Raw genomic sequence first — 72,089 nt, forward strand, 5'->3', positions numbered from 1 at the left:
AGTTTGGTTTGCCCTGTTCCCATCATGCACTGGGACAGGAACGGACTAATTTGCATATAGCCAGGTTCTGAGCTGAGATGGTGCAGTGAGCTAAAAAACGGTGTTGGATCCAGCCCTGATCTCTTGACTGGGTGAGAGTATTCTGCTTAATTCAGAAACTCTGTCAATCACCACCCCTTGTTGTTAAATATTTTGTCCACCCTAAGCGTGGAAGGGTATACTCAGATGTGAGTCCCTTGCTCAATGCACCATCAGGATTCAAGCAAGCCGGGCCGACGACGGCTGAAATGCCAAAAACCGGTCCCCGGAAGCTTGTTTCCTTCCCAGTGTAAGAATTGGCTTGGTAGTTTGGTTTGCCCTGTTCCCATCATGCACTGGGACAGGAACGGACTAATTTGCATATAGCCAGGTTCTGAGCTGGGATGGTGCAGTGAGCTAAAAAACGGTGTTGGATCTAGCCCTGATCTCTTGACTGGGTGAGAGTATTCTGCTTAATTCAGAAACTCTGTCCATCACCACCCCTTGTTGTTAAATATTTTGTCCACCCTAAGCGTGGAAGGGTATACTCAGATGTGAGTCCCTTGCTCATTGCACCATCAGGATTCAAGCAAGCCGGGCCGACGACGGCTGAAATGCCAGAAACCGGTCCCCGGAAGCTTGTTTCCTTCCCAGTGTAAGAATTGGCTTGGTAGTTTGGTTTGCCCTGTTCCCATCATGCACTGGGACAGGAACGGACTAATTTGCATATAGGCAGGTTCTTAGCTGGGATGGTGCAGTGAGATAAAAAACGGTGTTGGATCTAGCCCTGATCTCTTGACTGGGTGAGAGCATTCTGCCTAATTCAGAAACTCTGTCCATCACCACCCCTTGTTGTTAAATATTTTGTCCACCCTAAGCGTGGAAGGGTATACTCAGATGTGAGTCCCTTGCTCATTGCACCATCAGGATTCAAGCAAGCCAGGCCGACGACGGCTGAAATGCCAGAAACCGGTCCCCGGAAGCTTGTTTCCTTCCCAGTGTAAGAATTTGCTTGGTAGTTTGGTTTGCCCTGTTCCCATCATGCACTGGGACAGGAACGGACTAATTTGCATATAGCCAGGTTGTGAGCTGGGATGGTGCAGTGAACTAAAAAACGGTGTTGGATCTAGCCCTGATCTCTTGACTGGGTGAGAGTATTCTGCTTAATTCAGAAACTCTGTCCATCACCACCCCTTGTTGTTAAATATTTTGTCCACCCTAACATGGAAGGGTATACTCAGATGTGAGTCCCTTGCTCATTGCACCATCAGGATTCAAGCAAGCCGGGCCGACGACGGCTGAAATGCCATAAACCGGTCCCCGGAAGCTTGTGTCCTTCCCAGTGTAAGAATTGGCTTGGTAGTTTGGTTTACCCTGTTCCCGTCATGCACTGGGACAGGAACGGACTAATTTACATATAGCCAGGTTCTGAGCTGGGATGGTGCAGTGAGCTAAAAAACGGTGTTGGATCTAGCCCTGATCTCTTGACTGGGTGAGAGTATTCTGCTTCATTCAGAAACTCTGTCCATCACCACCCCTTGTTGTTAAATATTTTGTCCACCCAAAGCATGGAAGGGTATACTCAGATGTGAGTCCCTTGCTCATTGCACCATCAGGATTCAAGCAAGCTGGGCCGACGACGGCTGGAATGCCACAAACCGGACCCCGGAAGCTTGTTTCCTTCCCAGTGTAAGAATTGGCTTGGTAGTTTGGTTTGCCCTGTTCCCATCATGCACTGGGACAGGAACGGACTAATTTGCATATAGCCAGGTTCTGAGCTGGGATGGTGCAGTGAGCTAAAAAACGGTGTTGGATTTAGCCCTGATCTCTTGACTGGGTGAGAGTATTCTGCTTAATTCAGAAACTCTGTCCATCACCACCCCTTGTTGTTAAATATTTTGTCCACCCTAAGCGTGGAAGGGTATACTCAGATGTGAGTCCCTTGCTCATTGCACCATCAGGATTCAAGCAAGCCAGGCCGACGATGGCTGAAATGCCAGAAACCGGTCCCCGGAAGCTTGTTTCCTTCCCAGTGTAAGAATTGGCTTGGTAGTTTGGTTTGCCCTTTTCCCATCATGCACTGGGACAGGAACGGAGGACTAATTTGCATATAGCCAGGTTCTGAGCTGGGATGGTACAGTGAGCTAAAAAACGGTGTTGGATCTAGCCCTGATCTCTTGACTGGGTGAGAGTATTCTGCTTAATTCAGAAACTCTGTCCATCACCACCCCTTGTTGTTAAATATTTTGTCCACCCTAAGCGTGGAAGGGTATACTCAGATGTGAGTCCCTTGCTCATTGCACCATCAGGATTCAAGCAAGTCGGGCCGATGACGGCTGAAATGCCAGAAACCGTTCCCCGGAAGCTGGTTTCCTTCCCAGTGTAAGAATTGGCTTGGTAGTTTGGTTTGCCCTGTTCCCATAGTGCACTGGGACAGGAACGGACTAATTTGCATATAGCCAGGTTCTGAGCTGAGATGGTGCAGTGAGCTAAAAAACGGTGTTGGATCTAGCCCTGATCTCTTGACTGGGTGAGAGTATTCTGCTTAATTCAGAAACTCTGTCAATCACCACCCCTTGTTGTTAAATATTTTGTCCACCCAAAGCATGGAAGGGTATACTCAGATGTGAGTCCCTTGCTCATTGCACCATCAGGATTCAAGCAAGCCGGGCCGACGACGGCTGAAATGCCACAAACCGGTCCCCGGAAGCTTGTTTCCTTCCCAGTGTAAGAATTGGCTTGGTAGTTTGGTTTGCCCTGTTCCCATCATGCACTGGGACAGGAACGGACTAATTTGCATATAGCCAGGTTCTGAGCTGGGATGGTGCAGTGAGCTAAAAAAACGGTGTTGGATCTAGCCCTGATCTCTTGACTGGGTGAGAGTATTCTGCTTCATTCAGAAACTTTGTCCATCACCACCCCTTGTTGTTAAATATTTTGTCCACCCAAAGCATGGAAGGGTATACTCAGATGTGAGTACCTTGCTCATTGCACCATCAGGATTCAAGCAAGCCGGGCCGACGACGGCTGAAATGTCACAAACCGGTCCCCGGAAGCTTGTTTCCTTCCCAGTGTAAGAATTGGCTTGGTAGTTTGGTTTGCCCTGTTCCCATCATGCACTGGGACAGGAACGGACTAATTTGCATATAGCCAGGTTCTGACCTGAGATGGTGCAGTGAGCTAAAAAACGGTGTTGGATCCAGCCCTGATCTCTTGACTGGGTGAGAGTATTCTGCTTAATTCAGAAACTCTGTCAATCACCACCCCTTGTTGTTAAATATTTTGTCCACCCAAAGCATGGAAGGGTATACTCAGATGTGAGTCCCTTGCTCATTGCACCATCAGGATTCAAGCAAGCCGGGCCGACGACGGATGAAATGCCACAAACCGGTCCCCGGAAGCTTGTTTCCTTCCCAGTGTAAGAATTGGCTTGGTAGTTTGGTTTGCCCTGTTCCCATCATGCACTGGGACAGGAACAGACTAATTTGCATATAGCCAGGTTCTGAGCTGGGATGGTGCAGTGAGCTAAAAAACGGTGTTGGATCTAGCCCTGATCTCTTGACTGGGTGAGAGTATTCTGCTTAATTCAGAAACTCTGTCCATCACCACCCCTTGTTGTTAAATATTTTGTCCACCCTAAGCGTGGAAGGGTATACTCAGATGTGAGTCCCTTGCTCAATGCACCATCAGGATTCAAGCAAGCCGGGCCGACGACGGCTGAAATGCCATAAACCGGTCCCCGGAAGCTTGTTTCCTTCCCAGTGTAAGAATTGGCTTGGTAGTTTGGTTTGCCCTGTTCCCATCATGCACTGGGACAGGAACGGACTAATTTGCATACAGCCAGGTTCTGAGCTGGGATGGTGCAGTGAGCTAAAAAACGGTGTTGGATCTAGCCCTGATCTCTTGACTGGGTGAGAGTATTCTGCCTAATTCAGAAACTCTGTCCATCACCACCCCTTGTTGTTAAATATTTTGTCCACCCTAAGCGTGGAAGGGTATACTCAGATGTGAGTCCCTTGCTCATTGCACCATCAGGATTCAAGCAAGCCGGGCCGACGACGGCTGAAATGCCACAAACCGGTCCCCGGAAGCTTGTTTCCTTCCCAGTGTAAGAATTGGCTTGGTAGTTTGGTTTGCCCTGTTCCCATCATGCACTGGGACAGGAACAGACTAATTTGCATATAGCCAGGTTCTGAGCTGGGATGGGTCAGTGAGCTAAAAAACGGTGTTGGATCTAGCCCTGATCTCTTGACTGGGTGAGAGTATTCTGCTTAATTCAGAAACTCTGTCCATCACCACCCCTTGTTGTTAAATATTTTGTCCACCCTAAGCGTGGAAGGGTATACTCAGATGTGAGTCCCTTGCTCAATACACCATCAGGATTCAAGCAAGCCGGGCCGACGACGGCTGAAATGCCAAAAACCGGTCCCCGGAAGCTTGTTTCCTTCCCAGTGTAAGAATTGGCTTGATAGTTTGGTTTGCCCTGTTCCCATCATGCACTGGGACAGGAACGGACTAATTTGCATATAGGCAGGTTCTTAGCTGGGATGGTGCAGTGAGCTAAAAAATAGTGTTGGATCTAGCCCTGATCTCTTGACTGGGTGAGAGTATTCTGCTTAATTCAGAAACTCTGTCCATCACCACCCCTTGTTGTTAAATATTTTGTCCACCCTAAGCGTGGAAGGGTATACTCAGATGTGAGTCCCTTGCTCATTGCACCATCAGGATTCAAGCAAGCCAGGCCGACGACGGCTGAAATGCCAGAAACCGGTCCCCGGAAGCTTGTTTCCTTCCCAGTGTAAGAATTGGCTTGGTAGTTTGGTTTGCCCTGTTCCCATCATGCACTGGGACAGGAACGGACTAATTTGCATATAGCCAGGTTTTGAGCTGGGATGGTGCAGTGAGCTAAAAAACGGTGTTGGATCTAGCCCTGATCTCTTGACTGGGTGAGAGTATTCTGCTTAATTCAGAAACTCTGTCCATCACCACCCCTTGTTGTTAAATATTTTGTCCACCCTAAGCATGGAAGGGTATACTCAGATGTGAGTCCCTTGCTCATTGCACCATCAGGATTCTTCAAGCAAGCCGGGCCGACGACGGCTGAAATGCCATAAACTGGTCCCCGGAAGCTTGTTTCCTTCCCAGTGTAAGAATTGGCTTGGTAGTTTGGTTTGCCCTGTTCCCATCATGCACTGGGACAGGAACGGACTAATTTGCATACAGCCAGGTTCTGAGCTGGGATGGTGCAGTGAGCTAAAAAACTGTGTTGGATCTAGCCCTGATCTCTTGACTGGGTGAGAGTATTCTGCTTAATTCAGAAACTCTGTCCATCACCACCCCTTGTTGTTAAATATTTTGTCCACCCTAAGCGTGGAAGGGTATACTCAGATGTGAGTCCCTTGCTCATTGCACCATCAGAATTCAAGCAAGCCAGGCCGACGACGGCTGAAATGCCAGAAACTGGTCCCCGGAAGCTTTTTTCCTTCCCAGTGTAAGAATTGGCTTGGTAGTTTGGTTTACTCTGTTCCCATCATGCACTGGGACAGGAACGGACTAATTTGCATATAGCCTGATTCTGAACTGGGATGGTGCAGTGAGCTAAAAAACGGTGTTGGATCTAGCCCTGATCTCTTGACTGGGTGAGAGTATTCTTCTTAATTCAGAAACTCTGTCAATCACCACCCCTTGTTGTTAAATATTTTGTCCACCCAAAGCATGGAAGGGTATACTCAGATGTGAGTCCCTTGCTCATTGCACCATCAGGATTCAAGCAAGCCGGGCCGACGATGGCTGAAATGCCATAAACCGGTCCCCGGAAGATTGTTTCCTTCCCAGTGTAAGAATTGGCTTGGTAGTTTGGTTTGCCCTGTTCCCATCATGCACTGGGACAGGAACGGACTACTTTCCATATAGCCAGGTTCTGAGCTGGGATGGTGCAGTGAGCTAAAAAACGGTGTTGGATCTAGCCCTCATCTCTTGACTGGGTGAGAGTATTCTGCTTAATTCAGAAACTCTGTCCATCACCACCCCTTGTTGTTAAATATTTTGTCCACCCTAAGCGTGGAAGGGTATACTCAGATGTGAGCCCCTTGCTCAATGCACCATCAGGATTCAAGCAAGCCGGGCCGACGACGGCTGAAATGCCAAAAACCGGTCCCCGGAAGCTTGTTTCCTTCCCAGTGTAAGAATTGGCTTGGTAGTTTGGTTTGCCCTGTTCCCATCATGCACTGGGACAGGAACGGACTAATTTGCATATAGCCAGGTTCTGAGCTGGGATGGTGCAGTGAGCTAAAAAACGGTGTTGGATCTAGCCCTGATCTCTTGACTGGGTGAGAGTATTCTGCTTAATTCAGAAACTCTGTCCATCACCACCCCTTGTTGTTAAATATTTTGTCCACCCTAAGCGTGGAAGGGTATACTCAGATGTGAGTCCCTTGCTCATTGCACCATCAGGATTCAAGCAAGCCGGGCCGACGACGGCTGAAATGCCAGAAACCGGTCCCCGGAAGCTTGTTTCCTTCCCAGTGTAAGAATTGGCTTGGTAGTTTGGTTTGCCCTGTTCCCATCATGCACTGGGTCAGGAACGGACTAATTTGCATATAGGCAGGTTCTTAGCTGGGATGGTGCAGTGAGCTAAAAAACGGTGTTGGATCTAGCCCTGATCTCTTGACTGGGTGAGAGCATTCTGCTTAATTCAGAAACTCTGTCCATCACCACCCCTTGTTGTTAAATATTTTGTCCACCCTTAGCGTGGAAGGGTATACTCAGATGTGAGTCCCTTGCTCATTGCACCATCAGGATTCAAGCAAGCCAGGCCGACGACGGCTGAAATGCCAGAAACCGGTCCCCGGAAGCTTGTTTCCTTCCCAGTGTAAGAATTGGCTTGGTAGTTTGGTTTGCCCTGTTCCCATCATGCACTGGGACAGGAACGGACTAATTTGCATATAGCCAGGTTGTGAGCTGGGATGGTCAGTGAGCTAAAAAACGGTGTTGGATCTAGCCCTGATCTCTTGACTGGGTGAGAGTATTCTGCTTCATTCAGAAACTCTGTCCATCACCACCCCTTGTTGTTAAATATTTTGTCCACCCAAAGCATGGAAGGGTATACTCAGATGTGAGTCCCTTGCTCATTGCACCATCAGGATTCAAGCAAGCTGGGCCGACGACGGCTGAAATGCCACAAACCGGTCCCCGGAAGCTTGTTTCCTTCCCAGTGTAAGAATTGGCTTGGTAGTTTGGTTTGCCCTGTTCCCATCATGCACTGGGACAGGAACAGACTAATTTGCATATAGCCAGGTTCTGAGCTGGGATGGTGCAGTGAGCTAAAAAACGGTGTTGGATTTAGCCCTGATCTCTTGACTGGGTGAGAGTATTCTGCTTAATTCAGAAACTCTGTCCATCACCACCCCTTGTTGTTAAATATTTTGTCCACCCTAAGCGTGGAAGGGTATACTCAGATGTGAGTCCCTTGCTCATTGCACCATCAGGATTCAAGCAAGCCGGGCCGACAACGGCTGAAATGCCAGAAACCGTTCCCCGGAAGCTTGTTTCCTTCCCAGTGTAAGAATTGGCTTGGTAGTTTGGTTTGCCCTGTTCCCATCATGCACTGGGACAGGAACTGACTAATTTGCATATAGCCAGGTTCTGAGCTGGGATGGTGCAGTGAGCTAAAAAACGGTGTTGGATCTAGCCCTGATCTCTTGACTGGGTGAGAGTATTCTGCTTAATTCAGAAACTCTGTCCATCACCACCCCTTGTTGTTAAATATTTTGTCCACCCTAAGCGTGGAAGGGTATACTCAGATGTGAGTCCCTTGCTCATTGCACCATCAGGATTCAAGCAAGCCGGGCCGACGACGGCTGAAATGCCACAAACCGGTCCCCGGAAGCTTGTTTCCTTCCCAGTGTAAGAATTGGCTTGGTAGTTTGGTTTGCCCTGTTCCCATCATGCACTGGGACAGGAACGGACTAATTTGCATATAGCCAGGTTCTGAGCTGGGATGGTGCAGTGAGCTAAAAAACGGTGTTGGATCTAGCCCTGATCTCTTGACTGGGTGAGAGTATTCTGCTTAATTCAGAAACTCTGTCCATCACCACCCCTTGTTGTTAAATATTTTGTCCACCCTAAGCGTGGAAGGGTATACTCAGATATGAGTCCCTTGCTCATTGCACCATCAGAATTCAAGCAAGCCGGGCCGACGACGGCTGAAATGCCAGAAACCGGTCCCCGGAAGCTTGTTTCCTTCCCAGTGTAAGAATTGGCTTGGTAGTTTGGTTTACCCTGTTCCCATCATGCACTGGGACAGGAACGGACTAATTTGCATATAGCCAGGTTCTGAGCTGGGATGGTGCAGTGAGCTAAAAAACGGTGTTGGATCTAGCCCTGATCTCTTGACTGGGTGAGAGTATTCTGCTTCATTCAGAAACTTTGTCCATCACCACCCCTTGTTGTTAAATATTTTGTCCACCCAAAGCATGGAAGGGTATACTCAGATGTGAGTCCCTTTCTCATTGCACCATCAGGATTCAAGCAAGCCGGGCCGACGGCGGCTGAAATGTCACAAACCGGTCCCCGGAAGCTTGTTTCCTTCCCAGTGTAAGAATTGGCTTGGTAGTTTGGTTTGCCCTGTTCCCATCATGCACTGGGACAGGAACGGACTAATTTGCATGTAGCCAGGTTCTGAGCTGAGATGGTGCAGTGAGCTAAAAAACGGTGTTGGATCTAGCCCTGATCTCTTGACTGGGTGAGAGTATTCTGCTTAATTCAGAAACTCTGTCAATCACCACCCCTTGTTGTTAAATATTTTGTCCACCCAAAGCATGGAAGGGTATACTTAGATGTGAGTCCCTTGCTCATTGCACCATCAGGATTCAAGCAAGCCGGGCCGACGACGGCTGAAATGCCACAAACCGGTCCCCGGAAGCTTGTTTCCTTCCCAGTGTAAGAATTGGCTTGGTAGTTTGGTTTGCCCTGTTCCCATCATGCACTGGGACAGGAACAGACTAATTTGCATATAGCCAGGTTCTGAGCTGGGATGGTGCAGTGAGCTAAAAAAACGGTGTTGGATCTAGCCCTGATCTCTTGACTGGGTGAGAGTATTCTGCTTAATTCAGAAACTCTGTCCATCACCACCCCTTGTTGTTAAATATTTTGTCCACCCTAAGCGTGGAAGGGTATACTCAGATGTGAGTCCCTTGCTCAATGCACCATCAGGATTCAAGCAAGCCGGGCCGACGACGGCTGAAATGCCAAAAACTGGTCCCCGGAAGCTTGTTTCCTTCCCAGTGTAAGAATTGGCTTGGTAGTTTGGTTTGCCCTGTTCCCATCATGCACTGGGACAGGAACGGACTAATTTGCATATAGGCAGGTTCTTAGCTGGGATGGTGCAGTGAGCTAAAAAATGGTGTTGGATCTAGCCCTGATCTCTTGACTGGGTGAGAGTATTCTGCTTAATTCAGAAACTCTGTCCATCACCACCCTTTGTTGTTAAATATTTTGTCCACCCTAAGCATGGAAGGGTATACCCAGATATGAGTCCCTTGCTCATTGCACCATCAGGATTCAAGCAAGCCGGGCCGACGACGGCTGAAATGCCATAAACCGGTCCCCGGAGGCTTGTTTCCTTCCCAGTGTAAGAATTGGCTTGGTAGTTTGGTTTGCCCTGTTCCCATCATGCACTGGGACAGGAACGGACTAATTTGCATACAGCCAGGTTCTGAGCTGGGATGGTGCAGTGAGCTAAAAAACGGTGTTGGATCTAGCCCTGATCTCTTGACTGGGTGAGAGTATTCTGCTTAATTCAGAAACTCTGTCCATCACCACCCCTTGTTGTTAAATATTTTGTCCACCCTAAGCGTGGAAGGGTATACTCAGATGTGAGTCCCTTGCTCATTGCACCATCAGAATTCAAGCAAGCCGGGCCGACGACGGCTGAAATGCCAGAAACTGGTCCCCAGAAGCTTGTTTCCTTCCCAGTGTAAGAATTGGCTTGGTAGTTTGGTTTACTCTGTTCCCATCATGCACTGGGACAGGAACGGACTAATTTGCATATAGCCAGATTCTGAGCTGGGATGGTGCAGTGAGCTAAAAAACGGTGTTGGATCTAGCCCTGATCTCTTGACTGGGTGAGAGTATTCTGCTTCATTCAGAAACTCTGTCCATCACCACCCCTTGTTGTTAAATATTTTGTCCACCCAAAGCATGGAAGGGTATACTCAGTTGTGAGTCCCTTGCTCATTGCACCATCAGGATTCAAGCAAGCCGGGCCGACGACGGCTGAAATGCCACAAACCGGTCCCCGGAAGCTTGTTTCCTTCCCAGTGTAAGAATTGGCTTGGTAGTTTGGTTTGCCCTGTTCCCATCATGCACTGGGACAGGAACGGACTAATTTGCATATAGCCAGGTTCTGAGCTGGGATGGTGCAGTGAGCTAAAAAACGGTGTTGGATTTAGCCCTGATCTCTTGACTGGGTGAGAGTATTCTGCTTAATTCAGAAACTCTGTCCATCTCCACCCCTTGTTGTTAAATATTTTGTCCACCCTAAGCGTGGAAGGGTATACTCAGATGTGAGTCCCTTGCTCATTGCACCATCAGAATTCAAGCAAGCCGGGCCGACGACGGCTGAAATGCCAGAAACCACTCCCCGGAAGCTTGTTTCCTTCCCAGTGTAAGAATTGGCTTGGTAGTTTGGTTTGCCCTGTTCCCATAATGCACTGGGACAGGAACGGACTAATTTGCATATAGCCAGGTTCTGAGCTGAGATGGTGCAGTGAGCTAAAAAACGGTGTTGGATCTAGCCCTGATCTCTTGACTGGGTGAGAGTATTCTGCTTAATTCAGAAACTCTGTCAATCACCACCCCTTGTTGTTAAATATTTTGTCCACCCAAAGCATGGAAGGGTATACTCAGATGTGAGTCCCTTGCTCATTGCACCATCAGGATTCAAGCAAGCCGGGCCGACGACGGCTGAAATGCCACAAACCGATCCCCGGAAGCTTGTTTCCTTCCCAGTGTAAGAATTGGCTTGGTAGTTTGGTTTGCCCTGTTCCCATCATGCACTGGGACAGGAACGGACTAATTTGCATATAGCCAGGTTCTGAGCTGGGATGGTGCAGTGAGCTAAAAAACGGTGTTGGATCTAGCCCTCATCTCTTGACTGGGTGAGAGTATTCTGCTTAATTCAGAAACTCTGTCCATCACCACCCCTTGTTGTTAAATATTTTGTCCACCCTAAGCGTGTAAGGGTATACTCAGATGTGAGTCACTTGCTCAATGCACCATCAGGATTCAAGCAAGCCGGGCCGACGGCGGCTGAAATGCCAAAAACCGGTCCCCGGAAGCTTGTTTCCTTCCCAGTGTAGGAATTGGCTTGGTAGTTTGGTTTGCCCTGTTCCCATCATGCACTGGGACAGGAACGGACTAATTTGCATATAGCCAGGTTCTGAGCTGGGATGGTGCAGTGAGCTAAAAAACGGTGTTGGATCTAGCCCTGATCTCTTGACTGGGTGAGAGTATTCTGCTTAATTCAGAAACTCTGTCCATCACCACCCCTTGTTGTTAAATATTTTGTCCACCCTAAGCGTGGAAGGGTATACTCAGATGTGAGTCCCTTGCTCATTGCACCATCAGGATTCAAGCAAGCCGGGCCGACGACGGCTGAAATGCCAGAAACCGGTCCCCGGAAGCTTGTTTCCTTCCCAGTGTAAGAATTGGCTTGGTAGTTTGGTTTGCCCTGTTCCCATCATGCACTGGGACAGGAACGGACTAATTTGCATATAGGCAGGTTCTTAGCTGGGATGGTGCAGTGAGCTAAAAAACGGTGTTGGATCTAGCCCTGATCTCTTGACTGGGTGAGAGCATTCTGCCTAATTCAGAAACTCTGTCCATCACCACCCCTTGTTGTTAAATATTTTGTCCACCCTAAGCGTGGAAGGGTATACTCAGATGTGAGTCCCTTGCTCATTGCACCATCAGGATTCAAGCAAGCCAGGCCGACGACGGCTGAAATGCCAGAAACCGGTCCCCGGAAGCTTGTTTCCTTCCCAGTGTAAGAATTTGCTTGGTAGTTTGGTTTGCCCTGTTCCCATCATGCACTGGGACAGGAACGGACTAATTTGCATATAGCCAGGTTGTGAGCTGGGATGGTGCAGTGAACTAAAAAACGGTGTTGGATCTAGCCCTGATCTCTTGACTGGGTGAGAGTATTCTGCTTAATTCAGAAACTCTGTCCATCACCACCCCTTGTTGTTAAATATTTTGTCCACCCTAACATGGAAGGGTATACTCAGATGTGAGTCCCTTGCTCATTGCACCATCAGGATTCAAGCAAGCCGGGCCGACGACGGCTGAAATGCCATAAACCGGTCCCCGGAAGCTTGTGTCCTTCCCAGTGTAAGAATTGGCTTGGTAGTTTGGTTTACCCTGTTCCCGTCATGCACTGGGACAGGAACGGACTAATTTACATATAGCCAGGTTCTGAGCTGGGATGGTGCAGTGAGCTAAAAAACGGTGTTGGATCTAGCCCTGATCTCTTGACTGGGTGAGAGTATTCTGCTTCATTCAGAAACTCTGTCCATCACCACCCCTTGTTGTTAAATATTTTGTCCACCCAAAGCATGGAAGGGTATACTCAGATGTGAGTCCCTTGCTCATTGCACCATCAGGATTCAAGCAAGCTGGGCCGACGACGGCTGGAATGCCACAAACCGGACCCCGGAAGCTTGTTTCCTTCCCAGTGTAAGAATTGGCTTGGTAGTTTGGTTTGCCCTGTTCCCATCATGCACTGGGACAGGAACGGACTAATTTGCATATAGCCAGGTTCTGAGCTGGGATGGTGCAGTGAGCTAAAAAACGGTGTTGGATTTAGCCCTGATCTCTTGACTGGGTGAGAGTATTCTGCTTAATTCAGAAACTCTGTCCATCACCACCCCTTGTTGTTAAATATTTTGTCTACCCTAAGCGTGGAAGGGTATACTCAGATGTGAGTCCCTTGCTCATTGCACCATCAGGATTCAAGCAAGCCGGGCTGACGATGGCTGAAATGCCAGAAACCGGTCCCCGGAAGCTTGTTTCCTTCCCAGTGTAAGAATTGGCTTGGTAGTTTGGTTTGCCCTTTTCCCATCATGCACTGGGACAGGAACGGGCTAATTTGCATATAGCCAGGTTCTGAGCTGGGATGGTGCAGTGAGCTAAAAAACGGTGTTGGATCTAGCCCTGATCTCTTGACTGGGTGAGAGTATTCTGCTTAATTCAGAAACTCTGTCCATCACCACCCCTTGTTGTTAAATATTTTGTCCACCCTAAGCGTGGAAGGGTATACTCAGATGTGAGTCCCTTGCTCATTGCACCATCAGGATTCAAGCAAGCCGGGCCGATGACGGCTGAAATGCCAGAAACCGTTCCCCGGAAGCTGGTTTCCTTCCCAGTGTAAGAATTGGCTTGGTAGTTTGGTTTGCCCTGTTCCCATAATGCACTGGGACAGGAACGGACTAATTTGCATATAGCCAGGTTCTGAGCTGAGATGGTGCAGTGAGCTAAAAAACGGTGTTGGATCTAGCCCTGATCTCTTGACTGGGTGAGAGTATTCTGCTTAATTCAGAAACTCTGTCCATCACCACCCCTTGTTGTTAAATATTTTGTCCACCCTAAGCGTGGAAGGGTATACTCAGATGTGAGTCCCTTGCTCATTGCACCATCAGGATTCAAGCAAGCCAGGCCGACGACGGCTGAAATGCCAGAAACCGGTCCCCGGAAGCATGTTTCCTTCCCAGTGTAAGAATTGGCTTGGTAGTTTGGTTTGCCCTGTTCCCATCATGCACTGGGTCAGGAACGGACTAATTTGCATATAGGCAGGTTCTTAGCTGGGATGGTGCAGTGAGCTAAAAAACGGTGTTGGATCTAGCCCTGATCTCTTGACTGGGTGAGAGCATTCTGCTTAATTCAGAAACTCTGTCCATCACCACCCCTTGTTGTTAAATATTTTGTCCACCCTTAGCGTGGAAGGGTATACTCAGATGTGAGTCCCTTGCTCATTGCACCATCAGGATTCAAGCAAGCCAGGCCGACGACGGCTGAAATGCCAGAAACCGGTCCCCGGAAGCTTGTTTCCTTCCCAGTGTAAGAATTGGCTTGGTAGTTTGGTTTGCCCTGTTCCCATCATGCACTGGGACAGGAACGGACTAATTTGCATATAGCCAGGTTGTGAGCTGGGATGGTCAGTGAGCTAAAAAACGGTGTTGGATCTAGCCCTGATCTCTTGACTGGGTGAGAGTATTCTGCTTCATTCAGAAACTCTGTCCATCACCACCCCTTGTTGTTAAATATTTTGTCCACCCAAAGCATGGAAGGGTATACTCAGATGTGAGTCCCTTGCTCATTGCACCATCAGGATTCAAGCAAGCTGGGCCGACGACGGCTGAAATGCCACAAACCGGTCCCCGGAAGCTTGTTTCCTTCCCAGTGTAAGAATTGGCTTGGTAGTTTGGTTTGCCCTGTTCCCATCATGCACTGGGACAGGAACAGACTAATTTGCATATAGCCAGGTTCTGAGCTGGGATGGTGCAGTGAGCTAAAAAACGGTGTTGGATTTAGCCCTGATCTCTTGACTGGGTGAGAGTATTCTGCTTAATTCAGAAACTCTGTCCATCACCACCCCTTGTTGTTAAATATTTTGTCCACCCTAAGCGTGGAAGGGTATACTCAGATGTGAGTCCCTTGCTCATTGGACCATCAGGATTCAAGCAAGCCGGGCCGACGACGGCTGAAATGCCAGAAACCGTTCCCCGGAAGCTTGTTTCCTTCCCAGTGTAAGAATTGGCTTGGTAGTTTGGTTTGCCCTGTTCCCATCATGCACTGGGACAGGAACTGACTAATTTGCATATAGCCAGGTTCTGAGCTGGGATGGTGCAGTGAGCTAAAAAACGGTGTTGGATCTAGCCCTGATCTCTTGACTGGGTGAGAGTATTCTGCTTAATTCAGAAGCTCTGTCCATCACCACCCCTTGTTGTTAAATATTTTGTCCACCCTAAGCGTGGAAGGGTATACTCAGATGTGAGTCCCTTGCTCATTGCACCATCAGGATTCAAGCAAGCCGGGCCGACGACGGCTGAAATGCCAGAAACCGGTCCCCGGAAGCTTGTTTCCTTCCCAGTGTAAGAATTGGCTTGGTAGTTTGGTTTGCCCTGTTCCCATCATGCACTGGGACAGGAACGGACTAATTTGCATATAGCCAGGTTCTGAGCAGGGATGGTGCAGTGAGCTAAAAAACGGTGTTGGATCTAGCCCTGATCTCTTGACTGGGTGAGAGTATTCTGCTTAATTCAGAAACTCTGTCCATCACCACCCCTTGTTGTTAAATATTTTGTCCACCCTAAGCGTGGAAGGGTATACTCAGATATGAGTCCCTTGCTCATTGCACCATCAGAATTCAAGCAAGCCGGGCCGACGATGGCTGAAATGCCAGAAACCGGTCCCCGGAAGCTTGTTTCCTTCCCAGTGTAAGAATTGGCTTGGTAGTTTGGTTTACCCTGTTCCCATCATGCACTGGGACAGGAACGGACTAATTTGCATATAGCCAGGTTCTGAGCTGGGATGGTGCCGTGAGCTAAAAAACGGTGTTGGATCTAGCCCTGATCTCTTGACTGGGTGAGAGTATTCTGCTTCATTCAGAAACTTTGTCCATCACCACCCCTTGTTGTTAAATATTTTGTCCACCCAAAGCATGGAAGGGTATACTCAGATGTGAGTCCCTTTCTCATTGCACCATCAGGATTCAAGCAAGCCGGGCCGACGACGGCTGAAATGTCACAAACCGGTCCCCAGAAGCTTGTTTCCTTCCCAGTGTAAGAATTGGCTTGGTAGTTTGGTTTGCCCTGTTCCCATCATGCACTGGGACAGGAACGGACTAATTTGCATATAGCCAGGTTCTGAGCTGAGATGGTGCAGTGAGCTAAAAAACGGTGTTGGATCTAGCCCTGATCTCTTGACTGGGTGAGAGTATTCTGCTTAATTCAGAAACTCTGTCAATCACCACCCCTTGTTGTTAAATATTTTGTCCACCCAAAGCATGGAAGGGTATACTCAGATGTGAGTCCCTTGCTCATTGCACCATCAGGATTCAAGCAAGCCGGGCCGACGACGGCTGAAATGCCACAAACCGGTCCCCGGAAGCTTGTTTCCTTCCCAGTGTAAGAATTGGCTTGGTAGTTTGGTTTGCCCTGTTCCCATCATGCACTGGGACAGGAACAGACTAATTTGCATATAGCCAGGTTCTGAGCTGGGATGGTGCAGTGAGCTAAAAAACGGTGTTGGATCTAGCCCTGATCTCTTGACTGGGTGAGAGTATTCTGCTTAATTCAGAAACTCTGTCCATCACCACCCCTTGTTGTTAAATATTTTGTCCACCCTAAGCGTGGAAGGGTATACTCAGATGTGAGTCCCTTGCTCAATGCACCATCAGGATTCAAGCAAGCCGGGCCGACGACGGCTGAAATGCCAAAAACTGGTCCCCGGAAGCTTGTTTCCTTCCCAGTGTAAGAATTGGCTTGGTAGTTTGGTTTGCCCTGTTCCCATCATGCACTGGGACAGGAACGGACTAATTTGCATATAGGCAGGTTCTTAGCTGGGATGGTGCAGTGAGCTAAAAAATGGTGTTCGATCTAGCCCTGATCTCTTGACTGGGTGAGAGTATTCTGCTTAATTCAGAAACTCTGTCCATCACCACCCCTTGTTGTTAAATATTTTGTCCACCCTAAGCATGGAAGGGTATACCCAGATATGAGTCCCTTGCTCATTGCACCATCAGGATTCAAGCAAGCCGGGCCGACGACGGCTGAAATGCCATAAACCGGTCCCCGGAGGCTTGTTTCCTTCCCAGTGTAAGAATTGGCTTGGTAGTTTGGTTTGCCCTGTTCCCATCATGCACTGGGACAGGAACGGACTAATTTGCATACAGCCAGGTTCTGAGCTGGGATGGTGCAGTGAGTTAAAAAACGGTGTTGGATCTAGCCCTGATCTCTTGACTGGGTGAGAGTATTCTGCTTAATTCAGAAACTCTGTCCATCACCACCCCTTGTTGTTAAATATTTTGTCCACCCTAAGCGTGGAAGGGTATACTCAGATGTGAGTCCCTTGCTCATTGCACCATCAGAATTCAAGTAAGCCGGGCCGACGACGGCTGAAATGCCAGAAACTGGTCCCCGGAACCTTGTTTCCTTCCCAGTGTAAGAATTGGCTTGGTAGTTTGGTTTACTCTGTTCCCATCATGCACTGGGACAGGAACGGACTAATTTGCATATAGCCAGATTCTGAGCTGGGATGGTGCAGTGAGCTAAAAAACGGTGTTGGATCTAGCCCTGATCTCTTGACTGGGTGAGAGTATTCTGCTTCATTCAGAAACTCTGTCCATCACCACCCCTTGTTGTTAAATATTTTGTCCACCCAAAGCATGGAAGGGTATACTCAGATGTGAGTCCCTTGCTCATTGCACCATCAGGATTCAAGCAAGCCGGGCCGACGACGGCTGAAATGCCACAAACCGGTCCCCGGAAGCTTGTTTCCTTCCCAGTGTAAGAATTGGCTTGGTAGTTTGGTTTGCCCTGTTCCCATCATGGCACTGGGACAGGAACGACTAATTTGCATATAGCCAGGTTCTGAGCTGAGATGGTGCAGTGAGCTAAAAAACGGTGTTGGATCTAGCCCTGATCTCTTGACTGGGTGGGAGTATTCTGCTTAATTCAGAAACTCTGTCAATCCACCACCCCTTGTTGTTAAATATTTTGTCCACCCAAAGCATGGAAGGGTATACTCAGATGTGAGTCCCTTGCTCATTGCACCATCAGGATTCAAGCAAGCCGGGCCGACGACGGCTGAAATGCCACAAACCGGTCCCCGGAAGCTTGTTTCCTTCCCAGTGTAAGAATTGGCTTGGTAGTTTGGTTTGCCCTGTTCCCATCATGCACTGGGACAGGAACAGACTAATTTGCATATAGCCAGGTTCTGAGCTGGGATGGTGCAGTGAGCTAAAAACGGTGTTGGATCTAGCCCTGATCTCTTGACTGGGTGAGAGTATTCTGCTTAATTTCAGAAACTCTGTCCATCACCACCCCTTGTTGTTAAATATTTTGTCCACCCTAAGCGTGGAAGGGTATACTCAGATGTGAGTCCCTTGCTCAATGCACCATCAGGATTCAAGCAAGCCGGGCCGACGACAGCTGAAATGCCAAAAACTGGTCCCCGGAAGCTTGTTTCCTTCCCAATGTAAGAATTGGCTTGGTAGTTTGGTTTGCCCTGTTCCCATCATGCACTGGGACAGGAACGGACTAATTTGCATATAGGCAGGTTCTTAGCTGGGATGGTGCAGTGAGCTAAAAAATGGTGTTGGATCTAGCCCTGATCTCTTGACTGGGTGAGAGTATTCTGCTTAATTCAGAAACTCTGTCCATCACCACCCCTTGTTGTTAAATATTTTGTCCACCCTAAGCATGGAAGGGTATACTCAGATATGAGTCCTTGCTCATTGCACCATCAGGATTCAAGCAAGCCGGGCCGACGACGGCTGAAATGCCATAAACCGGTCCCCGGAGGCTTGTTTCCTTCCCAGTGTAAGAATTGGCTTGGTAGTTTGGTTTGCCCTGTTCCCATCATGCACTGGGACAGGAACGGACTAATTTGCATACAGCCAGGTTCTGAGCTGGGATGGTGCAGTGAGCTAAAAAACGGTGTTGGATCTAGCCCTGATCTCTTGACTGGGTGAGAGTATTCTGCTTAATTCAGAAACTCTGTCCATCACCACCCCTTGTTGTTAAATATTTTGTCCACCCTAAGCGTGGGAAGGGTATACTCAGATGTGAGTCCCTTGCTCATTGCACCATCAGAATTCAAGTAAGCCGGGCCGACGACGGCTGAAATGCCAGAAACTGGTCCCCGGAAGCTTGTTTCCTTCCCAGTGTAAGAATTGGCTTGGTAGTTTGGTTTACTCTGTTCCCATCATGCACTGGGACAGGAACGGACTAATTTGCATATAGCCAGATTCTGAGCTGGGATGGTGCAGTGAGCTAAAAACGGTGTTGGATCTAGCCCGATCTCTTGACTGGGTGAGAGTATTCTGCTTCATTCAGAAACTCTGTCCATCACCACCCCTTGTTGTTAAATATTTTGTCCACCCAAAGCATGGAAGGGTATACTCAGATGTGAGTCCCTTGCTCATTGCACCATCAGGATTCAAGCAAGCCGGGCCGACGATGGCTGAAATGCCACAAACCGGTCCCCGGAAGCTTGTTTCCTTCCCAGTGTAAGAATTGGCTTGGTAGTTTGGTTTGCCCTGTTCCCATCATGCACTGGGACAGGAACGGACTAATTTGCATATAGCCAGGTTCTGAGCTGGGATGGTGCAGTGAGCTAAAAAACGGTGTTGGATTTAGCCCTGATCTCTTGACTGGGTGAAAGTATTCTGCTTAATTCAGAAACTCTGTCCATCTCCACCCCTTGTTGTTAAATATTTTGTCCACCCTAAGCGTGGAAGGGTATACTCAGATGTGAGTCCCTTGCTCATTGCACCATCAGGATTCAAGCAAGCCGGGCCGACGACGGCTGAAATGCCAGAAACCACTCCCCGGAAGCTTGTTTCCTTCCCAGTGTAAGAATTGGCTTGGTAGTTTGGTTTGCCCTGTTCCCATAATGCACTGGGACAGGAACGGACTAATTTGATATAGCCAGGTTCTGAGCTGAGATGGTGCAGTGAGCTAAAAAACGGTGTTGGATCTAGCCCTGATCTCTTGACTGGGTGAGAGTATTCTGCTTAATTCAGAAACTCTGTCAATCACCACCCCTTGTTGTTAAATATTTTGTCCACCCAAAGCATGGAAGGGTATACTCAGATGTGAGTCCCTTGCTCATTGCACCATCAGGATTCAAGCAAGCCGGGCCGACGACGGCTGAAATGCCACAAACCGATCCCCGGAAGCTTGTTTCCTTCCCAGTGTAAGAATTGGCTTGGTAGTTTGGTTTGCCCTGTTCCCATCATGCACTGGGACAGGAACGGACTAATTTGCATATAGCCAGGTTCTGAGCTGGGATGGTGCAGTGAGCTAAAAAACGGTGTTGGATCTAGCCCTCATCTCTTGACTGGGTGAGAGTATTCTGCTTAATTCAGAAACTCTGTCCATCACCACCCCTTGTTGTTAAATATTTTGTCCACCCTAAGCGTGGAAGGGTATACTCAGATGTGAGTCACTTGCTCAATGCACCATCAGGATTCAAGCAAGCCGGGCCGACGGCGGCTGAAATGCCAAAAACCGGTCCCCGGAAGCTTGTTTCCTTCCCAGTGTAGGAATTGGCTTGGTAGTTTGGTTTGCCCTGTTCCCATCATGCACTGGGACAGGAACGGACTAATTTGCATATAGCCAGGTTCTGAGCTGGGATGGTGCAGTGAGCTAAAAAACGGTGTTGGATCTAGCCCTGATCTCTTGACTGGGTGAGAGTATTCTGCTTAATTCAGAAACTCTGTCCATCACCACCCCTTGTTGTTAAATATTTTGTCCACCCTAAGCGTGGAAGGGTATACTCAGATGTGAGTCCCTTGCTCATTGCACCATCAGGATTCAAGCAAGCCGGGCCGACGACGGCTGAAATGCCAGAAACCGGTCCCCGGAAGCTTGTTTCCTTCCCAGTGTAAGAATTGGCTTGGTAGTTTGGTTTGCCCTGTTCCCATCATGCACTGGGACAGGAACGGACTAATTTGCATATAGGCAGGTTCTTAGCTGGGATGGTGCAGTGAGCTAAAAAACGGTGTTGGATCTAGCCCTGATCTCTTGACTGGGTGAGAGCATTCTGCCTAATTCAGAAACTCTGTCCATCACCACCCCTTGTTGTTAAATATTTTGTCCACCCTAAGCGTGGAAGGGTATACTCAGATGTGAGTCCCTTGCTCATTGCACCATCAGGATTCAAGCAAGCCAGGCCGACGACGGCTGAAATGCCAGAAACCGGTCCCCGGAAGCTTGTTTCCTTCCCAGTGTAAGAATTTGCTTGGTAGTTTGGTTTGCCCTGTTCCCATCATGCACTGGGACAGGAACAGACTAATTTGCATATAGCCAGGTTGTGAGCTGGGATGGTGCAGTGAACTAAAAAACGGTGTTGGATCTAGCCCTGATCTCTTGACTGGGTGAGAGTATTCTGCTTAATTCAGAAACTCTGTCCATCACCACCCCTTGTTGTTAAATATTTTGTCCACCCTAACATGGAAGGGTATACTCAGATGTGAGTCCCTTGCTCATTGCACCATCAGGATTCAAGCAAGCCGGGCCGACGACGGCTGAAATGCCATAAACCGGTCCCCGGAAGCTTGTGTCCTTCCCAGTGTAAGAATTGGCTTGGTAGTTTGGTTTACCCTGTTCCCGTCATGCACTGGGACAGGAACGGACTAATTTACATATAGCCAGGTGCTGGGATGGTGCAGTGAGCTAAAAAACGGTGTTGGATCTAGCCCTGATCTCTTGACTGGGTGAGAGTATTCTGCTTCATTCAGAAACTCTGTCCATCACCACCCCTTTTTGTTAAATATTTTGTCCACCCAAAGCATGGAAGGGTATACTCAGATGTGAGTCCCTTGCTCATTGCATCATCAGGATTCAAGCAAGCTGGGCCGACGACGGCTGGAATGCCACAAACCGGACCCCGGAAGCTTGTTTCCTTCCCAGTGTAAGAATTGGCTTGGTAGTTTGGTTTGCCCTGTTCCCATCATGCACTGGGACAGGAACGGACTAATTTGCATATAGCCAGGTTCTGAGCTGGGATGGTGCAGTGAGCTAAAAAACGGTGTTGGATTTAGCCCTGATCTCTTGACTGGGTGAGAGTATTCTGCTTAATTCAGAAACTCTGTCCATCACCACCCCTTGTTGTTAAATATTTTGTCCACCCTAAGCGTGGAAGGGTATACTCAGATGTGAGTCCCTTGCTCATTGCACCATCAGGATTCAAGCAAGCCGGGCTGACGATGGCTGAAATGCCAGAAACCGGTCCCCGGAAGCTTGTTTCCTTCCCAGTGTAAGAATTGGCTTGGTAGTTTGGTTTGCCCTTTTCCCATCATGCACTGGGACGGGAACGGGCTAATTTGCATATAGCCAGGTTCTGAGCTGGGATGGTGCAGTGAGCTAAAAAACGGTGTTGGATCTAGCCCTGATCTCTTGACTGGGTGAGAGTATTCTGCTTAATTCAGAAACTCTGTCCATCACCACCCCTTGTTGTTAAATATTTTGTCCACCCTAAGCGTGGAAGGGTGTACTCAGATGTGAGTCCCTTGCTCATTGCACCATCAGGATTCAAGCAAGCCGGGCCGATGACGGCTGAAATGCCAGAAACCGTTCCCCGGAAGCTGGTTTCCTTCCCAGTGTAAGAATTGGCTTGGTAGTTTGGTTTGCCCTGTTCCCATAATGCACTGGGACAGGAACGGACTAATTTGCATATAGCCAGGTTCTGAGCTGAGATGGTGCAGTGAGCTAAAAAACGGTGTTGGATCTAGCCCTGATCTCTTGACTGGGTGAGAGTATTCTGCTTAATTCAGAAACTCTGTCAATCACCACCCCTTGTTGTTAAATATTTTGTCCACCCAAAGCATGGAAGGGTATACTCAGATGTGAGTCCCTTGCTCATTGCACCATCAGGATTCAAGCAAGCCGGGCCGACGACGGCTGAAATGCCACAAACCGGTCCCCGGAAGCTTGTTTCCTTCCCAGTGTAAGAATTGGCTTGGTAGTTTGGTTTGCCCTGTTCCCATCATGCACTGGGACAGGAACGGACTAATTTGCATATAGCCAGGTTCTGAGCTGGGATGGTGCAGTGAGCTAAAAAACGGTGTTGGATTTAGCCCTGATCTCTTGACTGGGTGAGAGTATTCTGCTTAATTCAGAAACTCTGTCCATCTCCACCCCTTGTTGTTAAATATTTTGTCCACCCTAAGCGTGGAAGGGTATACTCAGATGTGAGTCCCTTGCTCATTGCACCATCAGGATTCAAGCAAGCCGGGCCGACGACGGCTGAAATGCCAGAAACCACTCCCCGGAAGCTTGTTTCCTTCCCAGTGTAAGAATTGGCTTGGTAGTTTGGTTTGCCCTGTTCCCATAATGCACTGGGACAGGAACGGACTAATTTGCATATAGCCAGGTTCTGAGCTGAGATGGTGCAGTGAGCTAAAAAACGGTGTTGGATCTAGCCCTGATCTCTTGACTGGGTGAGAGTATTCTGCTTAATTCAGAAACTCTGTCAATCACCACCCCTTGTTGTTAAATATTTTGTCCACCCAAAGCATGGAAGGGTATACTCAGATGTGAGTCCCTTGCTCATTGCACCATCAGGATTCAAGCAAGCCGGGCCGACGACGGCTGAAATGCCACAAACCGATCCCCGGAAGCTTGTTTCCTTCCCAGTGTAAGAATTGGCTTGGTAGTTTGGTTTGCCCTGTTCCCATCATGCACTGGGACAGGAACGGACTAATTTGCATATAGCCAGGTTCTGAGCTGGGATGGTGCAGTGAGCTAAAAAACGGTGTTGGATCTAGCCCTCATCTCTTGACTGGGTGAGAGTATTCTGCTTAATTCAGAAACTCTGTCCATCACCACCCCTTGTTGTTAAATATTTTGTCCACCCTAAGCGTGTAAGGGTATACTCAGATGTGAGTCACTTGCTCAATGCACCATCAGGATTCAAGCAAGCCGGGCCGACGGCGGCTGAAATGCCAAAAACCGGTCCCCGGAAGCTTGTTTCCTTCCCAGTGTAGGAATTGGCTTGGTAGTTTGGTTTGCCCTGTTCCCATCATGCACTGGGACAGGAACGGACTAATTTGCATATAGCCAGGTTCTGAGCTGGGATGGTGCAGTGAGCTAAAAAACGGTGTTGGATCTAGCCCTGATCTCTTGACTGGGTGAGAGTATTCTGCTTAATTCAGAAACTCTGTCCATCACCACCCCTTGTTGTTAAATATTTTGTCCACCCTAAGCGTGGAAGGGTATACTCAGATGTGAGTCCCTTGCTCATTGCACCATCAGGATTCAAGCAAGCCGGGCCGACGACGGCTGAAATGCCAGAAACCGGTCCCCGGAAGCTTGTTTCCTTCCCAGTGTAAGAATTGGCTTGGTAGTTTGGTTTGCCCTGTTCCCATCATGCACTGGGACAGGAACGGACTAATTTGCATATAGGCAGGTTCTTAGCTGGGATGGTGCAGTGAGCTAAAAAACGGTGTTGGATCTAGCCCTGATCTCTTGACTGGGTGAGAGCATTCTGCCTAATTCAGAAACTCTGTCCATCACCACCCCTTGTTGTTAAATATTTTGTCCACCCTAAGCGTGGAAGGGTATACTCAGATGTGAGTCCCTTGCTCATTGCACCATCAGGATTCAAGCAAGCCAGGCCGACGACGGCTGAAATGCCAGAAACCGGTCCCCGGAAGCTTGTTTCCTTCCCAGTGTAAGAATTTGCTTGGTAGTTTGGTTTGCCCTGTTCCCATCATGCACTGGGACAGGAACGGACTAATTTGCATATAGCCAGGTTGTGAGCTGGGATGGTGCAGTGAACTAAAAAACGGTGTTGGATCTAGCCCTGATCTCTTGACTGGGTGAGAGTATTCTGCTTAATTCAGAAACTCTGTCCATCACCACCCCTTGTTGTTAAATATTTTGTCCACCCTAACATGGAAGGGTATACTCAGATGTGAGTCCCTTGCTCATTGCACCATCAGGATTCAAGCAAGCCGGGCCGACGACGGCTGAAATGCCATAAACCGGTCCCCGGAAGCTTGTGTCCTTCCCAGTGTAAGAATTGGCTTGGTAGTTTGGTTTACCCTGTTCCCGTCATGCACTGGGACAGGAACGGACTAATTTACATATAGCCAGGTTCTGAGCTGGGATGGTGCAGTGAGCTAAAAAACGGTGTTGGATCTAGCCCTGATCTCTTGACTGGGTGAGAGTATTCTGCTTCATTCAGAAACTCTGTCCATCACCACCCCTTGTTGTTAAATATTTTGTCCACCCAAAGCATGGAAGGGTATACTCAGATGTGAGTCCCTTGCTCATTGCACCATCAGGATTCAAGCAAGCTGGGCCGACGACGGCTGGAATGCCACAAACCGGACCCCGGAAGCTTGTTTCCTTCCCAGTGTAAGAATTGGCTTGGTAGTTTGGTTTGCCCTGTTCCCATCATGCACTGGGACAGGAACGGACTAATTTGCATATAGCCAGGTTCTGAGCTGGGATGGTGCAGTGAGCTAAAAAACGGTGTTGGATTTAGCCCTGATCTCTTGACTGGGTGAGAGTATTCTGCTTAATTCAGAAACTCTGTCCATCACCACCCCTTGTTGTTAAATATTTTGTCTACCCTAAGCGTGGAAGGGTATACTCAGATGTGAGTCCCTTGCTCATTGCACCATCAGGATTCAAGCAAGCCGGGCTGACGATGGCTGAAATGCCAGAAACCGGTCCCCGGAAGCTTGTTTCCTTCCCAGTGTAAGAATTGGCTTGGTAGTTTGGTTTGCCCTTTTCCCATCATGCACTGGGACAGGAACGGGCTAATTTGCATATAGCCAGGTTCTGAGCTGGGATGGTGCAGTGAGCTAAAAAACGGTGTTGGATCTAGCCCTGATCTCTTGACTGGGTGAGAGTATTCTGCTTAATTCAGAAACTCTGTCCATCACCACCCCTTGTTGTTAAATATTTTGTCCACCCTAAGCGTGGAAGGGTATACTCAGATGTGAGTCCCTTGCTCATTGCACCATCAGGATTCAAGCAAGCCGGGCCGATGACGGCTGAAATGCCAGAAACCGTTCCCCGGAAGCTGGTTTCCTTCCCAGTGTAAGAATTGGCTTGGTAGTTTGGTTTGCCCTGTTCCCATAATGCACTGGGACAGGAACGGACTAATTTGCATATAGCCAGGTTCTGAGCTGAGATGGTGCAGTGAGCTAAAAAACGGTGTTGGATCTAGCCCTGATCTCTTGACTGGGTGAGAGTATTCTGCTTAATTCAGAAACTCTGTCCATCACCACCCCTTGTTGTTAAATATTTTGTCCACCCTAAGCGTGGAAGGGTATACTCAGATGTGAGTCCCTTGCTCATTGCACCATCAGGATTCAAGCAAGCCAGGCCGACGACGGCTGAAATGCCAGAAACCGGTCCCCGGAAGCATGTTTCCTTCCCAGTGTAAGAATTGGCTTGGTAGTTTGGTTTGCCCTGTTCCCATCATGCACTGGGTCAGGAACGGACTAATTTGCATATAGGCAGGTTCTTAGCTGGGATGGTGCAGTGAGCTAAAAAACGGTGTTGGATCTAGCCCTGATCTCTTGACTGGGTGAGAGCATTCTGCTTAATTCAGAAACTCTGTCCATCACCACCCCTTGTTGTTAAATATTTTGTCCACCCTTAGCGTGGAAGGGTATACTCAGATGTGAGTCCCTTGCTCATTGCACCATCAGGATTCAAGCAAGCCAGGCCGACGACGGCTGAAATGCCAGAAACCGGTCCCCGGAAGCTTGTTTCCTTCCCAGTGTAAGAATTGGCTTGGTAGTTTGGTTTGCCCTGTTCCCATCATGCACTGGGACAGGAACGGACTAATTTGCATATAGCCAGGTTGTGAGCTGGGATGGTCAGTGAGCTAAAAAACGGTGTTGGATCTAGCCCTGATCTCTTGACTGGGTGAGAGTATTCTGCTTCATTCAGAAACTCTGTCCATCACCACCCCTTGTTGTTAAATATTTTGTCCACCCAAAGCATGGAAGGGTATACTCAGATGTGAGTCCCTTGCTCATTGCACCATCAGGATTCAAGCAAGCTGGGCCGACGACGGCTGAAATGCCACAAACCGGTCCCCGGAAGCTTGTTTCCTTCCCAGTGTAAGAATTGGCTTGGTAGTTTGGTTTGCCCTGTTCCCATCATGCACTGGGACAGGAACAGACTAATTTGCATATAGCCAGGTTCTGAGCTGGGATGGTGCAGTGAGCTAAAAAACGGTGTTGGATTTAGCCCTGATCTCTTGACTGGGTGAGAGTATTCTGCTTAATTCAGAAACTCTGTCCATCACCACCCCTTGTTGTTAAATATTTTGTCCACCCTAAGCGTGGAAGGGTATACTCAGATGTGAGTCCCTTGCTCATTGGACCATCAGGATTCAAGCAAGCCGGGCCGACGACGGCTGAAATGCCAGAAACCGTTCCCCGGAAGCTTGTTTCCTTCCCAGTGTAAGAATTGGCTTGGTAGTTTGGTTTGCCCTGTTCCCATCATGCACTGGGACAGGAACTGACTAATTTGCATATAGCCAGGTTCTGAGCTGGGATGGTGCAGTGAGCTAAAAAACGGTGTTGGATCTAGCCCTGATCTCTTGACTGGGTGAGAGTATTCTGCTTAATTCAGAAGCTCTGTCCATCACCACCCCTTGTTGTTAAATATTTTGTCCACCCTAAGCGTGGAAGGGTATACTCAGATGTGAGTCCCTTGCTCATTGCACCATCAGGATTCAAGCAAGCCGGGCCGACGACGGCTGAAATGCCAGAAACCGGTCCCCGGAAGCTTGTTTCCTTCCCAGTGTAAGAATTGGCTTGGTAGTTTGGTTTGCCCTGTTCCCATCATGCACTGGGACAGGAACGGACTAATTTGCATATAGCCAGGTTCTGAGCAGGGATGGTGCAGTGAGCTAAAAAACGGTGTTGGATCTAGCCCTGATCTCTTGACTGGGTGAGAGTATTCTGCTTAATTCAGAAACTCTGTCCATCACCACCCCTTGTTGTTAAATATTTTGTCCACCCTAAGCGTGGAAGGGTATACTCAGATATGAGTCCCTTGCTCATTGCACCATCAGAATTCAAGCAAGCCGGGCCGACGATGGCTGAAATGCCAGAAACCGGTCCCCGGAAGCTTGTTTCCTTCCCAGTGTAAGAATTGGCTTGGTAGTTTGGTTTACCCTGTTCCCATCATGCACTGGGACAGGAACGGACTAATTTGCATATAGCCAGGTTCTGAGCTGGGATGGTGCCGTGAGCTAAAAAACGGTGTTGGATCTAGCCCTGATCTCTTGACTGGGTGAGAGTATTCTGCTTCATTCAGAAACTTTGTCCATCACCACCCCTTGTTGTTAAATATTTTGTCCACCCAAAGCATGGAAGGGTATACTCAGATGTGAGTCCCTTTCTCATTGCACCATCAGGATTCAAGCAAGCCGGGCCGACGACGGCTGAAATGTCACAAACCGGTCCCCAGAAGCTTGTTTCCTTCCCAGTGTAAGAATTGGCTTGGTAGTTTGGTTTGCCCTGTTCCCATCATGCACTGGGACAGGAACGGACTAATTTGCATATAGCCAGGTTCTGAGCTGAGATGGTGCAGTGAGCTAAAAAACGGTGTTGGATCTAGCCCTGATCTCTTGACTGGGTGAGAGTATTCTGCTTAATTCAGAAACTCTGTCAATCACCACCCCTTGTTGTTAAATATTTTGTCCACCCAAAGCATGGAAGGGTATACTCAGATGTGAGTCCCTTGCTCATTGCACCATCAGGATTCAAGCAAGCCGGGCCGACGACGGCTGAAATGCCACAAACCGGTCCCCGGAAGCTTGTTTCCTTCCCAGTGTAAGAATTGGCTTGGTAGTTTGGTTTGCCCTGTTCCCATCATGCACTGGGACAGGAACAGACTAATTTGCATATAGCCAGGTTCTGAGCTGGGATGGTGCAGTGAGCTAAAAAACGGTGTTGGATCTAGCCCTGATCTCTTGACTGGGTGAGAGTATTCTGCTTAATTCAGAAACTCTGTCCATCACCACCCCTTGTTGTTAAATATTTTGTCCACCCTAAGCGTGGAAGGGTATACTCAGATGTGAGTCCCTTGCTCAATGCACCATCAGGATTCAAGCAAGCCGGGCCGACGACGGCTGAAATGCCAAAAACTGGTCCCCGGAAGCTTGTTTCCTTCCCAGTGTAAGAATTGGCTTGGTAGTTTGGTTTGCCCTGTTCCCATCATGCACTGGGACAGGAACGGACTAATTTGCATATAGGCAGGTTCTTAGCTGGGATGGTGCAGTGAGCTAAAAAATGGTGTTCGATCTAGCCCTGATCTCTTGACTGGGTGAGAGTATTCTGCTTAATTCAGAAACTCTGTCCATCACCACCCCTTGTTGTTAAATATTTTGTCCACCCTAAGCATGGAAGGGTATACCCAGATATGAGTCCCTTGCTCATTGCACCATCAGGATTCAAGCAAGCCGGGCCGACGACGGCTGAAATGCCATAAACCGGTCCCCGGAGGCTTGTTTCCTTCCCAGTGTAAGAATTGGCTTGGTAGTTTGGTTTGCCCTGTTCCCATCATGCACTGGGACAGGAACGGACTAATTTGCATACAGCCAGGTTCTGAGCTGGGATGGTGCAGTGAGCTAAAAAACGGTGTTGGATCTAGCCCTGATCTCTTGACTGGGTGAGAGTATTCTGCTTAATTCAGAAACTCTGTCCATCACCACCCCTTGTTGTTAAATATTTTGTCCACCCTAAGCGTGGAAGGGTATACTCAGATGTGAGTCCCTTGCTCATTGCACCATCAGAATTCAAGTAAGCCGGGCCGACGACGGCTGAAATGCCAGAAACTGGTCCCCGGAACCTTGTTTCCTTCCCAGTGTAAGAATTGGCTTGGTAGTTTGGTTTACTCTGTTCCCATCATGCACTGGGACAGGAACGGACTAATTTGCATATAGCCAGATTCTGAGCTGGGATGGTGCAGTGAGCTAAAAAACGGTGTTGGATCTAGCCCTGATCTCTTGACTGGGTGAGAGTATTCTGCTTCATTCAGAAACTCTGTCCATCACCACCCCTTGTTGTTAAATATTTTGTCCACCCAAAGCATGGAAGGGTATACTCAGATGTGAGTCCCTTGCTCATTGCACCATCAGGATTCAAGCAAGCCGGGCCGACGACGGCTGAAATGCCACAAACCGGTCCCCGGAAGCTTGTTTCCTTCCCAGTGTAAGAATTGGCTTGGTAGTTTGGTTTGCCCTGTTCCCATCATGCACTGGGACAGGAACGGACTAATTTGCATATAGCCAGGTTCTGAGCTGAGATGGTGCAGTGAGCTAAAAAACGGTGTTGGATCTAGCCCTGATCTCTTGACTGGGTGGGAGTATTCTGCTTAATTCAGAAACTCTGTCAATCACCACCCCTTGTTGTTAAATATTTTGTCCACCCAAAGCATGGAAGGGTATACTCAGATGTGAGTCCCTTGCTCATTGCACCATCAGGATTCAAGCAAGCCGGGCCGACGACGGCTGAAATGCCACAAACCGGTCCCCGGAAGCTTGTTTCCTTCCCAGTGTAAGAATTGGCTTGGTAGTTTGGTTTGCCCTGTTCCCATCATGCACTGGGACAGGAACAGACTAATTTGCATATAGCCAGGTTCTGAGCTGGGATGGTGCAGTGAGCTAAAAAACGGTGTTGGATCTAGCCCTGATCTCTTGACTGGGTGAGAGTATTCTGCTTAATTCAGAAACTCTGTCCATCACCACCCCTTGTTGTTAAATATTTTGTCCACCCTAAGCGTGGAAGGGTATACTCAGATGTGAGTCCCTTGCTCAATGCACCATCAGGATTCAAGCAAGCCGGGCCGACGACAGCTGAAATGCCAAAAACTGGTCCCCGGAAGCTTGTTTCCTTCCCAATGTAAGAATTGGCTTGGTAGTTTGGTTTGCCCTGTTCCCATCATGCACTGGGACAGGAACGGACTAATTTGCATATAGGCAGGTTCTTAGCTGGGATGGTGCAGTGAGCTAAAAAATGGTGTTGGATCTAGCCCTGATCTCTTGACTGGGTGAGAGTATTCTGCTTAATTCAGAAACTCTGTCCATCACCACCCCTTGTTGTTAAATATTTTGTCCACCCTAAGCATGGAAGGGTATACTCAGATATGAGTCCCTTGCTCATTGCACCATCAGGATTCAAGCAAGCCGGGCCGACGACGGCTGAAATGCCATAAACCGGTCCCCGGAGGCTTGTTTCCTTCCCAGTGTAAGAATTGGCTTGGTAGTTTGGTTTGCCCTGTTCCCATCATGCACTGGGACAGGAACGGACTAATTTGCATACAGCCAGGTTCTGAGCTGGGATGGTGCAGTGAGCTAAAAAACGGTGTTGGATCTAGCCCTGATCTCTTGACTGGGTGAGAGTATTCTGCTTAATTCAGAAACTCTGTCCATCACCACCCCTTGTTGTTAAATATTTTGTCCACCCTAAGCGTGGAAGGGTATACTCAGATGTGAGTCCCTTGCTCATTGCACCATCAGAATTCAAGTAAGCCGGGCCGACGACGGCTGAAATGCCAGAAACTGGTCCCCGGAAGCTTGTTTCCTTCCCAGTGTAAGAATTGGCTTGGTAGTTTGGTTTACTCTGTTCCCATCATGCACTGGGACAGGAACGGACTAATTTGCATATAGCCAGATTCTGAGCTGGGATGGTGCAGTGAGCTAAAAAACGGTGTTGGATCTAGCCCCGATCTCTTGACTGGGTGAGAGTATTCTGCTTCATTCAGAAACTCTGTCCATCACCACCCCTTGTTGTTAAATATTTTGTCCACCCAAAGCATGGAAGGGTATACTCAGATGTGAGTCCCTTGCTCATTGCACCATCAGGATTCAAGCAAGCCGGGCCGACGATGGCTGAAATGCCACAAACCGGTCCCCGGAAGCTTGTTTCCTTCCCAGTGTAAGAATTGGCTTGGTAGTTTGGTTTGCCCTGTTCCCATCATGCACTGGGACAGGAACGGACTAATTTGCATATAGCCAGGTTCTGAGCTGGGATGGTGCAGTGAGCTAAAAAACGGTGTTGGATTTAGCCCTGATCTCTTGACTGGGTGAAAGTATTCTGCTTAATTCAGAAACTCTGTCCATCTCCACCCCTTGTTGTTAAATATTTTGTCCACCCTAAGCGTGGAAGGGTATACTCAGATGTGAGTCCCTTGCTCATTGCACCATCAGGATTCAAGCAAGCCGGGCCGACGACGGCTGAAATGCCAGAAACCACTCCCCGGAAGCTTGTTTCCTTCCCAGTGTAAGAATTGGCTTGGTAGTTTGGTTTGCCCTGTTCCCATAATGCACTGGGACAGGAACGGACTAATTTGCATATAGCCAGGTTCTGAGCTGAGATGGTGCAGTGAGCTAAAAAACGGTGTTGGATCTAGCCCTGATCTCTTGACTGGGTGAGAGTATTCTGCTTAATTCAGAAACTCTGTCAATCACCACCCCTTGTTGTTAAATATTTTGTCCACCCAAAGCATGGAAGGGTATACTCAGATGTGAGTCCCTTGCTCATTGCACCATCAGGATTCAAGCAAGCCGGGCCGACGACGGCTGAAATGCCACAAACCGATCCCCGGAAGCTTGTTTCCTTCCCAGTGTAAGAATTGGCTTGGTAGTTTGGTTTGCCCTGTTCCCATCATGCACTGGGACAGGAACGGACTAATTTGCATATAGCCAGGTTCTGAGCTGGGATGGTGCAGTGAGCTAAAAAACGGTGTTGGATCTAGCCCTCATCTCTTGACTGGGTGAGAGTATTCTGCTTAATTCAGAAACTCTGTCCATCACCACCCCTTGTTGTTAAATATTTTGTCCACCCTAAGCGTGGAAGGGTATACTCAGATGTGAGTCACTTGCTCAATGCACCATCAGGATTCAAGCAAGCCGGGCCGACGGCGGCTGAAATGCCAAAAACCGGTCCCCGGAAGCTTGTTTCCTTCCCAGTGTAGGAATTGGCTTGGTAGTTTGGTTTGCCCTGTTCCCATCATGCACTGGGACAGGAACGGACTAATTTGCATATAGCCAGGTTCTGAGCTGGGATGGTGCAGTGAGCTAAAAAACGGTGTTGGATCTAGCCCTGATCTCTTGACTGGGTGAGAGTATTCTGCTTAATTCAGAAACTCTGTCCATCACCACCCCTTGTTGTTAAATATTTTGTCCACCCTAAGCGTGGAAGGGTATACTCAGATGTGAGTCCCTTGCTCATTGCACCATCAGGATTCAAGCAAGCCGGGCCGACGACGGCTGAAATGCCAGAAACCGGTCCCCGGAAGCTTGTTTCCTTCCCAGTGTAAGAATTGGCTTGGTAGTTTGGTTTGCCCTGTTCCCATCATGCACTGGGACAGGAACGGACTAATTTGCATATAGGCAGGTTCTTAGCTGGGATGGTGCAGTGAGCTAAAAAACGGTGTTGGATCTAGCCCTGATCTCTTGACTGGGTGAGAGCATTCTGCCTAATTCAGAAACTCTGTCCATCACCACCCCTTGTTGTTAAATATTTTGTCCACCCTAAGCGTGGAAGGGTATACTCAGATGTGAGTCCCTTGCTCATTGCACCATCAGGATTCAAGCAAGCCAGGCCGACGACGGCTGAAATGCCAGAAACCGGTCCCCGGAAGCTTGTTTCCTTCCCAGTGTAAGAATTTGCTTGGTAGTTTGGTTTGCCCTGTTCCCATCATGCACTGGGACAGGAACAGACTAATTTGCATATAGCCAGGTTGTGAGCTGGGATGGTGCAGTGAACTAAAAAACGGTGTTGGATCTAGCCCTGATCTCTTGACTGGGTGAGAGTATTCTGCTTAATTCAGAAACTCTGTCCATCACCACCCCTTGTTGTTAAATATTTTGTCCACCCTAACATGGAAGGGTATACTCAGATGTGAGTCCCTTGCTCATTGCACCATCAGGATTCAAGCAAGCCGGGCCGACGACGGCTGAAATGCCATAAACCGGTCCCCGGAAGCTTGTGTCCTTCCCAGTGTAAGAATTGGCTTGGTAGTTTGGTTTACCCTGTTCCCGTCATGCACTGGGACAGGAACGGACTAATTTACATATAGCCAGGTGCTGGGATGGTGCAGTGAGCTAAAAAACGGTGTTGGATCTAGCCCTGATCTCTTGACTGGGTGAGAGTATTCTGCTTCATTCAGAAACTCTGTCCATCACCACCCCTTTTTGTTAAATATTTTGTCCACCCAAAGCATGGAAGGGTATACTCAGATGTGAGTCCCTTGCTCATTGCATCATCAGGATTCAAGCAAGCTGGGCCGACGACGGCTGGAATGCCACAAACCGGACCCCGGAAGCTTGTTTCCTTCCCAGTGTAAGAATTGGCTTGGTAGTTTGGTTTGCCCTGTTCCCATCATGCACTGGGACAGGAACGGACTAATTTGCATATAGCCAGGTTCTGAGCTGGGATGGTGCAGTGAGCTAAAAAACGGTGTTGGATTTAGCCCTGATCTCTTGACTGGGTGAGAGTATTCTGCTTAATTCAGAAACTCTGTCCATCACCACCCCTTGTTGTTAAATATTTTGTCCACCCTAAGCGTGGAAGGGTATACTCAGATGTGAGTCCCTTGCTCATTGCACCATCAGGATTCAAGCAAGCCGGGCTGACGATGGCTGAAATGCCAGAAACCGGTCCCCGGAAGCTTGTTTCCTTCCCAGTGTAAGAATTGGCTTGGTAGTTTGGTTTGCCCTTTTCCCATCATGCACTGGGACGGGAACGGGCTAATTTGCATATAGCCAGGTTCTGAGCTGGGATGGTGCAGTGAGCTAAAAAACGGTGTTGGATCTAGCCCTGATCTCTTGACTGGGTGAGAGTATTCTGCTTAATTCAGAAACTCTGTCCATCACCACCCCTTGTTGTTAAATATTTTGTCCACCCTAAGCGTGGAAGGGTGTACTCAGATGTGAGTCCCTTGCTCATTGCACCATCAGGATTCAAGCAAGCCGGGCCGATGACGGCTGAAATGCCAGAAACCGTTCCCCGGAAGCTGGTTTCCTTCCCAGTGTAAGAATTGGCTTGGTAGTTTGGTTTGCCCTGTTCCCATAATGCACTGGGACAGGAACGGACTAATTTGCATATAGCCAGGTTCTGAGCTGAGATGGTGCAGTGAGCTAAAAAACGGTGTTGGATCTAGCCCTGATCTCTTGACTGGGTGAGAGTATTCTGCTTAATTCAGAAACTCTGTCAATCACCACCCCTTGTTGTTAAATATTTTGTCCACCCAAAGCATGGAAGGGTATACTCAGATGTGAGTCCCTTGCTCATTGCACCATCAGGATTCAAGCAAGCCGGGCCGACGACGGCTGAAATGCCACAAACCGGTCCCCGGAAGCTTGTTTCCTTCCCAGTGTAAGAATTGGCTTGGTAGTTTGGTTTGCCCTGTTCCCATCATGCACTGGGACAGGAACGGACTAATTTGCATATAGCCAGGTTCTGAGCTGGGATGGTGCAGTTAGCTAAAAAACGGTGTTGGATCTAGCCCTGATCTCTTGACTGGGTGAGAGTATTCTGCTTAATTCAGAAACTCTGTCCATCACCACCCCTTGTTGTTAAATATTTTGTCCACCCTAAGCGTGGAAGGGTATACTCAGATGCGAGTCCCTTGCTCAATGCACCATCAGGATTCAAGCAAGCCGGGCCGACGACGGCTGAAATGCCAAAAACCGGTCCCCGGAAGCTTGTTTCCTTCCCAGTGTAAGAATTGGCTTGGTAGTTTGGTTTGCCCTGTTCCCATCATGCACTGGGACAGGAACGGACTAATTTGCATATAGGCAGGTTCTTAGCTGGGATGGTGCAGTGAGCTAAAAAACGGTGTTGGATCTAGCCCTGATCTCTTGACTGGGTGAGAGTATTCTGCTTAATTCAGAAACTCTGTCCATCACCACCCCTTGTTGTTAAATATTTTGTCCACCCTAAGCGTGGAAGGGTATACTCAGATGTGAGTCCCTTGCTCATTGCACCATCAGGATTCAAGCAAGCCGGGCCGATGACGGCTGAAATGCCAGAAACCGTTCCCCGGAAGCTGGTTTCCTTCCCAGTATAAGAATTGGCTTGGTAGTTTGGTTTGCCCTGTTCCCATAATGCACTGGGACAGGAACGGACTAATTTGCATATAGCCAGGTTCTGAGCTGAGATGGTGCAGTGAGCTAAAAAACGGTGTTGGATCTAGCCCTGATCTCTTGACTGGGTGAGAGTATTCTGCTTAATTCAGAAACTCTGTCCATCACCACCCCTTGTTGTTAAATATTTTGTCCACCCTAAGCGTGGAAGGGTATACTCAGATGTGAGTCCCTTGCTCATTGCACCATCAGGATTCAAGCAAGCCAGGCCGACGACGGCTGAAATGCCAGAAACCGGTCCCCGGAAGCTTGTTTCCTTCCCAGTGTAAGAATTGGCTTGGTAGTTTGGTTTGCCCTGTTCCCATCATGCACTGGGTCAGGAACGGACTAATTTGCATATAGGCAGGTTCTTAGCTGGGATGGTGCAGTGAGCTAAAAAACGGTGTTGGATCTAGCCCTGATCTCTTGACTGGGTGAGAGCATTCTGCTTAATTCAGAAACTCTGTCCATCACCACCCCTTGTTGTTAAATATTTTGTCCACCCTTAGCGTGGAAGGGTATACTCAGATGTGAGTCCCTTGCTCATTGCACCATCAGGATTCAAGCAAGCCAGGCCGACGACGGCTGAAATGCCAGAAACCGGTCCCCGGAAGCTTGTTTCCTTCCCAGTGTAAGAATTGGCTTGGTAGTTTGGTTTGCCCTGTTCCCATCATGCACTGGGACAGGAACGGACTAATTTGCATATAGCCAGGTTGTGAGCTGGGATGGTCAGTGAGCTAAAAAACGGTGTTGGATCTAGCCCTGATCTCTTGACTGGGTGAGAGTATTCTGCTTCATTCAGAAACTCTGTCCATCACCACCCCTTGTTGTTAAATATTTTGTCCACCCAAAGCATGGAAGGGTATACTCAGATGTGAGTCCCTTGCTCATTGCACCATCAGGATTCAAGCAAGCTGGGCCGACGACGGCTGAAATGCCACAAACCGGTCCCCGGAAGCTTGTTTCCTTCCCAGTGTAAGAATTGGCTTGGTAGTTTGGTTTGCCCTGTTCCCATCATGCACTGGGACAGGAACAGACTAATTTGCATATAGCCAGGTTCTGAGCTGGGATGGTGCAGTGAGCTAAAAAACGGTGTTGGATTTAGCCCTGATCTCTTGACTGGGTGAGAGTATTCTGCTTAATTCAGAAACTCTGTCCATCACCACCCCTTGTTGTTAAATATTTTGTCCACCCTAAGCGTGGAAGGGTATACTCAGATGTGAGTCCCTTGCTCATTGGACCATCAGGATTCAAGCAAGCCGGGCCGACGACGGCTGAAATGCCAGAAACCGTTCCCCGGAAGCTTGTTTCCTTCCCAGTGTAAGAATTGGCTTGGTAGTTTGGTTTGCCCTGTTCCCATCATGCACTGGGACAGGAACTGACTAATTTGCATATAGCCAGGTTCTGAGCTGGGATGGTGCAGTGAGCTAAAAAACGGTGTTGGATCTAGCCCTGATCTCTTGACTGGGTGAGAGTATTCTGCTTAATTCAGAAACTCTGTCCATCACCACCCCTTGTTGTTAAATATTTTGTCCACCCTAAGCGTGGAAGGGTATACTCAGATGTGAGTCCCTTGCTCATTGCACCATCAGGATTCAAGCAAGCCGGGCCGACGACGGCTGAAATGCCAGAAACCGGTCCCCGGAAGCTTGTTTCCTTCCCAGTGTAAGAATTGGCTTGGTAGTTTGGTTTGCCCTGTTCCCATCATGCACTGGGACAGGAACGGACTAATTTGCATATAGCCAGGTTCTGAGCAGGGATGGTGCAGTGAGCTAAAAAACGGTGTTGGATCTAGCCCTGATCTCTTGACTGGGTGAGAGTATTCTGCTTAATTCAGAAACTCTGTCCATCACCACCCCTTGTTGTTAAATATTTTGTCCACCCTAAGCGTGGAAGGGTATACTCAGATATGAGTCCCTTGCTCATTGCACCATCAGAATTCAAGCAAGCCGGGCCGACGACGGCTGAAATGCCAGAAACCGGTCCCCGGAAGCTTGTTTCCTTCCCAGTGTAAGAATTGGCTTGGTAGTTTGGTTTACCCTGTTCCCATCATGCACTGGGACAGGAACGGACTAATTTGCATATAGCCAGGTTCTGAGCTGGGATGGTGCCGTGAGCTAAAAAACGGTGTTGGATCTAGCCCTGATCTCTTGACTGGGTGAGAGTATTCTGCTTCATTCAGAAACTTTGTCCATCACCACCCCTTGTTGTTAAATATTTTGTCCACCCAAAGCATGGAAGGGTATACTCAGATGTGAGTCCCTTTCTCATTGCACCATCAGGATTCAAGCAAGCCGGGCCGACGACGGCTGAAATGTCACAAACCGGTCCCCAGAAGCTTGTTTCCTTCCCAGTGTAAGAATTGGCTTGGTAGTTTGGTTTGCCCTGTTCCCATCATGCACTGGGACAGGAACGGACTAATTTGCATATAGCCAGGTTCTGAGCTGAGATGGTGCAGTGAGCTAAAAAACGGTGTTGGATCTAGCCCTGATCTCTTGACTGGGTGAGAGTATTCTGCTTAATTCAGAAACTCTGTCAATCACCACCCCTTGTTGTTAAATATTTTGTCCACCCAAAGCATGGAAGGGTATACTCAGATGTGAGTCCCTTGCTCATTGCACCATCAGGATTCAAGCAAGCCGGGCCGACGACGGCTGAAATGCCACAAACCGGTCCCCGGAAGCTTGTTTCCTTCCCAGTGTAAGAATTGGCTTGGTAGTTTGGTTTGCCCTGTTCCCATCATGCACTGGGACAGGAACAGACTAATTTGCATATAGCCAGGTTCTGAGCTGGGATGGTGCAGTGAGCTAAAAAACGGTGTTGGATCTAGCCCTGATCTCTTGACTGGGTGAGAGTATTCTGCTTAATTCAGAAACTCTGTCCATCACCACCCCTTGTTGTTAAATATTTTGTCCACCCTAAGCATGGAAGGGTATACCCAGATATGAGTCCCTTGCTCATTGCACCATCAGGATTCAAGCAAGCCGGGCCGACGACGGCTGAAATGCCATAAACCGGTCCCCGGAGGCTTGTTTCCTTCCCAGTGTAAGAATTGGCTTGGTAGTTTGGTTTGCCCTGTTCCCATCATGCACTGGGACAGGAACGGACTAATTTGCATACAGCCAGGTTCTGAGCTGGGATGGTGCAGTGAGCTAAAAAACGGTGTTGGATCTAGCCCTGATCTCTTGACTGGGTGAGAGTATTCTGCTTAATTCAGAAACTCTGTCCATCACCACCCCTTGTTGTTAAATATTTTGTCCACCCTAAGCGTGGAAGGGTATACTCAGATGTGAGTCCCTTGCTCATTGCACCATCAGAATTCAAGTAAGCCGGGCCGACGACGGCTGAAATGCCAGAAACTGGTCCCCGGAAGCTTGTTTCCTTCCCAGTGTAAGAATTGGCTTGGTAGTTTGGTTTACTCTGTTCCCATCATGCACTGGGACAGGAACGGACTAATTTGCATATAGCCAGATTCTGAGCTGGGATGGTGCAGTGAGCTAAAAAACGGTGTTGGATCTAGCCCTGATCTCTTGACTGGGTGAGAGTATTCTGCTTCATTCAGAAACTCTGTCCATCACCACCCCTTGTTGTTAAATATTTTGTCCACCCAAAGCATGGAAGGGTATACTCAGATGTGAGTCCCTTGCTCATTGCACCATCAGGATTCAAGCAAGCCGGGCCGACGACGGCTGAAATGCCACAAACCGGTCCCCGGAAGCTTGTTTCCTTCCCAGTGTAAGAATTGGCTTGGTAGTTTGGTTTGCCCTGTTCCCATCATGCACTGGGACAGGAACGGACTAATTTGCATATAGCCAGGTTCTGAGCTGAGATGGTGCAGTGAGCTAAAAAACGGTGTTGGATCTAGCCCTGATCTCTTGACTGGGTGGGAGTATTCTGCTTAATTCAGAAACTCTGTCAATCACCACCCCTTGTTGTTAAATATTTTGTCCACCCAAAGCATGGAAGGGTATACTCAGATGTGAGTCCCTTGCTCATTGCACCATCAGGATTCAAGCAAGCCGGGCCGACGACGGCTGAAATGCCACAAACCGGTCCCCGGAAGCTTGTTTCCTTCCCAGTGTAAGAATTGGCTTGGTAGTTTGGTTTGCCCTGTTCCCATCATGCACTGGGACAGGAACAGACTAATTTGCATATAGCCAGGTTCTGAGCTGGGATGGTGCAGTGAGCTAAAAAACGGTGTTGGATCTAGCCCTGATCTCTTGACTGGGTGAGAGTATTCTGCTTAATTCAGAAACTCTGTCCATCACCACCCCTTGTTGTTAAATATTTTGTCCACCCTAAGCGTGGAAGGGTATACTCAGATGTGAGTCCCTTGCTCAATGCACCATCAGGATTCAAGCAAGCCGGGCCGACGACGGCTGAAATGCCAAAAACTGGTCCCCGGAAGCTTGTTTCCTTCCCAGTGTAAGAATTGGCTTGGTAGTTTGGTTTGCCCTGTTCCCATCATGCACTGGGACAGGAACGGACTAATTTGCATATAGGCAGGTTCTTAGCTGGGATGGTGCAGTGAGCTAAAAAATGGTGTTGGATCTAGCCCTGATCTCTTGACTGGGTGAGAGTATTCTGCTTAATTCAGAAACTCTGTCCATCACCACCCCTTGTTGTTAAATATTTTGTCCACCCTAAGCATGGAAGGGTATACCCAGATATGAGTCCCTTGCTCATTGCACCATCAGGATTCAAGCAAGCCGGGCCGACGACGGCTGAAATGCCATAAACCGGTCCCCGGAGGCTTGTTTCCTTCCCAGTGTAAGAATTGGCTTGGTAGTTTGGTTTGCCCTGTTCCCATCATGCACTGGGACAGGAACGGACTAATTTGCATATAGGCAGGTTCTTAGCTGGGATGGTGCAGTGAGCTAAAAAATGGTGTTGGATCTAGCCCTGATCTCTTGACTGGGTGAGAGTATTCTGCTTAATTCAGAAACTCTGTCCATCACCACCCCTTGTTGTTAAATATTTTGTCCACCCTTAGCGTGGAAGGGTATACTCAGATGTGAGTCCCTTGCTCATTGCACCATCAGGATTCAAGCAAGCCAGGCCGACGACGGCTGAAATGCCAGAAACCGGTCCCCGGAAGCTTGTTTCCTTCCCAGTGTAAGAATTGGCTTGGTAGTTTGGTTTGCCCTGTTCCCATCATGCACTGGGACAGGAACGGACTAATTTGCATATAGCCAGGTTGTGAGCTGGGATGGTCAGTGAGCTAAAAAACGGTGTTGGATCTAGCCCTGATCTCTTGACTGGGTGAGAGTATTCTGCTTCATTCAGAAACTCTGTCCATCACCACCCCTTGTTGTTAAATATTTTGTCCACCCAAAGCATGGAAGGGTATACTCAGATGTGAGTCCCTTGCTCATTGCACCATCAGGATTCAAGCAAGCTGGGCCGACGACGGCTGAAATGCCACAAACCGGTCCCCGGAAGCTTGTTTCCTTCCCAGTGTAAGAATTGGCTTGGTAGTTTGGTTTGCCCTGTTCCCATCATGCACTGGGACAGGAACAGACTAATTTGCATATAGCCAGGTTCTGAGCTGGGATGGTGCAGTGAGCTAAAAAACGGTGTTGGATTTAGCCCTGATCTCTTGACTGGGTGAGAGTATTCTGCTTAATTCAGAAACTCTGTCCATCACCACCCCTTGTTGTTAAATATTTTGTCCACCCTAAGCGTGGAAGGGTATACTCAGATGTGAGTCCCTTGCTCATTGGACCATCAGGATTCAAGCAAGCCGGGCCGACGACGGCTGAAATGCCAGAAACCGTTCCCCGGAAGCTTGTTTCCTTCCCAGTGTAAGAATTGGCTTGGTAGTTTGGTTTGCCCTGTTCCCATCATGCACTGGGACAGGAACTGACTAATTTGCATATAGCCAGGTTCTGAGCTGGGATGGTGCAGTGAGCTAAAAAACGGTGTTGGATCTAGCCCTGATCTCTTGACTGGGTGAGAGTATTCTGCTTAATTCAGAAACTCTGTCCATCACCACCCCTTGTTGTTAAATATTTTGTCCACCCTAAGCGTGGAAGGGTATACTCAGATGTGAGTCCCTTGCTCATTGCACCATCAGGATTCAAGCAAGCCGGGCCGACGACGGCTGAAATGCCAGAAACCGGTCCCCGGAAGCTTGTTTCCTTCCCAGTGTAAGAATTGGCTTGGTAGTTTGGTTTGCCCTGTTCCCATCATGCACTGGGACAGGAACGGACTAATTTGCATATAGCCAGGTTCTGAGCAGGGATGGTGCAGTGAGCTAAAAAACGGTGTTGGATCTAGCCCTGATCTCTTGACTGGGTGAGAGTATTCTGCTTAATTCAGAAACTCTGTCCATCACCACCCCTTGTTGTTAAATATTTTGTCCACCCTAAGCGTGGAAGGGTATACTCAGATATGAGTCCCTTGCTCATTGCACCATCAGAATTCAAGCAAGCCGGGCCGACGACGGCTGAAATGCCAGAAACCGTTCCCCGGAAGCTTGTTTCCTTCCCAGTGTAAGAATTGGCTTGGTAGTTTGGTTTGCCCTGTTCCCATCATGCACTGGGACAGGAACGGACTAATTTGCATATAGCCAGGTTCTGAGCAGGGATGGTGCAGTGAGCTAAAAAACGGTGTTGGATCTAGCCCTGATCTCTTGACTGGGTGAGAGTATTCTGCTTCATTCAGAAACTTTGTCCATCACCACCCCTTGTTGTTAAATATTTTGTCCACCCAAAGCATGGAAGGGTATACTCAGATGTGAGTCCCTTTCTCATTGCACCATCAGGATTCAAGCAAGCCGGGCCGACGACGGCTGAAATGTCACAAACCGGTCCCCAGAAGCTTGTTTCCTTCCCAGTGTAAGAATTGGCTTGGTAGTTTGGTTTGCCCTGTTCCCATCATGCACTGGGACAGGAACGGACTAATTTGCATATAGCCAGGTTCTGAGCTGAGATGGTGCAGTGAGCTAAAAAACGGTGTTGGATCTAGCCCTGATCTCTTGACTGGGTGAGAGTATTCTGCTTAATTCAGAAACTCTGTCAATCACCACCCCTTGTTGTTAAATATTTTGTCCACCCAAAGCATGGAAGGGTATACTCAGATGTGAGTCCCTTGCTCATTGCACCATCAGGATTCAAGCAAGCCGGGCCGACGACGGCTGAAATGCCACAAACCGGTCCCCGGAAGCTTGTTTCCTTCCCAGTGTAAGAATTGGCTTGGTAGTTTGGTTTGCCCTGTTCCCATCATGCACTGGGACAGGAACAGACTAATTTGCATATAGCCAGGTTCTGAGCTGGGATGGTGCAGTGAGCTAAAAAACGGTGTTGGATCTAGCCCTGATCTCTTGACTGGGTGAGAGTATTCTGCTTAATTCAGAAACTCTGTCCATCACCACCCCTTGTTGTTAAATATTTTGTCCACCCTAAGCATGGAAGGGTATACCCAGATATGAGTCCCTTGCTCATTGCACCATCAGGATTCAAGCAAGCCGGGCCGACGACGGCTGAAATGCCATAAACCGGTCCCCGGAGGCTTGTTTCCTTCCCAGTGTAAGAATTGGCTTGGTAGATTGGTTTGCCCTGTTCCCATCATGCACTGGGACAGGAACGGACTAATTTGCATACAGCCAGGTTCTGAGCTGGGATGGTGCAGTGAGCTAAAAAACGGTGTTGGATCTAGCCCTGATCTCTTGACTGGGTGAGAGTATTCTGCTTAATTCAGAAACTCTGTCCATCACCACCCCTTGTTGTTAAATATTTTGTCCACCCTAAGCGTGGAAGGGTATACTCAGATGTGAGTCCCTTGCTCATTGCACCATCAGAATTCAAGTAAGCCGGGCCGACGACGGCTGAAATGCCAGAAACTGGTCCCCGGAAGCTTGTTTCCTTCCCAGTGTAAGAATTGGCTTGGTAGTTTGGTTTACTCTGTTCCCATCATGCACTGGGACAGGAACGGACTAATTTGCATATAGCCAGATTCTGAGCTGGGATGGTGCAGTGAGCTAAAAAACGGTGTTGGATCTAGCCCTGATCTCTTGACTGGGTGAGAGTATTCTGCTTCATTCAGAAACTCTGTCCATCACCACCCCTTGTTGTTAAATATTTTGTCCACCCAAAGCATGGAAGGGTATACTCAGATGTGAGTCCCTTGCTCATTGCACCATCAGGATTCAAGCAAGCCGGGCCGACGACGGCTGAAATGCCACAAACCGGTCCCCGGAAGCTTGTTTCCTTCCCAGTGTAAGAATTGGCTTGGTAGTTTGGTTTGCCCTGTTCCCATCATGCACTGGGACAGGAACGGACTAATTTGCATATAGCCAGGTTCTGAGCTGAGATGGTGCAGTGAGCTAAAAAACGGTGTTGGATCTAGCCCTGATCTCTTGACTGGGTGGGAGTATTCTGCTTAATTCAGAAACTCTGTCAATCACCACCCCTTGTTGTTAAATATTTTGTCCACCCAAAGCATGGAAGGGTATACTCAGATGTGAGTCCCTTGCTCATTGCACCATCAGGATTCAAGCAAGCCGGGCCGACGACGGCTGAAATGCCACAAACCGGTCCCCGGAAGCTTGTTTCCTTCCCAGTGTAAGAATTGGCTTGGTAGTTTGGTTTGCCCTGTTCCCATCATGCACTGGGACAGGAACAGACTAATTTGCATATAGCCAGGTTCTGAGCTGGGATGGTGCAGTGAGCTAAAAAACGGTGTTGGATCTAGCCCTGATCTCTTGACTGGGTGAGAGTATTCTGCTTAATTCAGAAACTCTGTCCATCACCACCCCTTGTTGTTAAATATTTTGTCCACCCTAAGCGTGGAAGGGTATACTCAGATGTGAGTCCCTTGCTCAATGCACCATCAGGATTCAAGCAAGCCGGGCCGACGACGGCTGAAATGCCAAAAACTGGTCCCCGGAAGCTTGTTTCCTTCCCAGTGTAAGAATTGGCTTGGTAGTTTGGTTTGCCCTGTTCCCATCATGCACTGGGACAGGAACGGACTAATTTGCATATAGGCAGGTTCTTAGCTGGGATGGTGCAGTGAGCTAAAAAATGGTGTTGGATCTAGCCCTGATCTCTTGACTGGGTGAGAGTATTCTGCTTAATTCAGAAACTCTGTCCATCACCACCCCTTGTTGTTAAATATTTTGTCCACCCTAAGCATGGAAGGGTATACCCAGATATGAGTCCCTTGCTCATTGCACCATCAGGATTCAAGCAAGCCGGGCCGACGACGGCTGAAATGCCATAAACCGGTCCCCGGAGGCTTGTTTCCTTCCCAGTGTAAGAATTGGCTTGGTAGTTTGGTTTGCCCTGTTCCCATCATGCACTGGGACAGGAACGGACTAATTTGCATACAGCCAGGTTCTGAGCTGGGATGGTGCAGTGAGCTAAAAAACGGTGTTGGATCTAGCCCTGATCTCTTGACTGGGTGAGAGTATTCTGCTTAATTCAGAAACTCTGTCCATCACCACCCCTTGTTGTTAAATATTTTGTCCACCCTAAGCGTGGAAGGGTATACTCAGATGTGAGTCCCTTGCTCATTGCACCATCAGAATTCAAGTAAGCCGGGCCGACGACGGCTGAAATGCCAGAAACTGGTCCCCGGAAGCTTGTTTCCTTCCCAGTGTAAGAATTGGCTTGGTAGTTTGGTTTACTCTGTTCCCATCATGCACTGGGACAGGAACGGACTAATTTGCATATAGCCAGATTCTGAGCTGGGATGGTGCAGTGAGCTAAAAAACGGTGTTGGATCTAGCCCTGATCTCTTGACTGGGTGAGAGTATTCTGCTTCATTCAGAAACTCTGTCCATCACCACCCCTTGTTGTTAAATATTTTGTCCACCCAAAGCATGGAAGGGTATACTCAGATGTGAGTCCCTTGCTCATTGCACCATCAGGATTCAAGCAAGCCGGGCCGACGATGGCTGAAATGCCACAAACCGGTCCCCGGAAGCTTGTTTCCTTCCCAGTGTAAGAATTGGCTTGGTAGTTTGGTTTGCCCTGTTCCCATCATGCACTGGGACAGGAACGGACTAATTTGCATATAGCCAGGTTCTGAGCTGGGATGGTGCAGTGAGCTAAAAAACGGTGTTGGATTTAGCCCTGATCTCTTGACTGGGTGAGAGTATTCTGCTTAATTCAGAAACTCTGTCCATCTCCACCCCTTGTTGTTAAATATTTTGTCCACCCTAAGCGTGGAAGGGTATACTCAGATGTGAGTCCCTTGCTCATTGCACCATCAGGATTCAAGCAAGCCGGGCCGACGACGGCTGAAATGCCAGAAACCACTCCCCGGAAGCTTGTTTCCTTCCCAGTGTAAGAATTGGCTTGGTAGTTTGGTTTGCCCTGTTCCCATAATGCACTGGGACAGGAACGGACTAATTTGCATATAGCCAGGTTCTGAGCTGAGATGGTGCAGTGAGCTAAAAAACGGTGTTGGATCTAGCCCTGATCTGTTGACTGGGTGAGAGTATTCTGCTTAATTCAGAAACTCTGTCCATCACCACCCCTTGTTGTTAAATATTTTGTCCACCCTAAGCGTGGAAGGGTATACTCAGATGTGAGTCACTTGCTCAATGCACCATCAGGATTCAAGCAAGCCGGGCCGACGGCGGCTGAAATGCCAAAAACCGGTCCCCGGAAGCTTGTTTCCTTCCCAGTGTAGGAATTGGCTTGGTAGTTTGGTTTGCCCTGTTCCCATCATGCACTGGGACAGGAACGGACTAATTTGCATATAGCCAGGTTCTGAGCTGGGATGGTGCAGTGAGCTAAAAAACGGTGTTGGATCTAGCCCTGATCTCTTGACTGGGTGAGAGTATTCTGCTTAATTCAGAAACTCTGTCCATCACCACCCCTTGTTGTTAAATATTTTGTCCACCCTAAGCGTGGAAGGGTATACTCAGATGTGAGTCCCTTGCTCATTGCACCATCAGGATTCAAGCAAGCCGGGCCGACGACGGCTGAAATGCCAGAAACCGGTCCCCGGAAGCTTGTTTCCTTCCCAGTGTAAGAATTGGCTTGGTAGTTTGGTTTGCCCTGTTCCCATCATGCACTGGGACAGGAACGGACTAATTTGCATATAGGCAGGTTCTTAGCTGGGATGGTGCAGTGAGCTAAAAAACGGTGTTGGATCTAGCCCTGATCTCTTGACTGGGTGAGAGCATTCTGCCTAATTCAGAAACTCTGTCCATCACCACCCCTTGTTGTTAAATATTTTGTCCACCCTAAGCGTGGAAGGGTATACTCAGATGTGAGTCCCTTGCTCATTGCACCATCAGGATTCAAGCAAGCCAGGCCGACGACGGCTGAAATGCCAGAAACCGGTCCCCGGAAGCTTGTTTCCTTCCCAGTGTAAGAATTTGCTTGGTAGTTTGGTTTGCCCTGTTCCCATCATGCACTGGGACAGGAACGGACTAATTTGCATATAGCCAGGTTGTGAGCTGGGATGGTGCAGTGAACTAAAAAACGGTGTTGGATCTAGCCCTGATCTCTTGACTGGGTGAGAGTATTCTGCTTAATTCAGAAACTCTGTCCATCACCACCCCTTGTTGTTAAATATTTTGTCCACCCTAACATGGAAGGGTATACTCAGATGTGAGTCCCTTGCTCATTGCACCATCAGGATTCAAGCAAGCCGGGCCGACGACGGCTGAAATGCCATAAACCGGTCCCCGGAAGCTTGTGTCCTTCCCAGTGTAAGAATTGGCTTGGTAGTTTGGTTTACCCTGTTCCCGTCATGCACTGGGACAGGAACGGACTAATTTACATATAGCCAGGTGCTGGGATGGTGCAGTGAGCTAAAAAACGGTGTTGGATCTAGCCCTGATCTCTTGACTGGGTGAGAGTATTCTGCTTCATTCAGAAACTCTGTCCATCACCACCCCTTGTTGTTAAATATTTTGTCCACCCAAAGCATGGAAGGGTATACTCAGATGTGAGTCCCTTGCTCATTGCATCATCAGGATTCAAGCAAGCTGGGCCGACGACGGCTGGAATGCCACAAACCGGACCCCGGAAGCTTGTTTCCTTCCCAGTGTAAGAATTGGCTTGGTAGTTTGGTTTGCCCTGTTCCCATCATGCACTGGGACAGGAACGGACTAATTTGCATATAGCCAGGTTCTGAGCTGGGATGGTGCAGTGAGCTAAAAAACGGTGTTGGATTTAGCCCTGATCTCTTGACTGGGTGAGAGTATTCTGCTTAATTCAGAAACTCTGTCCATCACCACCCCTTGTTGTTAAATATTTTGTCCACCCTAAGCGTGGAAGGGTATACTCAGATGTGAGTCCCTTGCTCATTGCACCATCAGGATTCAAGCAAGCCGGGCTGACGATGGCTGAAATGCCAGAAACCGGTCCCCGGAAGCTTGTTTCCTTCCCAGTGTAAGAATTGGCTTGGTAGTTTGGTTTGCCCTTTTCCCATCATGCACTGGGACAGGAACGGGCTAATTTGCATATAGCCAGGTTCTGAGCTGGGATGGTGCAGTGAGCTAAAAAACGGTGTTGGATCTAGCCCTGATCTCTTGACTGGGTGAGAGTATTCTGCTTAATTCAGAAACTCTGTCCATCACCACCCCTTGTTGTTAAATATTTTGTCCACCCTAAGCGTGGAAGGGTGTACTCAGATGTGAGTCCCTTGCTCATTGCACCATCAGGATTCAAGCAAGCCGGGCCGATGACGGCTGAAATGCCAGAAACCGTTCCCCGGAAGCTGGTTTCCTTCCCAGTGTAAGAATTGGCTTGGTAGTTTGGTTTGCCCTGTTCCCATAATGCACTGGGACAGGAACGGACTAATTTGCATATAGCCAGGTTCTGAGCTGAGATGGTGCAGTGAGCTAAAAAACGGTGTTGGATCTAGCCCTGATCTCTTGACTGGGTGAGAGTATTCTGCTTAATTCAGAAACTCTGTCAATCACCACCCCTTGTTGTTAAATATTTTGTCCACCCAAAGCATGGAAGGGTATACTCAGATGTGAGTCCCTTGCTCATTGCACCATCAGGATTCAAGCAAGCCGGGCCGACGACGGCTGAAATGCCACAAACCGGTCCCCGGAAGCTTGTTTCCTTCCCAGTGTAAGAATTGGCTTGGTAGTTTGGTTTGCCCTGTTCCCATCATGCACTGGGACAGGAACGGACTAATTTGCATATAGCCAGGTTCTGAGCTGGGATGGTGCAGTGAGCTAAAAAACGGTGTTGGATCTAGCCCTGATCTCTTGACTGGGTGAGAGTATTCTGCTTAATTCAGAAACTCTGTCCATCACCACCCCTTGTTGTTAAATATTTTGTCCACCCTAAGCGTGGAAGGGTATACTCAGATGTGAGTCCCTTGCTCATTGCACCATCAGGATTCAAGCAAGCCAGGCCGACGATGGCTGAAATGCCAGAAACCGGTCCCCGGAAGCTTGTTTCCTTCCCAGTGTAAGAATTGGCTTGGTAGTTTGGTTTGCCCTGTTCCCATCATGCACTGGGACAGGAACGGACTAATTTGCATATAGCCAGGTTCTGAGCTGGGATGGTGCAGTGAGCTAAAAAACGGTGTTGGATCTAGCCCTGATCTCTTGACTGGGTGAGAGTATTCTGCTTAATTCAGAAACTCTGTCCATCACCACCCCTTGTTGTTAAATATTTTGTCCACCCTCAGCATGGAAGGGTATACTCAGATGTGAGTCCCTTGCTCATTGCACCATCAGGATTCAAGCAAGCCGGGCCGACGACGGCTGAAATGCCATAAACCGGACCCCGGAAGCTTGTTTCCTTCCCAGTGTAAGAATTGGCTTGGTAGTTTGGTTTGCCCTGTTCCCATCATGCACTGGGACAGGAACGGACTAATTTGCATACAGCCAGGTTCTGAGCTGGGATGGTGCAGTGAGCTAAGAAACGGTGTTGGATCTAGCCATGATCTCTTGACTGGGTGAGAATATTCTGCTTAATTCAGAAACTCTGTCCATCACCACCCCTTGTTGTTAAATATTTTGTCCACCCTAAGCGTGGAAGGGTATGCTCAGATGTGAGTCCCTTGCTCATTGCACCATCAGAATTCAAGCAAGCCGGGCCGACGACGGCTGAAAAGCCAGAAACCGGTACCCGGAAGCTTGTTTCCTTCCCAGTGTAAGAATTGGCTTGGTAGTTTGGTTTGCCCTGTTCCCATCATGCACTGGGACAGGAACGGACTAATTTGCATATAGCCAGGTTCTGAGCTGGGATGGTGCAGTGAGCTAAAAAACGGTGTTGGATCTAGCCCTGATCTCTTGACTGGGTGAGAGTATTCTGCTTAATTCAGAAACTCTGTCCATCACCACCCCTTGTTGTTAAATATTTTGTCCACCCTAAGCATGGAAGGGTATACTCAGATGTGAGTCCCTTGCTCATTGCACCATCAGGATTCAAGCAAGCCGGGCCGACGACGGCTGAATTGCCATAAACCGGTCCCCGGAAGCTTGTTTCCTTCCCAGTGTAAGAATTGGCTTGGTATTTTGGTTTGCCCTGTTCCCATCATGCACTGGGACAGGAACGGACTAATTTGCATACAGCCAGGTTCTGAGCTGAAATGGTGCAGTGAGCTAAAAAACGGTGTTGGATCTAGCCCTGATCTCTTGACTGGGTGAGAGTATTCTGCTTAATTCAGAAACTCTGTCCATCACCACCCCTTGTTGTTAAATATTTTGTCCACCCTAAGCGTGGAAGGGTATACTCAGATGTGAGTCCCTTGCTCATTGCACCATCAGGATTCAAGCAAGCCGGGCCGACGACGGCTGAAATGCCAGAAACCGGTCCCCGGAAGCTTGTTTCCTTCCCAGTGTAAGAATTGGCTTGGTAGTTTGGTTTGCCCTGTTCCCATCATGCACTGGGACAGGAACAGACTAATTTGCATATAGCCAGGTTCTGAGCTGGGATGGTGCAGTGAGCTAAAAAACGGTGTTGGATCTAGCCCTGATCTCTTGACTGGGTGAGAGTATTCTGCTTAATTCAGAAACTCTGTCCATCACCACCCCTTGTTGTTAAATATTTTGTCCACCCTAAGCGTGGAAGGGTATACTCAGATGTGAGTCCCTTGCTCAATGCACCATCAGGATTCAAGCAAGCCGGGCCGACGACGGCTGAAATGCCAAAAACCGGTCCCCGGAAGCTTGTTTCCTTCCCAGTGTAAGAATTGGCTTGGTAGTTTGGTTTGCCCTGTTCCCATCATGCACTGGGACAGGAACGGACTAATTTGCATATAGGCAGGTTCTTAGCTGGGATGGTGCAGTGAGCTAAAAAATGGTGTTGGATCTAGCCCTGATCTCTTGACTGGGCGAGAGTATTCTGCTTCATTCAGAAACTCTGTCCATCACCACCCCTTGTTGTTAAATACTTTGTCCACCCTAAGCGTGGAAGGGTATACTCAGATGTGAGTCCCTTGCTCATTGCACCATCAGGATTCAAGCAAGCCAGGCCGACGACGGCTGAAATGCCAGAAACCGGTCCCCGGAAGCTTGTTTCCTTCCCAGTGTAAGAATTGGCTTGGTAGTTTGGTTTGCCCTGTTCCCATCATGCACTGGGACAGGAACGGACTAATTTGCATATAGCCAGGTTCTGAGCTGGGATGGTGCAGTGAGCTAAAAAACGGTGTTGGATCTAGCCCTGATCTCTTGACTGGGTGAGAGTATTCTGCTTAATTCAGAAACTCTGTCCATCACCACCCCTTGTTGTTAAATATTTTGTCCACCCTAAGCATGGAAGGGTATACTCAGATGTGAGTCCCTTGCTCATTGCACCATCAGGATTCAAGCAAGCCGGGCCGACGACGGCTGAAATGCCATAAACTGGTCCCCGGAAGCTTGTTTCCTTCCCAGTGTAAGAATTGGCTTGGTAGTTTGGTTTGCCCTGTTCCCATCATGCACTGGGACAGGAACAAACTAATTTGCATACAGCCAGGTTCTGAGCTGGGATGGTGCAGTGAGCTAAAAAACGGTGTTGGATCTAGCCCTGATCTCTTGACTGGGTGAGAGTATTCTGCTTAATTCAGAAACTCTGTCCATCACCACCCCTTGTTGTTAAATATTTTGTCCACCCTAAGCGTGGAAGGGTATACTCAGATGTGAGTCCCTTGCTCATTGCACCATCAGAATTCAAGCAAGCCGGGCCGACGACGGCTGAAATGCCAGAAACTGGTCCCCGGAAGCTTGTTTCCTTCCCAGTGTAAGAATTGGCTTGGTAGTTTGGTTTACTCTGTTCCCATCATGCACTGGGACAGGAGCGGAATAATTTGCATATAGCCTGATTCTGAGCTGGGATGGTGCAGTGAGCTAAAAAACGGTGTTGGATCTAGCCCTGATCTCTTGACTGGGTGAGAGTATTCTGCTTCATTCAGAAACTCTGTCCATCACCACCCCTTGTTGTTAAATATTTTGTCCACCCAAAGCATGGAAGGGTATACTCAGATGTGAGTCCCTTGCTCATTGCACCATCAGGATTCAAGCAAGCCGGGCCGACGACGGCTGAAATGCCACAAACCGGTCCCCGGAAGCTTGTTTCCTTCCCAGTGTAAGAATTGGCTTGGTAGTTTGGTTTGCCCTGTTCCCATAATGCACTGGGACAGGAACGGACTAATTTGCATATAGCCAGGTTCTGAGCTGAGATGGTGCAGTGAGCTAAAAAACGGTGTCGGATCTAGCCCTGATCTCTTGACTGGGTGAGAGTATTCTTCTTAATTCAGAAACTCTGTCAATCACCACCCCTTGTTGTTAAATATTTTGTCCACCCAAAGCATGGAAGGGTATACTCAGATGTGAGTCCCTTGCTCATTGCACCATCAGGATTCAAGCAAGCCGGGCCGAGGACGGCTGAAATGCCACAAACCGGTCCCCGGAAGCTTGTTTCCTTCCCAGTGTAAGAATTGGCTTGGTAGTTTGGTTTGCCCTGTTCCCATCATGCACTGGGACAGGAACGGACTACTTTGCATATAGCCAGGTTCTGAGCTGGGATGGTGCAGTGAGCTAAAAAACGGTGTTGGATCTAGCCCTCATTTCTTGACTGGGTGAGAGTATTCTGCTTAATTCAGAAACTCTGTCCATCACCACCCCTTGTTGTTAAATATTTTGTCCACCCTAAGCGTGGAAGGGTATACTCAGATGTGAGTCCCTTGCTCAATGCACCATCAGGATTCAAGCAAGCCGGGCCGTCGACGGCTGAAATGCCAAAAACCGGTCCCCGGAAGCTTGTTTCCTTCCCAGTGTAAGAATTGGCTTGGTAGTTTGGTTTGCCCTGTTCCCATCATGCACTGGGACAGGAACGGACTAATTTGCATATAGCCAGGTTCTGAGCTGGGATGGTGCAGTGAGCTAAAAAACGGTGTTGGATCTAGCCCTGATCTCTTGACTGGGTGAGAGTATTCTGCTTCATTCAGAAACTTTGTCCATCACCACCCCTTGTTGTTAAATATTTTGTCCACCCAAAGCATGGAAGGGTATACTCAGATGTGAGTCCCTTGCTCATTGCACCATCAGGATTCAAGCAAGCCGGGCCGACGACGGCTGAAATGTCACAAACCGGTCCCCGGAAGCTTGTTTCCTTCCCAGTGTAAGAATTGGCTTGGTAGTTTGGTTTGCCCTGTTCCCATCATGCACTGGGACAGGAACGGACTAATTTGCATATAGCCAGGTTCTGAGCTGAGATGGTGCAGTGAGCTAAAAAACGGTGTTGGATCCAGCCCTGATCTCTTGACTGGGTGAGAGTATTCTGCTTAATTCAGAAACTCTGTCAATCACCACCCCTTGTTGTTAAATATTTTGTCCACCCTAAGCGTGGAAGGGTATACTCAGATGTGAGTCCCTTGCTCAATGAACCATCAGGATTCAAGCAAGCCGGGCCGACGACAGCTGAAATGCCAAAAACCGGTCCCCGGAAGCTTGTTTCCTTCCCAATGTAAGAATTGGCTTGGTAGTTTGGTTTGCCCTGTTCCCATCATGCACTGGGACAGGAACGGACTAATTTGCATATAGCCAGGTTCTGAGCTGGGATGGTGCAGTGAGCTAAAAAACGGTGTTGGATCTAGCCCTGATCTCTTGACTGGGTGAGAGTATTCTGCTTAATTCAGAAACTCTGTCCATCACCACCCCTTGTTGTTAAATATTTTGTCCACCCTAAGCGTGGAAGGGTATACTCAGATGTGAGTCCCTTGCTCATTGCACCATCAGGATTCAAGCAAGCCGGGCCGACGACGGCTGAAATGCCAGAAACCGGTCCCCGGAAGCTTGTTTCCTTCCCAGTGTAAGAATTGGCTTGGTAGTTTGGTTTGCCCTGTTCCCATCATGCACTGGGACAGGAACGGACTAATTTGCATATAGGCAGGTTCTTAGCTGGGATGGTGCAGTGAGCTAAAAAACGGTGTTGGATCTAGCCCTGATCTCTTGACTGGGTGAGAGCATTCTGCCTAATTCAGAAACTCTGTCCATCACCACCCCTTGTTGTTAAATATTTTGTCCACCCTAAGCGTGGAAGGGTATACTCAGATGTGAGTCCCTTGCTCATTGCACCATCAGGATTCAAGCAAGCCAGGCCGACGATGGCTGAAATGCCAGAAACCGGTCCCCGGAAGCTTGTTTCCTTCCCAGTGTAAGAATTTGCTTGGTAGTTTGGTTTGCCCTGTTCCCATCATGCACTGGGACAGGAACGGACTAATTTGCATATAGCCAGGTTGTGAGCTGGGATGGTGCAGTGAACTAAAAAACGGTGTTGGATCTAGCCCTGATCTCTTGACTGGGTGAGAGTATTCTGCTTAATTCAGAAACTCTGTCCATCACCACCCCTTGTTGTTAAATATTTTGTCCACCCTAACATGGAAGGGTATACTCAGATGTGAGTCCCTTGCTCATTGCACCATCAGGATTCAAGCAAGCCGGGCCGACGACGGCTGAAATGCCATAAACCGGTCCCCGGAAGCTTGTGTCCTTCCCAGTGTAAGAATTGGCTTGGTAGTTTGGTTTACCCTGTTTCCGTCATGCACTGGGACAGGAACGGACTAATTTACATATAGCCAGGTTCTGAGCTGGGATGGTGCAGTGAGCTAAAAAACGGTGTTGGATCTAGCCCTGATCTCTTGACTGGGTGAGAGTATTCTGCTTCATTCAGAAACTCTGTCCATCACCACCCCTTGTTGTTAAATATTTTGTCCACCCAAAGCATGGAAGGGTATACTCAGATGTGAGTCCCTTGCTCATTGCACCATCAGGATTCAAGCAAGCTGGGCCGACGACGGCTGGAATGCCACAAACCGGACCCCGGAAGCTTGTTTCCTTCCCAGTGTAAGAATTGGCTTGGTAGTTTGGTTTGCCCTGTTCCCATCATGCACTGGGACAGGAACGGACTAATTTGCATATAGCCAGGTTCTGAGCTGGGATGGTGCAGTGAGCTAAAAAACGGTGTTGGATTTAGCCCTGATCTCTTGACTGGGTGAGAGTATTCTGCTTAATTCAGAAACTCTGTCCATCACCACCCCTTGTTGTTAAATATTTTGTCCACCCTAAGCGTGGAAGGGTATACTCAGATGTGAGTCCCTTGCTCATTGCACCATCAGGATTCAAGCAAGCCGGGCCGACGATGGCTGAAATGCCAGAAACCGGTCCCCGGAAGCTTGTTTCCTTCCCAGTGTAAGAATTGGCTTGGTAGTTTGGTTTGCCTTTTTCCCATCATGCACTGGGACAGGAACGGACTAATTTGCATATAGCCAGGTTCTGAGCTGGGATGGTGCAGTGAGCTAAAAAACGGTGTTGGATCTAGCCCTGATCTCTTGACTGGGTGAGAGTATTCTGCTTAATTCAGAAACTCTGTCAATCACCACCCCTTGTTGTTAAATATTTTGTCCACCCAAAGCATGGAAGGGTATACTCAGATGTGAGTCCCTTGCTCATTGCACCATCAGGATTCAAGCAAGCCGGGCCGAGGACGGCTGAAATGCCACAAACCGGTCCCCGGAAGCTTGTTTCCTTCCCAGTGTAAGAATTGGCTTGGTAGTTTGGTTTGCCCTGTTCCCATCATGCACTGGGACAGGAACGGACTACTTTGCATATAGCCAGGTTCTGAGCTGGGATGGTGCAGTGAGCTAAAAAACGGTGTTGGATCTAGCCCTCATTTCTTGACTGGGTGAGAGTATTCTGCTTAATTCAGAAACTCTGTCCATCACCACCCCTTGTTGTTAAATATTTTGTCCACCCTAAGCGTGGAAGGGTATACTCAGATGTGAGTCCCTTGCTCAATGCACCATCAGGATTCAAGCAAGCCGGGCCGTCGACGGCTGAAATGCCAAAAACCGGTCCCCGGAAGCTTGTTTCCTTCCCAGTGTAAGAATTGGCTTGGTAGTTTGGTTTGCCCTGTTCCCATCATGCACTGGGACAGGAACGGACTAATTTGCATATAGCCAGGTTCTGAGCTGGGATGGAGCAGTGAGCTAAAAAACGGTGTTGGATCTAGCCCTGATCTCTTGACTGGGTGAGAGTATTCTGCTTCATTCAGAAACTTTGTCCATCACCACCCCTTGTTGTTAAATATTTTGTCCACCCAAAGCATGGAAGGGTATACTCAGATGTGAGTCCCTTGCTCATTGCACCATCAGGATTCAAGCAAGCCGGGCCGACGACGGCTGAAATGTCACAAACCGGTCCCCGGAAGCTTGTTTCCTTCCCAGTGTAAGAATTGGCTTGGTAGTTTGGTTTGCCCTGTTCCCATCATGCACTGGGACAGGAACGGACTAATTTGCATATAGCCAGGTTCTGAGCTGAGATGGTGCAGTGAGCTAAAAAACGGTGTTGGATCCAGCCCTGATCTCTTGACTGGGTGAGAGTATTCTGCTTAATTCAGAAACTCTGTCAATCACCACCCCTTGTTGTTAAATATTTTGTCCACCCTAAGCGTGGAAGGGTATACTCAGATGTGAGTCCCTTGCTCAATGCACCATCAGGATTCAAGCAAGCCGGGCCGACGACGGCTGAAATGCCAAAAACCGGTCCCCGGAAGCTTGTTTCCTTCCCAGTGTAAGAATTGGCTTGGTAGTTTGGTTTGCCCTGTTCCCATCATGCACTGGGACAGGAACGGACTAATTTGCATATAGCCAGGTTCTGAGCTGGGATGGTGCAGTGAGCTAAAAAACGGTGTTGGATCTAGCCCTGATCTCTTGACTGGGTGAGAGTATTCTGCTTAATTCAGAAACTCTGTCCATCACCACCCCTTGTTGTTAAATATTTTGTCCACCCTAAGCGTGGAAGGGTATACTCAGATGTGAGTCCCTTGCTCATTGCACCATCAGGATTCAAGCAAGCCGGGCCGACGACGGCTGAAATGCCAGAAACCGGTCCCCGGAAGCTTGTTTCCTTCCCAGTGTAAGAATTGGCTTGGTAGTTTGGTTTGCCCTGTTCCCATCATGCACTGGGACAGGAACGGACTAATTTGCATATAGGCAGGTTCTTAGCTGGGATGGTGCAGTGAGCTAAAAAACGGTGTTGGATCTAGCCCTGATCTCTTGACTGGGTGAGAGCATTCTGCCTAATTCAGAAACTCTGTCCATCACCACCCCTTGTTGTTAAATATTTTGTCCACCCTAAGCGTGGAAGGGTATACTCAGATGTGAGTCCCTTGCTCATTGCACCATCAGGATTCAAGCAAGCCAGGCCGACGACGGCTGAAATGCCAGAAACCGGTCCCCGGAAGCTTGTTTCCTTCCCAGTGTAAGAATTTGCTTGGTAGTTTGGTTTGCCCTGTTCCCATCATGCACTGGGACAGGAACGGACTAATTTGCATATAGCCAGGTTGTGAGCTGGGATGGTGCAGTGAACTAAAAAACGGTGTTGGATCTAGCCCTGATCTCTTGACTGGGTGAGAGTATTCTGCTTAATTCAGAAACTCTGTCCATCACCACCCCTTGTTGTTAAATATTTTGTCCACCCTAACATGGAAGGGTATACTCAGATGTGAGTCCCTTGCTCATTGCACCATCAGGATTCAAGCAAGCCGGGCCGACGACGGCTGAAATGCCATAAACCGGTCCCCGGAAGCTTGTGTCCTTCCCAGTGTAAGAATTGGCTTGGTAGTTTGGTTTACCCTGTTCCCGTCATGCACTGGGACAGGAATGGACTAATTTACATATAGCCAGGTTCTGAGCTGGGATGGTGCAGTGAGCTAAAAAACGGTGTTGGATCTAGCCCTGATCTCTTGACTGGGTGAGAGTATTCTGCTTCATTCAGAAACTCTGTCCATCACCACCCCTTGTTGTTAAATATTTTGTCCACCCAAAGCATGGAAGGGTATACTCAGATGTGAGTCCCTTGCTCATTGCACCATCAGGATTCAAGCAAGCTGGGCCGACGACGGCTGGAATGCCACAAACCGGACCCCGGAAGCTTGTTTCCTTCCCAGTGTAAGAATTGGCTTGGTAGTTTGGTTTGCCCTGTTCCCATCATGCACTGGGACAGGAACGGACTAATTTGCATATAGCCAGGTTCTGAGCTGGGATGGTGCAGTGAGCTAAAAAACGGTGTTGGATTTAGCCCTGATCTCTTGACTGGGTGAGAGTATTCTGCTTAATTCAGAAACTCTGTCCATCACCACCACTTGTTGTTAAATATTTTGTCCACCCTAAGCGTGGAAGGGTATACTCAGATGTGAGTCCCTTGCTCATTGCACCATCAGGATTCAAGCAAGCCGGGCCGACGATGGCTGAAATGCCAGAAACCGGTCCCCGGAAGCTTGTTTCCTTCCCGGTGTAAGAATTGGCTTGGTAGTTTGGTTTGCCCTTTTCCCATCATGCACTGGGACAGGAACGGACTAATTTGCATATAGCCAGGTTCTGAGCTGGGATGGTGCAGTGAGCTAAAAAACGGTGTTGGATCTAGCCCTGATCTCTTGACTGGGTGAGAGTATTCTGCTTAATTCAGAAACTCTGTCCATCACCACCCCTTGTTGTTAAATATTTTGTCCACCCTAAGCGTGGAAGGGTATACTCAGATGTGAGTCCCTTGCTCATTGCACCATCAGGATTCAAGCAAGCCGGGCCGATGACGGCTGAAATGCCAGAAACCGTTCCCCGGAAGCTGGTTTCCTTCCCAGTGTAAGAATTGGCTTGGTAGTTTGGTTTGCCCTGTTCCCATAATGCACTGGGACAGGAACGGACTAATTTGCATATAGCCAGGTTCTGAGCTGAGATGGTGCAGTGAGCTAAAAAACGGTGTTGGATCTAGCCCTGATCTCTTGACTGGGTGAGAGTATTCTGCTTCATTCAGAAACTTTTTCCATCACCACCCCTTGTTGTTAAATATTTTGTCCACCCAAAGCATGGAAGGGTATACTCAGATGTGAGTACCTTGCTCATTGCACCATCAGGATTCAAGCAAGCCGGGCCGACGACGGCTGAAATGTCACAAACCGGTCCCCGGAAGCTTGTTTCCTTCCCAGTGTAAGAATTGGCTTGGTAGTTTGGTTTGCCCTGTTCCCATCATGCACTGGGACAGGAACGGACTAATTTGCATATAGCCAGGTTCTGAGCTGAGATGGTGCAGTGAGCTAAAAAACGGTGTTGGATCCAGCCCTGATCTCTTGACTGGGTGAGAGTATTCTGCTTAATTCAGAAACTCTGTCAATCACCACCCCTTGTTGTTAAATATTTTGTCCACCCAAAGCATGGAAGGGTATACTCAGATGTGAGTCCCTTGCTCATTGCACCATCAGGATTCAAGCAAGCCGGGCCGACGACGGATGAAATGCCACAAACCGGTCCCCGGAAGCTTGTTTCCTTCCCAGTGTAAGAATTGGCTTGGTAGTTTGGTTTGCCCTGTTCCCATCATGCACTGGGACAGGAACAGACTAATTTGCATATAGCCAGGTTCTGAGCTGGGATGGTGCAGTGAGCTAAAAAACGGTGTTGGATCTAGCCCTGATCTCTTGACTGGGTGAGAGTATTCTGCTTAATTCAGAAACTCTGTCCATCACCACCCCTTGTTGTTAAATATTTTGTCCACCCTAAGCGTGGAAGGGTATACTCAGATGTGAGTCCCTTGCTCAATGCACCATCAGGATTCAAGCAAGCCGGGCCGACGATGGCTGAAATGCCAAAAACCGGTCCCCGGAAGCTTGTTTCCTTCCCAGTGTAAGAATTGGCTTGGTAGTTTGGTTTGCCCTGTTCCCATCATGCACTGGGACAGGAACGGACTAATTTGCATATAGGCAGGTTCTTAGCTGGGATGGTGCAGTGAGCTAAAAAATGGTGTTGGATCTAGCCCTGATCTCTTGACTGGGTGAGAGTATTCTGCTTAATTCAGAAACTCTGTCCATCACCACCCCTTGTTGTTAAATATTTTGTCCACCCTAAGCGTGGAAGGGTATACTCAGATGTGAGTCCCTTGCTCATCGCACCATCAGGATTCAAGCAAGCCAGGCCGACGACGGCTGAAATGCCAGAAACCGGTCCCCGGAAGCTTGTTTCCTTCCCAGTGTAAGAATTGGCTTGGTAGTTTGGTTTGCCCTGTTCCCATCATGCACTGGGACAGGAACGGACTAATTTGCATATAGCCAGGTTCTGAGCTGGGATGGTGCAGTGAGCTAAAAACGGTGTTGGATCTAGCCCTGATCTCTTGACTGGGTGAGAGTATTCTGCTTAATTCAGAAACTCTGTCCATCACCACCCCTTGTTGTTAAATATTTTGTCCACCCTAAGCATGGAAGGGTATACTCAGATGTGAGTCCCTTGCTCATTGCACCATCAGGATTCAAGCAAGCCGGGCCGACGACGGCTGAAATGCCATAAACCGGTCCCCGGAAGCTTGTTTCCTTCCTAGTGTAAGAATTGGCTTGGTAGTTTGGTTTGCCCTGTTCCCATCATGCACTGGGACAGGAACGGACTAATTTGCATACAGCCAGGTTCTGAGCTGGGATGGTGCAGTGAGCTAAAAAACGGTGTTGGATCTAGCCCTGATCTCTTGACTGGGTGAGAGTATTCTGCTTAATTCAGAAACTCTGTCCATCACCACCCCTTGTTGTTAAATATTTTGTCCACCCTAAGCGTGGAAGGGTATACTCAGATGTGAGTCCCTTGCTCATTGCACCATCAGGATTCAAGCAAGCCGGGCCGACGACGGCTGAAATGCCACAAACCGGTCCCCGGAAGCTTGTTTCCTTCCCAGTGTAAGAATTGGCTTGGTAGTTTGGTTTGCCCTGTTCCCATCATGCACTGGGACAGGAACGGACTAATTTGCATATAGCCAGGTTCTGAGCTGGGATGGTGCAGTGAGCTAAAAAACGGTGTTGGATCTAGCCCTGATCTCTTGACTGGGTGAGAGTATTCTGCTTAATTCAGAAACTCTGTCCATCACCACCCCTTGTTGTTAAATATTTTGTCCACCCTCAGCATGGAAGGGTATACTCAGATGTGAGTCCCTTGCTCATTGCACCATCAGGATTCAAGCAAGCCGGGCCGACGACGGCTGAAATGCCATAAACCGGACCCCGGAAGCTTGTTTCCTTCCCAGTGTAAGAATTGGCTTGGTAGTTTGGTTTGCCCTGTTCCCATCATGCACTGGGACAGGAACGGACTAATTTGCATACAGCCAGGTTCTGAGCTGGGATGGTGCAGTGAGCTAAGAAACGGTGTTGGATCTAGCCATGATCTCTTGACTGGGTGAGAATATTCTGCTTAATTCAGAAACTCTGTCCATCACCACCCCTTGTTGTTAAATATTTTGTCCACCCTAAGCGTGGAAGGGTATGCTCAGATGTGAGTCCCTTGCTCATTGCACCATCAGAATTCAAGCAAGCCGGGCCGACGACGGCTGAAAAGCCAGAAACCGGTACCCGGAAGCTTGTTTCCTTCCCAGTGTAAGAATTGGCTTGGTAGTTTGGTTTACCCTGTTCCCATCATGCACTGGGACAGGAACGGACTAATTTGCATATAGCCAGGTTCTGAGCTGGGATGGTGCAGTGAGCTAAAAAACGGTGTTGGATCTAGCCCTGATCTCTTGACTGGGTGAGAGTATTCTGCTTCATTCAGAAACTTTGTCCATCACCACCCCTTGTTGTTAAATATTTTGTCCACCCAAAGCATGGAAGGGTATACTCAGATGTGAGTCCCTTGCTCATTGCACCATCAGGATTCAAGCAAGCCGGGCCGACGACGGCTGAAATGTCACCAACCGGTCCCCGGAAGCTTGTTTCCTTCCCAGTGTAAGAATTGGCTTGGTAGTTTGGTTTGCCCTGTTCCCATCATGCACTGGGACAGAAACGGACTAATTTGCATATAGCCAGGTTCTGAGCTGAGATGGTGCAGTGAGCTAAAAAACGGTGTTGGATCTAGCCCTGATCTCTTGACTGGGTGAGAGTATTCTGCTTAATTCAGAAACTCTGTCAATCACTACCCCTTGTTGTTAAATATATTGTCCACCCAAAGCATGGAAGGGTATACTCAGATGTGAGTCCCTTGCTCATTGCACCATCAGGATTCAAGCAAGCCGGGCCGACGACGGCTGAAATGCCACAAACCGGTCCCCGGAAGCTTGTTTCCTTCCCAGTGTAAGAATTGGCTTGGTAGTTTGGTTTGCCCTGTTCCCATCATGCACTGGGACAGGAACAGACTAATTTGCATATAGCCAGGTTCTGAGCTGGGATGGTGCAGTGAGCTAAAAAACGGTGTTGGATCTAGCCCTGATCTCTTGACTGGGTGAGAGCATTCTGCCTAATTCAGAAACTCTGTCCATCACCACCCCTTGTTGTTAAATATTTTGTCCACCCTAAGCGTGGAAGGGTATACTCAGATGTGAGTCCCTTGCTCATTGCACCATCAGGATTCAAGCAAGCCAGGCCGACGACGGCTGAAATGCCAGAAACCGGTCCCCGGAAGCTTGTTTCCTTCCCAGTGTAAGAATTTGCTTGGTAGTTTGGTTTGCCCTGTTCCCATCATGCACTGGGACAGGAACGGACTAATTTGCATATAGCCAGGTTCTGAGCTGGGATGGTGCAGTGAGCTAAAAAACGGTGTTGGATCTAGCCCTGATCTCTTGACTGGGTGAGAGTATTCTGCTTAATTCAGAAACTCTGTCCATCACCACCCCTTGTTGTTAAATATTTTGTCCACCCTAAGCGTGGAAGGGTATACTCAGATGTGAGTCCCTTGCTCATTGCACCATCAGGATTCAAGCAAGCCGGGCCGATGACGGCTGAAATGCCAGAAACCGTTCCCCGGAAGCTGGTTTCCTTCCCAGTGTAAGAATTGGCTTGGTAGTTTGGTTTGCCCTGTTCCCATAATGCACTGGGACAGGAACGGACTAATTTGCATATAGCCAGGTTCTGAGCTGAGATGGTGCAGTGAGCTAAAAAACGGTGTTGGATCTAGCCCTGATCTCTTGACTGGGTGAGAGTATTCTGCTTCATTCAGAAACTTTTTCCATCACCACCCCTTGTTGTTAAATATTTTGTCCACCCAAAGCATGGAAGGGTATACTCAGATGTGAGTACCTTGCTCATTGCACCATCAGGATTCAAGCAAGCCGGGCCGACGACGGCTGAAATGTCACAAACCGGTCCCCGGAAGCTTGTTTCCTTCCCAGTGTAAGAATTGGCTTGGTAGTTTGGTTTGCCCTGTTCCCATCATGCACTGGGACAGGAACGGACTAATTTGCATATAGCCAGGTTCTGAGCTGAGATGGTGCAGTGAGCTAAAAAACGGTGTTGGATCCAGCCCTGATCTCTTGACTGGGTGAGAGTATTCTGCTTAATTCAGAAACTCTGTCAATCACCACCCCTTGTTGTTAAATATTTTGTCCACCCAAAGCATGGAAGGGTATACTCAGATGTGAGTCCCTTGCTCATTGCACCATCAGGATTCAAGCAAGCCGGGCCGACGACGGATGAAATGCCACAAACCGGTCCCCGGAAGCTTGTTTCCTTCCCAGTGTAAGAATTGGCTTGGTAGTTTGGTTTGCCCTGTTCCCATCATGCACTGGGACAGGAACAGACTAATTTGCATATAGCCAGGTTCTGAGCTGGGATGGTGCAGTGAGCTAAAAAACGGTGTTGGATCTAGCCCTGATCTCTTGACTGGGTGAGAGTATTCTGCTTAATTCAGAAACTCTGTCCATCACCACCCCTTGTTGTTAAATATTTTGTCCACCCTAAGCGTGGAAGGGTATACTCAGATGTGAGTCCCTTGCTCATTGCACCATCAGGATTCAAGCAAGCCAGGCCGACGACGGCTGAAATGCCAGAAACCGGTCCCCGGAAGCTTGTTTCCTTCCCAGTGTAAGAATTGGCTTGGTAGTTTGGTTTGCCCTGTTCCCATCATGCACTGGGACAGGAACGGACTAATTTGCATATAGCCAGGTTCTGAGCTGGGATGGTGCAGTGAGCTAAAAACGGTGTTGGATCTAGCCCTGATCTCTTGACTGGGTGAGAGTATTCTGCTTAATTCAGAAACTCTGTCCATCACCACCCCTTGTTGTTAAATATTTTGTCCACCCTAAGCATGGAAGGGTATACTCAGATGTGAGTCCCTTGCTCATTGCACCATCAGGATTCAAGCAAGCCGGGCCGACGACGGCTGAAATGCCATAAACCGGTCCCCGGAAGCTTGTTTCCTTCCCAGTGTAAGAATTGGCTTGGTAGTTTGGTTTGCCCTGTTCCCATCATGCACTGGGACAGGAACGGACTAATTTGCATACAGCCAGGTTCTGAGCTGGGATGGTGCAGTGAGCTAAAAAACGGTGTTGGATCTAGCCCTGATCTCTTGACTGGGTGAGAGTATTCTGCTTAATTCAGAAACTCTGTCCATCACCACCCCTTGTTGTTAAATATTTTGTCCACCCTAAGCGTGGAAGGGTATACTCAGATGTGAGTCCCTTGCTCATTGCACCATCAGGATTCAAGCAAGCCGGGCCGACGACGGCTGAAATGCCACAAACCGGTCCCCGGAAGCTTGTTTCCTTCCCAGTGTAAGAATTGGCTTGGTAGTTTGGTTTGCCCTGTTCCCATCATGCACTGGGACAGGAACTGACTAATTTGCATATAGCCAGGTTCTGAGCTGGGATGGTGCAGTGAGCTAAAAAACGGTGTTGGATCTAGCCCTGATCTCTTGACTGGGTGAGAGTATTCTGCTTAATTCAGAAACTCTGTCCATCACCACCCCTTGTTGTTAAATATTTTGTCCACCCTCAGCATGGAAGGGTATACTCAGATGTGAGTCCCTTGCTCATTGCACCATCAGGATTCAAGCAAGCCAGGCCGACGACGGCTGAAATGCCATAAACCGGACCCCGGAAGCTTGTTTCCTTCCCAGTGTAAGAATTGGCTTGGTAGTTTGGTTTGCCCTGTTCCCATCATGCACTGGGACAGGAACGGACTAATTTGCATACAGCCAGGTTCTGAGCTGGGATGGTGCAGTGAGCTAAGAAACGGTGTTGGATCTAGCCATGATCTCTTGACTGGGTGAGAATATTCTGCTTAATTCAGAAACTCTGTCCATCACCACCCCTTGTTGTTAAATATTTTGTCCACCCTAAGCGTGGAAGGGTATGCTCAGATGTGAGTCCCTTGCTCATTGCACCATCAGAATTCAAGCAAGCCGGGCCGACGACGGCTGAAAAGCCAGAAACCGGTACCCGGAAGCTTGTTTCCTTCCCAGTGTAAGAATTGGCTTGGTAGTTTGGTTTACCCTGTTCCCATCATGCACTGGGACAGGAACGGACTAATTTGCATATAGCCAGGTTCTGAGCTGGGATGGTGCAGTGAGCTAAAAAACGGTGTTGGATCTAGCCCTGATCTCTTGACTGGGTGAGAGTATTCTGCTTCATTCAGAAACTTTGTCCATCACCACCCCTTGTTGTTAAATATTTTGTCCACCCAAAGCATGGAAGGGTATACTCAGATGTGAGTCCCTTGCTCATTGCACCATCAGGATTCAAGCAAGCCGGGCCGACGACGGCTGAAATGTCACAAACCGGTCCCCGGAAGCTTGTTTCCTTCCCAGTGTAAGAATTGGCTTGGTAGTTTGGTTTGCCCTGTTCCCATCATGCACTGGGACAGGAACGGACTAATTTGCATATAGCCAGGTTCTGAGCTGAGATGGTGCAGTGAGCTAAAAAACGGTGTTGGATCTAGCCCTGATCTCTTGACTGGGTGAGAGTATTCTGCTTAATTCAGAAACTCTGTCAATCACTACCCCTTGTTGTTAAATATATTGTCCACCCAAAGCATGGAAGGGTATACTCAGATGTGAGTCCCTTGCTCATTGCACCATCAGGATTCAAGCAAGCCGGGCCGACGACGGCTGAAATGCCACAAACCGGTCCCCGGAAGCTTGTTTCCTTCCCAGTGTAAGAATTGGCTTGGTAGTTTGGTTTGCCCTGTTCCCATCATGCACTGGGACAGGAACAGACTAATTTGCATATAGCCAGGTTCTGAGCTGGGATGGTGCAGTGAGCTAAAAAACGGTGTTGGATCTAGCCCTGATCTCTTGACTGGGTGAGAGTATTCTGCTTAATTCAGAAACTCTGTCCATCACCACCCCTTGTTGTTAAATATTTTGTCCACCCTAAGCGTGGAAGGGTATACTCAGATGTGAGTCCCTTGCTCAATGCACCATCAGGATTCAAGCAAGCCGGGCCGACGACGGCTGAAATGCCATAAACCGGTCCCCGGAAGCTTGTTTCCTTCCCAGTGTAAGAATTGGCTTGGTAGTTTGGTTTGCCCTGTTCCCATAATGCACTGGGACAGGAACGGACTAATTTGCATATAGCCAGGTTCTGAGCTGAGATGGTGCAGTGAGCTAAAAAACGGTGTTGGATCTAGCCCTGATCTCTTGACTGGGTGAGAGTATTCTGCTTCATTCAGAAACTTTTTCCATCACCACCCCTTGTTGTTAAATATTTTGTCCACCCAAAGCATGGAAGGGTATACTCAGATGTGAGTACCTTGCTCATTGCACCATCAGGATTCAAGCAAGCCGGGCCGACGACGGCTGAAATGTCACAAACCGGTCCCCGGAAGCTTGTTTCCTTCCCAGTGTAAGAATTGGCTTGGTAGTTTGGTTTGCCCTGTTCCCATCATGCACTGGGACAGGAACGGACTAATTTGCATATAGCCAGGTTCTGAGCTGAGATGGTGCAGTGAGCTAAAAAACGGTGTTGGATCCAGCCCTGATCTCTTGACTGGGTGAGAGTATTCTGCTTAATTCAGAAACTCTGTCAATCACCACCCCTTGTTGTTAAATATTTTGTCCACCCAAAGCATGGAAGGGTATACTCAGATGTGAGTCCCTTGCTCATTGCACCATCAGGATTCAAGCAAGCCGGGCCGACGACGGATGAAATGCCACAAACCGGTCCCCGGAAGCTTGTTTCCTTCCCAGTGTAAGAATTGGCTTGGTAGTTTGGTTTGCCCTGTTCCCATCATGCACTGGGACAGGAACAGACTAATTTGCATATAGCCAGGTTCTGAGCTGGGATGGTGCAGTGAGCTAAAAAACGGTGTTGGATCTAGCCCTGATCTCTTGACTGGGTGAGAGTATTCTGCTTAATTCAGAAACTCTGTCCATCACCACCCCTTGTTGTTAAATATTTTGTCCACCCTAAGCGTGGAAGGGTATACTCAGATGTGAGTCCCTTGCTCATTGCACCATCAGGATTCAAGCAAGCCAGGCCGACGACGGCTGAAATGCCAGAAACCGGTCCCCGGAAGCTTGTTTCCTTCCCAGTGTAAGAATTGGCTTGGTAGTTTGGTTTGTCCTGTTCCCATCATGCACTGGGACAGGAACGGACTAATTTGCATATAGCCAGGTTCTGAGCTGGGATGGTGCAGTGAGCTAAAAACGGTGTTGGATCTAGCCCTGATCTCTTGACTGGGTGAGAGTATTCTGCTTAATTCAGAAACTCTGTCCATCACCACCCCTTGTTGTTAAATATTTTGTCCACCCTAAGCATGGAAGGGTATACTCAGATGTGAGTCCCTTGCTCATTGCACCATCAGGATTCAAGCAAGCCGGGCCGACGACGGCTGAAATGCCATAAACCGGTCCCCGGAAGCTTGTTTCCTTCCCAGTGTAAGAATTGGCTTGGTAGTTTGGTTTGCCCTGTTCCCATCATGCACTGGGACAGGAACGGACTAATTTGCATACAGCCAGGTTCTGAGCTGGGATGGTGCAGTGAGCTAAAAAACGGTGTTGGATCTAGCCCTGATCTCTTGACTGGGTGAGAGTATTCTGCTTAATTCAGAAACTCTGTCCATCACCACCCCTTGTTGTTAAATATTTTGTCCACCCTAAGCGTGGAAGGGTATACTCAGATGTGAGTCCCTTGCTCATTGCACCATCAGGATTCAAGCAAGCCGGGCCGACGACGGCTGAAATGCCACAAACCGGTCCCCGGAAGCTTGTTTCCTTCCCAGTGTAAGAATTGGCTTGGTAGTTTGGTTTGCCCTGTTCCCATCATGCACTGGGACAGGAACGGACTAATTTGCATATAGCCAGGTTCTGAGCTGGGATGGTGCAGTGAGCTAAAAAACGGTGTTGGATCTAGCCCTGATCTCTTGACTGGGTGAGAGTATTCTGCTTAATTCAGAAACTCTGTCCATCACCACCCCTTGTTGTTAAATATTTTGTCCACCCTCAGCATGGAAGGGTATACTCAGATGTGAGTCCCTTGCTCATTGCACCATCAGGATTCAAGCAAGCCAGGCCGACGACGGCTGAAATGCCATAAACCGGACCCCGGAAGCTTGTTTCCTTCCCAGTGTAAGAATTGGCTTGGTAGTTTGGTTTGCCCTGTTCCCATCATGCACTGGGACAGGAACGGACTAATTTGCATACAGCCAGGTTCTGAGCTGGGATGGTGCAGTGAGCTAAGAAACGGTGTTGGATCTAGCCATGATCTCTTGACTGGGTGAGAATATTCTGCTTAATTCAGAAACTCTGTCCATCACCACCCCTTGTTGTTAAATATTTTGTCCACCCTAAGCGTGGAAGGGTATGCTCAGATGTGAGTCCCTTGCTCATTGCACCATCAGAATTCAAGCAAGCCGGGCCGACGACGGCTGAAAAGCCAGAAACCGGTACCCGGAAGCTTGTTTCCTTCCCAGTTTAAGAATTGGCTTGGTAGTTTGGTTTACCCTGTTCCCATCATGCACTGGGACAGGAACGGACTAATTTGCATATAGCCAGGTTCTGAGCTGGGATGGTGCAGTGAGCTAAAAAACGGTGTTGGATCTAGCCCTGATCTCTTGACTGGGTGAGAGTATTCTGCTTCATTCAGAAACTTTGTCCATCACCACCCCTTGTTGTTAAATATTTTGTCCACCCAAAGCATGGAAGGGTATACTCAGATGTGAGTCCCTTGCTCATTGCACCATCAGGATTCAAGCAAGCCGGGCCGACGACGGCTGAAATGTCACAAACCGGTCCCCGGAAGCTTGTTTCCTTCCCAGTGTAAGAATTGGCTTGGTAGTTTGGTTTGCCCTGTTCCCATCATGCACTGGGACAGGAACGGACTAATTTGCATATAGCCAGGTTCTGAGCTGAGATGGTGCAGTGAGCTAAAAAACGGTGTTGGATCTAGCCCTGATCTCTTGACTGGGTGAGAGTATTCTGCTTAATTCAGAAACTCTGTCAATCACTACCCCTTGTTGTTAAATATATTGTCCACCCAAAGCATGGAAGGGTATACTCAGATGTGAGTCCCTTGCTCATTGCACCATCAGGATTCAAGCAAGCCGGGCCGACGACGGCTGAAATGCCACAAACCGGTCCCCGGAAGCTTGTTTCCTTCCCAGTGTAAGAATTGGCTTGGTAGTTTGGTTTGCCCTGTTCCCATCATGCACTGGGACAGGAACAGACTAATTTGCATATAGCCAGGTTCTGAGCTGGGATGGTGCAGTGAGCTAAAAAACGGTGTTGGATCTAGCCCTGATCTCTTGACTGGGTGAGAGTATTCTGCTTAATTCAGAAACTCTGTCCATCACCACCCCTTGTTGTTAAATATTTTGTCCACCCTAAGCGTGGAAGGGTATACTCAGATGTGAGTCCCTTGCTCAATGCACCATCAGGATTCAAGCAAGCCGGGCCGACGACGGCTGAAATGCCATAAACCGGTCCCCGGAAGCTTGTTTCCTTCCCAGTGTAAGAATTGGCTTGGTAGTTTGGTTTGCCCTGTTCCCATCATGCACTGGGACAGGAACGGACTTATTTGCATATAGGCAGGTTCTTAGCTGGGATGGTGCAGTGAGCTAAAAATGGTGTTGGATCTAGCCCTGATCTCTTGACTGGGTGAGAGTATTCTGCTTAATTCAGAAACTCTGTCCATCACCACCCCTTGTTGTTAAATATTTTGTCCACCCTAAGCGTGGAAGGGTATACTTAGATGTGAGTCCCTTGCTCATTGCACCATCAGGATTCAAGCAAGCCAGGCCGACGACGGCTGAAATGCCAGAAACCGGTCCCCAGAAGCTTGTTTCCTTCCCAGTGTAAGAATTGGCTTGGTAGTTTGGTTTGCCCTGTTCCCATCATGCACTGGGACAGGAACGGACTAATTTGCATATAGCCAGGTTCTGAGCTGGGATGGTGCAGTGAGCTAAAAAACGGTGTTGGATCTAGCCCTGATCTCTTGACTGGGTGAGAGTATTCTGCTTAATTCAGAAACTCTGTCCATCACCACCCCTTGTTGTTAAATATTTTGTCCACCCTAAGCATGGAAGGGTATACTCAGATGTGAGTCCCTTGCTCATTGCACCATCAGGATTCAAGCAAGCCGGGCCGACGACGGCTGAATTGCCATAAACCGGTCCCCGGAAGCTTGTTTCCTTCCCAGTGTAAGAATTGGCTTGGTATTTTGGTTTGCCCTGTTCCCATCATGCACTGGGACAGGAACGGACTAATTTGCATACAGCCAGGTTCTGAGCTGGGATGGTGCAGTGAGCTAAAAAACGGTGTTGGATCTAGCCCTGATCTCTTGACTGGGTGAGAGTATTCTGCTTAATTCAGAAACTCTGTCCATCACCACCCCTTGTTGTTAAATATTTTGTCCACCCTAAGCGTGGAAGGGTATACTCAGATGTGAGTCCCTTGCTCATTGCACCATCAGGATTCAAGCAAGCCGGGCCGACGATGGCTGAAATGCCACAAACCGGTCCCCGGAAGCTTGTTTCCTTCCCAGTGTAAGAATTGGCTTGGTAGTTTGGTTTGCCCTGTTCCCATCATGCACTGGGACAGGAACAGACTAATTTGCATATAGCCAGGTTCTGAGCTGGGATGGTGCAGTGAGCTAAAAAACGGTGTTGGATCTAGCCCTGATCTCTTGACTGGGTGAGAGTATTCTGCTTAATTCAGAAACTCTGTCCATCACCACCCCTTGTTGTTAAATATTTTGTCCACCCTAAGCGTGGAAGGGTATACTCAGATGTGAGTCCCTTGCTCAATGCACCATCAGGATTCAAGCAAGCCGGGCCGACGACGGCTGAAATGCCAAAAACCGGTCCCCGGAAGCTTGTTTCCTTCCCAGTGTAAGAATTGGCTTGGTAGTTTGGTTTGCCCTGTTCCCATCATGCACTGGGACAGGAACGGACTAATTTGCATATAGGCAGGTTCTTAGCTGGGATGGTGCAGTGAGCTAAAAAATGGTGTTGGATCTAGCCCTGATCTCTTGACTGGGCGAGAGTATTCTGCTTAATTCAGAAACTCTGTCCATCACCACCCCTTGTTGTTAAATACTTTGTCCACCCTAAGCGTGGAAGGGTATACTCAGATGTGAGTCCCTTGCTCATTGCACCATCAGGATTCAAGCAAGCCAGGCCGACGACGGCTGAAATGCCAGAAACCGGTCCCCGGAAGCTTGTTTCCTTCCCAGTGTAAGAATTGGCTTGGTAGTTTGGTTTGCCCTGTTCCCATCATGCACTGGGACAGGAACGGACTAATTTGCATACAGCCAGGTTCTGAGCTGGGATGGTGCAGTGAGCTAAAAAACGGTGTTGGATCTAGCCCTGATCTCTTGACTGGGTGAGAGTATTCTGCTTAATTCAGAAACTCTGTCCATCACCACCCCTTGTTGTTAAATATTTTGTCCACCCTAAGCGTGGAAGGGTATACTCAGATGTGAGTCCCTTGCTCATTGCACCATCAGAATTCAAGCAAGCCGGGCCGACGACGGCTGAAATGCCAGAAACTGGTCCCCGGAAGCTTGTTTCCTTCCCAGTGTAAGAATTGGCTTGGTAGTTTGGTTT

Source organism: Lissotriton vulgaris, chromosome 10, assembly GCF_964263255.1.
Source record: "Lissotriton vulgaris chromosome 10, aLisVul1.2, whole genome shotgun sequence".
NCBI classification, from domain to species: domain Eukaryota; kingdom Metazoa; phylum Chordata; class Amphibia; order Caudata; family Salamandridae; genus Lissotriton; species Lissotriton vulgaris.